General features: G+C 41.3%; 1 protein-coding gene across 1 annotated transcript; it reads right to left on the bottom strand.

Moving 5' to 3' along the window:
* Window positions 1-19,392: 19,392 nt before the first annotated feature.
* Window positions 19,393-67,161, bottom strand: chl1b (cell adhesion molecule L1-like b; the record flags this gene model as incomplete). The annotated part of the gene is made up of 28 exons (XM_080494462.1): window positions 19,393-19,957; window positions 21,381-21,453; window positions 22,528-22,659; window positions 24,111-24,272; window positions 24,855-24,962; window positions 27,800-27,871; window positions 35,204-35,419; window positions 45,596-45,718; window positions 45,840-46,044; window positions 46,233-46,348; window positions 48,396-48,618; window positions 49,401-49,471; window positions 49,677-49,874; window positions 50,194-50,295; window positions 50,819-50,943; window positions 51,072-51,237; window positions 51,348-51,514; window positions 53,402-53,513; window positions 54,447-54,587; window positions 56,716-56,847; window positions 58,982-59,163; window positions 59,333-59,444; window positions 59,758-59,928; window positions 60,927-61,049; window positions 61,676-61,866; window positions 61,969-62,077; window positions 63,796-63,813; window positions 67,068-67,161. 28 exons carry the CDS (start codon window positions 67,159-67,161, stop codon window positions 19,753-19,755), a joined length of 3,849 nt encoding a protein of 1,282 aa, XP_080350588.1. The 3' UTR covers window positions 19,393-19,752.
* Window positions 67,162-72,089: the final 4,928 nt, after the last annotated feature.

Below are 72,089 nucleotides of genomic sequence, written 5' to 3'. Positions count from 1 at the left end.
CATCACAGGCAATATCTTCCCTTGCCAGACATCGAGGGAAGAAGTGCCTTGAGTGCCTTATCCATCCCAGAATCACACCCACATCCATTTCATCACATGCCTCTTCCACAGCCTGCACTAAAGGAATGGGGCTGCCGGTCATATACCGTCCACCGCCATGCCGAAAAGAACTCTTCTATAGGGTTCAGAAATGGTGAGTGTGGTGGGAGGTATTGCACAAACAACGGTGGGTGATCAGCAAAACAATTTTGGACTGGGGCTGCACGATGAAAGCTCATGTTGTTCAATACTACAATGTACCGGTTTCTTTGATGGCAGCACACATTGAGATGTTCCCACCACGTTGGCCAGGAAAATCTAGGATGGCTCTTTGTTCAATGCTGCCTCAAGATATTTCCCCCACAGTACAGTAAATTGTACAGGAAACATGTACAGTTAGTGTATGACATCAGCCATTCATGAAGTATAGTGTCACCTAGCTGACACACTATGACATGAGGTGTACTACATAGTGTGAAAGACATTTTGGTTCCTGTCCTACATTGTAAATGTCCGGATCACAGAGGCGACAGTAAAACAGCTCAAGTTGGGCTGCACTCTGTGTCCAGCTTCCCGCACTGTCAGCCCACAGCTGATGACGTGATCAACTAAGGTTGCTCTGATTTCATTTGACAGTTGTTGTCTTCTATGGCCATGAACTCCTCTCCCAGGTCTACCCCACCTCTCACTCTTCCTCCCCCTCTCATTCTCACCCTCCGTCTTCCTCTTCCTCTCTCTGCAATGTCTTCCATTGTTGTTGAAAAAGAAAGAGATGCTCACCTGTGGTCTTTTTTTATAGTGTTTGTTTCCTGATTGAAATGTTAACAATTGAGCATTCAGGTTTGGTTTTTTTTGCCAGGTGGGACATCTATTGGCCAATTAGCTCGTGTTGTGTCATTTTCAATGGCATGGTTTTGAAATTGCAAACATGTGACTTTATGTCAGACTGTTGTGTCTTATGCAGAGAACCATGTTCAGTTCATTTAAAAAGTGCCATCTTGAATTGCAAAATGTGTGGAAAGCAGAAAATGCGTTTAGACTTTTGGAGACGTGAGAGGAGGTTTTGCACTCCGTGTGTCAGTTAAAATAATTGTGCTCTGGATGTCATTTTGGTGTGTTAGCAATTGGAAAAAACTGTAGTGTTGTGCTTTTCAATTTGTTGTTGTGTTTAGTGATTTGTTGTGTTCAGTGATTTGTTGATGTGTTTTTCAATTTGCAGTTGTGTTTTTCAATTTGGAAATGTGTTTTTTGATTCGCAGTTGTGTTTTAAATTTTTTTGTTGTGGTTTGCACTTCAGAGCCACTGTAAAATGTTAGATTTTTTTTTTTTTCAAAATTTCCGCTTTGGCCAGAGTTTTCAGTTATAATCGTTTTTGGTCACATGTAGCGTTGTTTACTTGTAAGGCTCCTTGTAGATGCAGGAAAGCACAACTTTTTGAAAACTTCATGTAGACTGCGTAGACTAACACTGCTACTGCACATGTGAATTGCAAGTAGTTCTATTGCACATGCACGAATATATGTACATTCATCACACTGGTACCCCAGTGCTATATTCATATGTCACACCTGAGAGGTGGATGGCCTGTCTTGATGCTTGCTAACACAGATTTAGACACATTTGTGAACAATATTTGAGAGAAAATTGGCCTTTTGTGTACACAGAAAAAATCTGAAAAATGGGAGCAAGTGTTGCATTTAGATTTTGGTTCAGTGAATGTGTGAACACTGGTATCGCACCTCACCTGTCAGGCCTCAGTTCTGAATTTACTCCTTCAAGTATGATATTCAGCACATGGAAAAGGACAAGTCTGGGAGTTTTTAAAAAAGAAGTTTTGCTACATTCTCTTCACTCCCTGCTTTTTCTTATTTTGCTGGTCACGGGAGGTGGGGGGGGGGGGGGGGGGGGGGGGGGGTGATGAATGAAGCTCTCATACAAAGTGAGTTGGTGACAGCTTTGGGGACCCTGGGGACCAATTCATTTGCAGCGCAAGTGCGAGCTGTTGAGATCAGTCCCTCAGATGTCCCAAACCCCTGAGCGCTATGAAAGAGTCGCGGGGCCTGTGTATCGGCGCTGGAAATTCAGCTGAGCTCCGACTGAATCGGAGCTTTGGAGAGCTGAGCCCTCGCTGCCACTGTGACAGCAAGAATCCTCATTACCTGACTGTATGAATCCCACATTTGAAGGTTTAAATTGCACATAGAATTTTTGATGGAGTGCGGGGCAAGGAGTGGAGGTCTGATGATGGAATCAGATGGAGGAACCTGGGAAGTCTTTTCAAGACACAGTGGCCTCATTTACATGACAACACTTTCAATTGAACATGGAAAACTTTGGTTGCGTTTTCCATCGCCATGGAAACGGGGAAAAGCAACCTATCTGAACTGCGACTGTGCATGTGTGAGTGTCATGATTCCCACTCCATATTCTCTTGGGACTTCGTTTTAGAACCAGCAAGAAGGAGAAGAAGAAGAAGAAGAAGAAGAAGAAGAAGAAGAAGAAGAAGAAGAAGAAGAAGGAGAAGAAGAAGAAGAGAAACTATTATCAGGGACCAAATAGCTGCTGATAAGAGAGAGAGAGGGAAACAGTCGTCAGGGATGTTGAGAGCGGTGGGGAACAATGTAGATTGATCGAATGAGCAGATGGCGGTAATGCAACTGTATGGATGAAAACTGCTTTTATACCCAAAAGAAGAAGAAGAACTCTCAAACATTACCAGTGAAGTTTTTTTTTTACAGATCCCTAATCAATGAAATATTCATATTTTTTAACTTTTGCGTGTAGTTGTGTATTTTACACACCAATCTATTCATGATGACTATTTCACCATTTTGAAATGGTATGGCAAATTTCCAAATTAACTGTTTACATATCAAATAATAGCAATCATCTAATGCGGGTTACACGGGGCTGAAGTAAATCTGAACTTATTGGGTCACATGGCTCAGTCTTTTAGCACAGAGCCATTCTGTTGAATTACAGAAAGCAGAATGTAGAGTGGCGGCGTCTGACTGAAGAGGTCAAAGGTTATCCCATAAAAGCCGTGCATATTTAGCTCTAAAAGCACTGCGAGGCATTAATTGGTCCATCGCAGATGTGCAAGTCACTCACATCATGCAGACTAATGACTATCACAGATGTTGCTTTTTGTGGGCTGATTACATGAGGTGTGGTCTAAATGTCGGGCGATTCGGGAAAAGTCTTCATGAGATCCAACTATAGAATGGTGGGTGTGAGGGGTCCTCTTCACAGTAGGCATGTGGTAATCCTATGTTACTCCAGCTGTAAATTCTGTTGGGCCATAATGGAGCTTTCACAGATGTTTAGGTCAGCCATGTCAGGTGCACCCAATACCATCACAGATGTTGGCTTTTGAACGGTGTGCTGATAACAAGCCTCATGGTCCCTCTCATCTTTAGTCTCGAGGAACACACCATCCATCAATCTCACCTGCTTTGTCCAGACTGGAGTCGAAATTGGCTGGAAGCCATCCCTGTTGACACCGTGAGATGCACAGGTCGACTCAATCACAGGACGAGCGAACAAGCAACTGACACACACACACACACACACACACACACACACACACACACACACACACACACACACACACACACACACACACACACACACACACACACACGTACGCACACACACGCATGCACACACACACACGTATTCACACCTACAGTCAATTCGAGTCTCCAGTTAACCTATTAAGAACATCTTTGGATACTGGGAAGAAGCCAGAACACCTGGAATATCCAGGAAGACATAAAAAAAACATGTAAAACCCATACATACAGAAAGGCACTTTCCAAGATTTAACCCTGGATTGTCATAATTTGAGAAAACAATTTCAAATACCATGGATGTTTTGGCATGTAGTTGAGTGGGTCAGCTTCCGAATTAAAAATCACCACTTAAATGTCCTTTTTCTGTCTGTTCTAAGCGGCCTCCACAGTCACTGGTGCATGGACAGGTGAACATGACTAATGATGTTCAATACCGTGTGGCAGCTGAAACCTTAAAACTACTTGAAAGGTAATTGTTTACCACTGCATTCATTGTAGTCAAGACCAACGAAAGACCAAGGCCATAGCGTCTCAACACCAAGAGGACACCAAGATTTTAAGGGCCAAGACCCAGTCAAGACCTTGGAAAACCACAATATAACATGCAACAACCATGCACCGGTCAGTTTGCCAACATTTGTTTCGACATGTTCCTCCAGATGTGTTTTGGTGAAACATCTTGAATTTCTAGCAGACAGCTGTTTAACAATCAGTATTTTCCCCTGATTTGTAATTACCATGAATTCTCACAACTGCCCAAAATTGCATCAAGATTCTGCCATGGTTTATGTTTCGTCTTCTCTGTTATCTTGAGATTCTAATTCCAGCCCTTGTTTTAGGCTCTTTGACGTCCTTTACTCGTGTCTGATTTGATTGCTGTTCCCTGCCCTGATGTGTTTCACCTCTGTCTGAGTTTGTGATTCACCTGGTGGCATGTGTGTGTGTGTGTGTGTGTGTGTGTGTGTGTGTGTGTGTGTGTGTGTGTGTGTGTGTGTGTGTGTGTGTGTCATAAGAGAATTTTTGGAACAACATTGGCTCAAAATCTTTTTTTATAGTACCAATCACAATAAAGAGCAGAGAAATATGATTTGCTGAAAACTTTTAGTTTTAAATCTTCTCTTCTCTACTATTTATGAGTCAACTCCACAATCAACAATTATGTTGATTCAAAATGGCGCAAAAGAAAATCAGATCCAATGTTTCGGGTTCAAGTTTCTTTTGTCAGTGTGTAAATATGATATTCTAAGCACACTGCAGAAACCGGGGCTCCTTATAACTATAATAACTCAAGTTCATACATAATTCTGCATTTCTGATGTCATTCTCCCAGTTTTCGTTTTATTTTCTGCCAACGTGAGAGGAAATTCATCCAGCACGAAGTAAAGAGTCTATTTCTCCTCTTTACTTAACGCAGCTATTTTTCCTGCGCTAGACCTTCGAGGCAATTCTGACGTTCATTTGAGTCGTGTATTATTTATAACAGTGATTTAGGTGAAACTCCATTGGAGTGCTTTGTACTACGGAAGGGCAGGGGGGAAAAAAAAGACTCTCTCACGTCACAGCAGCTCTTAAAAGTCCACCTTGCGCTGGAAGTCATTGACCCTCCCTCACTATTCATCGCTCAACAAACGGCGAAGCCAGTAGAGAGGGCTTGCTCCTGTTCCCCGCGGTGAATTCCATTAGAAGCACTGACACACAATGGAGCATTTTTAAAGCCATTGACATTGCCTTTGTAATGGACTGAGGTCATGGTATGATATGTAGGCTGTAATGCATAAAACACTGCTTAAACATACGCTGCTACCCTTTAACAGCTTTGACATGATGGGCGAATTGTTTCACCTTTGTCCTCAGTGCTGCTGTAAGCGTGTCAGACAGGAGTTTACCTGAGTTGTCTGCTAGTTAATTATGTGGCTCTGCAACCGCCACGCTCACAATACCATGCAGCCAATTCAGATTAGTTGTAGCGGTTGATGTTGTTCGATAGTGCAGTCCCAAGAAATCCAATAAAAGTGAGTCTCGGCTCAGGAACCCAAACGCTCAGCAAAGACATCATAGACAACATCTCGCTTAACTCTCGAGCCCAGCTGTGGCAATAAATAGAGTTAATTTATTTCTCGATATTTTCCATTATTATATTCTGGCAACATGTCACAAACACCTTAAATGAATTTCCTCAAGTTCAGTCCACACATCCCCTTTTAACCCAGGGTGAGATTAGTTTTGTGACATCTCAGGATTTTAAACCCAGTTTTGTGGCTGAGTCTTGTAACATGGGCTCAGAACCAGAACATGAGGTGTTAGTGATGCAGGAGAGGGTAAAACAAAGGATTCTTTCTTTTTTTGGAAGTTATTTTAAAAGTGCCTTTGTTTCTAAATCGTATATGTCTGTGAAGAAAAAGTGCAATATGCTACGTTTCAATTCTTCCTCGTTTACATGACAATGTTTTCAAGTGTTTTGGGGGTCCATGGAACACAACAACGATGCTTGGAGCCACTGAAAATGCAACATTTTGAAAACAGCTCCCAAGGTGGAAATTTTTGAAAATGCTTAGAACCCATCTCTGTGGCTCCTAAGGTGGGACTTTTTGAAAACTTTCCAACTCCGTCTTGCTAGAAATTTGGCAAAATTGAGCAACTTTTCTAAACTGCTCCGACTCCTTCTGCATGTTAAGAGGAGAAAAGGCAGCTTTTTGAAAATGCTTTTGCTGCATATGTACATGTAGATCATTGTTAATAATGTTTGCCTCCAGAATGACATGTCTCTCATGTCTCTCAGTCCATATTCTCCTGGGGAGTTTTATCGTTGAGTCACACTTATCCAGCAATGTTAGTGTACTCCCATTGTTAATGTTTATAATGTGTTATTCTCTGTATGCATGTGCATGTGGTTTCATTACAAAAACAAACAGCATCCACTTGAGGCTTAAGTTAAGATAAAAAAAACATATACAACTATAATTAAATATTCTATATATATTTCATATTTAAATATAAATTAAAAAACATATTTTTAATTCTTTTTTTAGATGGATGTGATGGCTTTGGACTGATGTTGTCTGTAGGAACACTCAGGAGGTACGAGCGTTGTTGAAAAACCAAAAAGCTTAGAGCGCTCCTGTTCTTCCCATTTCCAATTTCCTCACTCCACAATACCCCGAGGATGTGTTTGTATGTTTGGACATTTGGAGGAGATAGTTGTGGAGAGTTAAGAGTGACCTGAGTGAGAGGAGCTGTAAATCTGGTCAAGAAAAGGCTTTGATTGAACTTGCAACAGATGAGTAGAAAAAAAACTATAGTGTCTAAGACAGTTTTCCACATTTCACCAGTTCTTCTGAAGGTAACATAACAATAGAGTATCAAAAACGGCGACAGCTTTTTCAAATTTCATTCTTTGACATTATTGAGCCACATATGCTCTTCAGCCCCTTTTCTAATGGCTCCCTGGGGCTTTCGGAAAATGTGATGAACATAAACATTAGAGTTTCATTTATTTAATTTTATTTTGCATACAACACCATTTTCTAAAACGATCTTATCTCCAGGCGTGGTAAGCTCAAACAGCCAGAACGGCCAGGATAGCTGGAGCTACTAAGAACAGGTAAAATATCAAAAACTACAGGATTTGTAAATAATAATACAAACACAGGAAAAATGGTTCAAGTAGAAGTAGTTTTGTAGAGCAAAAGGAAAAAGAGAAGGAAAAAATAAAAAAAAGAGGCAAGGCAAAAAAAGGAAGAAAATAACAAAAAAGGAAAACAGACAAAAAAAAAGGGAAAAAGTGGAAAAATACAGGAAAAAAGCAAATACTACAAGGAAGGAAAGGAAAAACCGAGAAAGGAGAAAAAGTAAAAAAAGGGAATAAAAACAAGAAAAAGAGGTTAAAAAAGAGAAGAAAATAGAGAAAGAAAAAAAATTCCAATATAGAAAACATTGACAAAATTTGAAAAAAAAGAAAAGAAAATTGCTTCTGTATTTAAAACTGCAGCAAAAAACTCTTATGATTGAACATAAATTTGACATCCTTGCATTTGTTTTACACCATTGCACATGTTTTAGTAAATCTTAATTCACACATTTCTCTCATCCTTTATCTAAAAAACTCATGAACTGACCTCTTCGTTATATATGTTTTCGTGATGGTGCTAGTTTTAAAGAATATGTACAGAAATGGAACATTTCCATGTTTAGTTATAAAGACATTTTTTTTTTTTTTTTTTTTTAATACTCCATCTCTGTTTGGTGGGCTGAAGCTGCTTCAGCTTGCAGTTTTCTAAACTTTCATTTATCAGTTTTTTGACTGCCAAAAATGAACTCAGGTCAAGTTTTGTCCATCGCTTCTATGAAGCCATATTCTATTTAACCCTCTTTGTACATCCTTTTTTCTTTTTGACTTATTTCTCTTTCTCTTTAGCCTGCCATTGTTTAGATGCCATTTTTTCTACCCCAGCTTACTTTACAAGCGTCTATATTGCAGACTGAGAATAAATAAAGAAATGAATGAATAAATAAATAAATAAATATGGAAAAAAATTGAATTATGTTCTGTCCTCAGAGAACCGTCCTGTTCCCACCACAGCCCAGCTTTGTTGCTCGACTGCTGGTGGGCACTGCACACTCCTGAAGATACATATTGTCAATCCGAGCAGTTTAAAGGACTTTGAAGAAACATACTGGAACTTCCAGAGAAATCCAGACGAGCTGGAGCTTTTTTTGTCCTTTGGATAAAACACACCCTGACACTGGTGTGTGCACAATGCATGAGCTTCTCCTCTGGGAGGGCGACGGGGGCCGTAAAGTAAATTTGCTTACTGCTCCACTCTCAATGAACTTGTATGCCTCTGACAAAGCAGGAATGTTGACTGGTGGGTTTAAAGCTTAATCCCAATTTCTCACACGACTGGACGCTCCAGTTTTGCTTTGGTCGGAGGGTTACAGTAATTACAAATGCAAAGTAAAAAAAAAAACAGAAAACTCCATAGTGGACTAAAAGTCTTTTGATTTAATAACTGTCGGTATCAGGATTGTATGCCAATTGAAATGACCAGTAAGAACATTAAGATCGCTGACAGGTGAATTGATGAGACTGACTTTCTCTTCATTGTATCACTTGTTTTGGAGTGTAGGAACGTACTGATACCAATACCAGTATTGACCTTATTCTGTTCTGCCCACCTTAAATTCTGTGTTCTTCTGCATTTTGTCTTAAGCATTTTTTTTTTTTTATTTTTTTTTTTTGCATTTCTGGTTACCGACAAATTACATTGTGTTGGACGGCAGCGCAGTGTTTTTATCTTGTCTATAAAACTCACATAAAACATAACAAGCAACGCTGCTACCAGGATATTAAAGTGGGAACACGTGAAAACTGAGCTGGGATAATCGATGGCATCATGTGGACTCACCCTTTCTTCATTTTGACCTGAGAGGACGACACAAGAAGGTTGGAATGTGGTAACTTCCGGTGACATACGTATTTGTCCTGTCATTAGCAGCTCACGAAGGAGCTCTGATGAACAGCTATGATGAACGTTAAGAGTACTGAGGTGTACCAGCATCTACACAGTGGAAAGGTGGCCCATGTGCCGTCATCAAGAGATGGACAATTCATCTTTTGAAGACAGATGTAAGTCCTATAGGTAGCGGTAGTTATAGCCGGTCGCCTAGCGCTAGCCACCATGCTAACTGCTCACAGTGGATGAAACTGAGCAACCAGCTGTTCCTGCAGCTTCAATATTGTGGAAGATTTTAATTTCCTTATATGAAATAAACCACGATGCAATCCTTTCAAACTAGTTATTCTTTATTAAAACCATGAGTTTACACAATGAGACGTGGACAATTCTGCACTCACTCATCTTCTGCATCAGTGATTATGTTGCTTTAAAAGTTACAAATTGTTCAAAAGTCATTGGCTCACAAATCCACAGGTCATATGCTGCTCCACATCATCCTGCTGCTGCTCCACAACACTCCTGTCTCTCCTCTTTATGCTCAAGCCACAGAGCGTCAATCCACATGAGCAACGTTTTTAATTCACCATTCACCGCCCAGAATGAGTTGCTACTACGAGCATAGACACAACACTACAGTCCCACCCACCAGAAGAGGGTTAGGGTTAGACGAAATGTCAGACGAAATGACGCAATGTGGCGGCGCCCCAGATTTGACGTAGAATAAGGTCAATAGGGTATCAGGTTTGATAATGGAAAATAATGAGGAAGTACTTGCAGCATATACATAAAATGCAATTATGACCCTTTTCCTTCCACTCTGTCAAAAATGGAAGTTTCCTTTTTGCCTAAGTGCTCAGATGTCCTCATTTCGAATGACATTAATATCTAAAAGAAATCAGTTTGTCGCGTTGCGTTTATGCGTTTAAGTCAGAAAGCAATATGGGTGCGTCAGATAAAACTGGTTGTTGGCTTTTTTTTTGTGTCTATTCTTAGAAATTGAAATAAAAATAAAGAGAGAAGTTATCCTTGGAAATGGCATTCTCCTGATTCACAGATATGTTTCTGTTGCTAAGCCCCCCTCGAAGCTCTTTGGCACCCCCTCAGGAAACGCCCGTCAAACACTCAAAAGCACTCGCCCAGGAAAGAAAAGGTGCTGAGGGAGTGAACAAAAGAAAAGAAAAAAAAAGCAAGAATAAAAAAAGCAAAAAAGCTGACGGCATGAACAGAGGCAATATGGCTGAACACCCTGTGCTTACAGATGGACAGTCAAAAAGAGCTTTAAAAAACTTTCTGTCCTTGTTTTGCTTCTTTCTCCTCTGTGAAAACTTGTCACTGCTGGAATCTGCCGTGCAAAAGAACTGATGTGAATCCAAAGTAGCCGCAGCCACAGTTTTCTATGTGGCAGTAAGCCACCAAAACATAGCCGCCACCCTTTAACAGCGGGCCTGTGGTGAGGGTGCTGCTGAATGCTGAATACTAAAACAGTTTTGTTGAGTTTATGGGAAACTTGTCACATGTCGACAGACACCTGAGAAATAGGTAGACAATTTATAACGGGAATCATATATGAATATGAAATCTGACATGTGTCTGGTCACCTGTGTTGAATGGCAAAACCCTCTTAATGAAGAGTATTTCCAGCTTCTGTTACACGAGTCAGAGAACAAACAGTTCAAAAGCAGTATTTTGTTTACTTCAACCCCCAAAATTCTATGGAGTCAAAACAACAAAACTATGACAGAAGAGTTAACTTTTGTGAAGATTTACTCAAAGTTTCCAAGTGAAAACGGAAAACTTTGATTGTGTTTCGGGTGACCAATATGTTTAGGAAAAAAAAGTGTTGTTTTAGGGCCTATCCACATGAGAACATCATTTTATGGAACTGTATCATTTTGGTGGATCATCCACACGGTGCAGATGAAGACATTTTCTGAAAAAACCCCCCCCCAAAAAACAACAAACAGATTCCAGAGTGTCGGAATTTTAAAGCACTGCCTCGGCTTTGACGTTTGAATGGGCAACAATGATGTCATTGCCCCACCTCTCACCCTATAACCCTGCAACCATCTCAGCGATTTCACTTAACAACAACAACAACAATGGCGGACTCGATGTAGTATTCTCTGTTTTCCTCTTGTATTCCCTGGGTCTATATGGGGGAAAGAGGATGACTTACAATGTTAGCTAAAAGCCTGGCATATGTACTACCTCGTTTTGAGCCGTGTTCATAGTGATGTGTGGGCAGAATTTTCTTTTTTAAATGATGGGGAGGGGAAAAAAAAGAGTTTTGGCTCATGTGGACTGTCTTTGTTTGATGAATTAGAACTTTGCCACTACTAACATTTAAAATGGTGAGATGCTAAAATGTATTGTTGGTTTGTTTTGCTTGAAATATTATTATTATTATTATTATTATTATTAGTAGTAGTAGTAGTAGTAGTAGTAGTAGTAGTAGCAGTAGTAGTAGTAGTAGTAGTAGTAGTAGTTGTAGTAGTAGTATAGGCTAGGGTGTCGTTTGCATGATGCTTTCAAGTGAAATCAAAAATGTTTTGTTGCATTTTGGGTCTGCATTTACACTACAAGGCTCAGAGCAACTGAAAATGCAAGTCCTCCAAAACTGCATCTAAGGTGGAACTTTTTGAAGAAGCTCTGTCTCCATGGAAATGGGGGAAAATGCGGATTGGTCATCTGTCGATGCAAATACCTGTGTACTCCCATTGTCAATACTTATAGCAGATTGTTCTCTGTGTCATGTTTCTGTGGTTTCATTACAAAAACAAACAACAGCACCCACGAGTGGTCCAGCATGAAAACTACATCTTTTTTCACAATTTATGCCATTTCCGTGTAAACTGATATTGTTTTTGCTGCAAAAACATGAAACTCTTCTGAAACGAAAAAGCGAGAACAATGCAGTTTTATTTGAAACATTATCATATAAATGGGGCTTAAATGAAGAGTTTAAGAGTTTGAAGGAGACAAGTTGTTCACTGATCTCAATTAAAAGTCTTATTAAACTACTGCCTCCTACAGTGGGTCGTATAAATGGCTTGGTCAATCCAACTAATATAAACGAGTGAAAACAAATTGATATTACCCAAAACTAATAGGAAGAAAATGTAACTAAACTTTTACTGACACTGTTAGGAGCAGCTCCCCGATTGACTTTGTAGATCCTGTCATGAGATTGCCTGAAACATTGAACAAGAAGCTCATATGCATTAGTGTATGCTTTGATAATGCTATTGATTTTCAACCCTTGTGAAATTGAGCCTCCGATTGCTTCTAAAGAAGTTGATCTCCATTATTCCAAACATCGCAGTGAAGCCAAACATGAGCGGACATGCCCAGTCTACAAAATCAGGATCCTTCAAAATCAAATGACAGTCACCTCGGTCTCATGTTTTTGAAAAACTTTTGAGCAGTCTACCTACAGCAGCTCCAAGACTCTTAGATAGGGACACTTTACATGTATGATGTCACACCGTTGAGTCTATATATTTATAGTGACTAAATTGTCATAAATAAAGTCATTTATTTCAGTCAAGGAGACTCCGGTGCAGTGCATGAACCCAATGACCTATTTGTGTGCTCATGCTCTTGATGGTCAGCTAGATGTACAGTTAGGGCTGGAGTCAAATTACAGTACCTCAGGATCACATGTCTGTTGAATTGCAGAGATCTTGAAAAGTGGCCAACAGAATAGAGTGGACTGTGGAAATGTGTGACCTGCTTCACTAGGCAGGCTATTCCTCTTTCAAACTCAGCAACTCTCGGAATCCTCCGGGACAGTCCTGTGCAGTATCTTAGCTGTTACAAAGACTTCATTATTTTGGACAGTGATCTTGGATGTTGTTTCCTGAGTGCTCTGATTTCAAAAGAGACCACTCCTGCCTTACCTTTTTCACTTAACAACTTTTCTGCATCTTATTTCAAGACACCATATCAATCTTCTCCAGACCCTTCTGATAGGGAAAGCCTAGTTGGATCTGTGTTTAGATCACGTAATTGGCGGTGGAACTCTTAGTCAATTCTCTCTTTGGGTCAGTTCTAACCATTGGGGCGGCTTATCGCTCTTGCTTGGTTCAGAATGATGCATTTCTTGTTTTGTTGTCCAATGTCAACATTTCTGTGAGTTCTGTTTATGTCACTGTGGTTGAACCATTTCTGATTGAGAGATTAGATCATCCTGTTGACCTGAACACTGAATAACGTGAACAGGTTGTTGGACAGATTCATGTTCATGAAGAATATTTTCCCATTCAGTCAATAGATCAATCCCCCAATGCTTTGCATTGTGACACAACATCATATGGCTTCATTGATGAATAGATTTGTGTATCACTGTGGCAGAGAGGTGATTAAGGCCCTGATGGGAATCAGGTGTGCTGCCTCACCTCTCTGCCCATAAAGGAGGAGCCGCCCAGAGACACGAGTGACAGGCGGGAGACACAGACAGTGCTGTGTTTGTGTGAGTTTTGCGTTTGTCTTCGATTTAGTTTAATAAAAGTACTTTGAACTGCAAGTCTGACGGTGGTCTGCATGACTGCCACAGTCATCTGCATAGCAATGGAAGTTGATGGAGTGTTTCCTGATAATATTCCCGACACACTCTGAACCCGAACAAGCTCACAGAACTCAAAACCTCTTGTGTACCAGATTACACAAGAATATTTAAGCGAATGCAAGCAGCATGTATAATGTGAAAAGTATAGGTGCTAAGACAGAACCCCGTGGAACTCCATGTTGAACATGTTTAGTCTGAGGTGAGGAGTCATCATTAACATGAACGAAGGGGAATCTGTCAGATAAATATGATTGAACATGACATGACAGGATTTAATTCAGATCAGTGTCTTGTCTCTTTTCTAATATTCCATATAATAACTATGAGTGACTCAGTATTTTCTGGACATTCTGTGTCAAATTCTCCGGAGTTGGTGCACAATCTTTGAGTGCAACTCCAAAACGATGATGTGTGTATTTCTGCATGTGGCAGTAACAATTTCAGTAGTCACTCATCACTAACATGACAATGGTATGGGAAAAGAGCAAACAGCATATGATATTGACTGTATTTGGGTTTTTTTTCAGACAGACATATTGACACAGTTTAGCAGCTGTTTGAATCCCGTGCTCCATTTGTCACTTAAATTTGTCAACTGCTTGGCAAGAACCACTATCAAAACAGCAATGCTGTCAAATTCCTACAAGAAATGGATAACAGCCTTTGGATTCAGTTTCTTTGATGTGCCATACAAAACATACCTATGAATAACACAGATGTATCAAATGCACCTTCGGTTGAATTGGACACATTCAGATAGATTTGCTTCACTTTTTGGAATAGTGTTCTCAATGTCATTTTCAAAACAATAAGCAACAATATGATCATTCATTATTTTAGGTAAATGACTGCTCTGACTGTAGAGCTTTGCTGGTGGTTTGCCCTGACAACCAGGATGGCGCGAGCAGGACTGAATAGTTAAAGCATAAAGGGGAAATGGACAAGGTTTCCAGAGGTCAGTGCAACAGAGCATGACAGCGGGTTGTAGATTATTTCATATTAATGAGAATGACAAATGCCAAGCTGACTGTAAACTATATTCTGCCGAAACATCAAGAGGTGGTGAAAGTTAACCACCAAAGACCGGCAGCGTTAGCTGGAAGTCTCTGTTTAGTTTAACTGCTCAGCAAGTAATTCCCAGCAAAGTGACATGGTAAAGAGTTTCAGGGCTCACACACCAGCAATACTACAGGCTAAACATGATTGAAGTATGAATGACGACACTCATTAACAGTGAGCTGGAACGTGTGGTGGCACCTGGCAGTGTGTCAATAGATGCTTCACACTGCCCTGTCTGCAGTGCAGGCTGTAAAGGCTGTTTTATGCTTGGCTCCGCCATTTCAGCCGCCACGCTTCTCCGTGTGGCCTTGTTCACGTGGACGTCACCGCTCCGTGTGCCGTGTGACGAGACGGATGGAGACGCATGGGAAAAAAAGGCAGAGCTGAAGAACAGGAGGACTGAAGACTTGGATTATAAAGACACAAAAAGCATGAAGCTGCACATCCACACTGACAATACATTTGATTCATAGATGACTTCAACAGAGGGAACATTTTATTTGAAACAATATTCCAGGTACTGAGGTTCTGTTGTGAGGTACCCTAGTGACGTTCTGTAGTGAGAAAAATCATATTGTTATATTAATATTTTTACATATTGTATAGTTTACTTTATTTATTTATTTATCCATCCATATATTAGTAATTGAACTGTTTGAATTTGTCAAATGTTGTAGAAAAGAATGCATATTTGTGTCTATAATGTTAAGTCAGTTTATGAGTATGTATTTATTTGTATACATTATCTATCAATTGTATTTATTATTTATATATATTATCTATCAATTGTATTTATTTGTTTCTAACTATCAATAATACTAAACATGGTTTATCAATACCCTGGCAGTTGTTTCATTCTTACCTGCCGAAAAGACAAAGCTACTCAATGATCTTCTCCATGTCATTGAAGGAGAACTTCCTTGCTGCAGAGTGGCGCGGCTCAAAAATGCGCCGGCACCGAGTGCAGTGGCTTTGTAAGTGTGATCATGAACTTTTTCCTCCCAGACGTTGAGTTCTTCTCATTCCTGCCTGTATTTCAGCAGCCTTTTTTTAGAATTGTTTTTTTTTTCCGGAAGAGCACTGCTGGTCAAAGCCGTACTGTCCCAGTCTGTCACCATGCTGCTTTGTATGCTCATCTGTTGTCTTCCGGTATCTGGGTCATGAGCAACTGTACCTCAACCAATGAGATAAGTGGGATTCTGTACTGTCAAACTCGTGTGTGAGTATGCTGTCAGCTCATTGATCACAGAGCAGGAGAGGTGGCGGCATACCTTTACCGTAAGTTTTGACATAAAGCACCCTGTTTGTCATAAATTCCATTGACATTTTACAGATTTTTGATTCTCACTGTAATATGGGACACCGTGCATCCCTTCTCAGCTCAATACGGGATGCGTACTTTGGTTTGTGAATACGGGAGGATTCCATTTTTCAAGGGACGGCTGACAACCCCAGACAGAGCCATGGCAGTCCACTCCTCTTCGCATGTATAGTTGAGGTCTCAGGGGTTTGATAAAGTATGTTAACGTTCCGTCATTGTGTAGTCTTGTATTAACTTCTTCTAAACACAGTTTAATTTTTAAAACAAAGAATTGGCTGCCGCTTTGAACAGAACAAAAGCATAATAAGACCAAGAAAGTGCTCTTTCAATGTCGTTGTATATATGGGTGTTCTATAAGCCAGATATGTATGTTAGTTCTCAGATGTTTGTGTCTGCTGTATGTTTCTTGAGCATTTTGTCTCAGAGGCTTTAACCCTCCCAACTGTTTTTCTCTCTGGCTGTGATCTAATTCAGCTTCTCTCCAGAGAGCAGTAATTGTCATGTTGCACAATTAAGCTCTGTAAGTAGCTTCCCCGGGCCTGATTGCATGTGCTGAGACGCATCCAGCTGTTCACATTGTTGCCAGGAGAGCAGAGGACCTTCAGCGTGGCTATGAGAGGGTCCATTATGGGCACCTGAAGGTCGTACGAGGGGGCGCAAGGGCCTCTCACCACCACCAGCGAAGGCCGAACCTGGCAAGAAGTGATGAGAGCGCAATGGAGGCAGATGTGACCCGCGCAGTGAGAACCCTCACGCTGACACTCACCACTCCCTACTATCAACCATCAGACATGATTACAGCTCTCGCGCCTTGATCCAGCGCCCGCCTGAGCCCACCACTTTGATTTCTCGCTGTTCTCTCCAGCAGCTAAAGTAATCAAACACGGCGCCGAGCTCAGACAGAGCCTGAGACTTGACTCTGCTGCGACATTTCTAAAAGTCATACAGTAAATGGGAACAATTTGTCAAACATCTTTGAGAATGAGGACATTTCACCAGATACTGCTTTCTCCCAGCTTGTTCTCAAGACACTTTCGACACAGTACTGTCGAGCCAGTAGGACCATGACCACAAGGTAGGAAAGTAAAGCAATTTAATGACATCGAGAAAACACCAATTAACATTCGTGACATGCAATGGCTGAAGTCTTACAAAACATTGCAGTGTTTCTGATCGTGACCCTATAAGGTTAACGCTCAATAAGATGACGGCTGTGATTCAAATGGCAACATAGGGCTGGTTAAGACCAATGCAGCGCTTCACTGTAGCATACTGAATGAGCAGGATGGGTGAAGAGTTGACCAGATTGAGCAATGTGTTGACAGAAAGAAAAGATGCGTAATCTATTACAGGTACTCCACTCCAAGATCAAATCTGAGAAAGTAAACTCACTTTGAGGTCATCACAACCTAGAACGAGAGACTACTTTAAGAAAGAAGTAGTTTGTTTTCTTTTGTTTTGCGAGAGAGCTCTCATATTTTTCTGACAGTTGATGTTATCAGGTTGGGTTGGTGTTTAAAGTCTCATAGAAAAGTTGGATAAGTCTTTGAGCATTTTGAAAGTTTGTCTACCAATATAACACAATAAAATGTGTCTTAACCTGAGAGTGAATCCCTTTACTATTGTTTTCATTATATAGTTGTTTTTCTGCTTAGGAAAATCTACTGTAGACCTACTCGATCCAAAGTTCTGAGCATGTTATAAGAGTTTTTAATGAGCTAAAGGGGTCCAAATATGACTTACATGTTTAATAACTAACAGAAGTCTTTGATTTTCTGATTGAAATAGTGGGCAAATTCAAGAAAGATGATGGCACATTATGAAGAGTCTGCTCACCGCTGGCTAACTTATCTTGAAAATGGAGGGAAACATCAGGCCTGACTTTCTGGCACAAGGAAAACCCATAAAGACAATCTCATTTTTCAAAAGTACTTTTGTCTTTTTTCAATTGTGAGTGATCTATCTACAAATTTTCTTTTACCTCATGTTCTTTGTTCATGAAATGCCACGAACTAATTAACGCCACAGATTTCACAGGATTGACTGAAATTTAGATAGCAAAATGCCAAGCTAATATCCAGCTTCATATTTAAGACGCATAGTAATTGTTAAAGGTCGAGCGTTTGAGAAATCACATTTAATGGCGGAATTTTCTATTCCAAACTATTTCGGCCTGTTTTAACTTTTTTCTCCTTAGAATGAATGAGAATCTACAGGTGGCCACAAAACACAGTATCGCACTCTGATGAACAGGGTTCAAAAGCTGATATCTCTAAGTAAATTTACATGAAAAGGGTTGAATTTCCGTTTTGCTGACACATCCCTCTAAATTGGGTGTCAAACACACTCAGGCCAATTTACCGGTAAAATGGAGGAATTATGACCTTTAAATTTAAAGTTATACATAATGAAAATATCTATATTTTCACAAAACCAAACAATTACTACAGAAATGTACTACTATCTCAACATAAAGCCAATTTTAGTGAAACTTTCTGGTGAACAAATACTGTGAAATGTCACAAAAACTTCAAACTCCTATAACTGTTGCATTATGTGTGTTTTTACAAACTCAACCTCACAACATGACTGAGGTTCACAGTAGTTTTCTGGCATTATTGGCAAAATCACTGATATCTTGGCTCGGGTCTCAGTTGTGTTGTGTTTTGTCCACTACTCTAAAGAAATGTATTTCGTTGAAATTTTCATAATTTGCTCTGTGGTTTGGCCAGATTAGGACCTCTTGAGGGGGACTTTGGCCCACGGGCCTTATGTTTGACACTATTGAAATCTTAAACTGGACATTTGAAGACAACTTTAGCTAAACTTCACAGTGTAGGTTATAACCACTGTATGAAATACCAGATATTAGCAACTACTGTGTGTAAAAGCCTGTAATGGAGTATATTTCTGGTCCCATATGTGATGCTGTAAATATTTTTTTTTTTGGGCTGTTACATTAAATACACAATGGTGCTTGGGATTTCAACTCTTCATCAGACCTAAATGCTCATAAAACAAGATGAAAAAATCTAAATAACATTTTCTTCTAAACAATCACAGGGACACTGGCGACTCTGGTGATATGTGACAATCTGTGAATATCCTTGTTACTTTGTCAGGTATAAAACGGCTGCAAAAAGAAAATAAGTTAATAGGCAAAAAAAAACCTTTATACACATCTTACATCATATTTCATGAACTCATCTCAAATATAAAAGGTCAGTAATATTTTTTCCAATTGAAAAATATCAACTCAAACTGCCCCCGACTCATCTGAGGCCTGCTGGACACGAGAGGCGAAGCTGCTTATGGCGGGGGGGCGTTATGGAGGGGGATGGGGGTACAAATAGGACTGCAGCTGAAGTAAAAAAAAAAAAAAAAAAAGAATAAACAAGCCCTCTAAATCTTTATGTAATAATTATTAAAAAAAAAAAAAAAAAGACACTCCGCACGTACAATATACACTATATATACACAGTATTTAGTCATGGTCATTCTGTTGCATGTCAACAGAGCTTTATAAATTGAAGGAATGGCAGTGTGCAGTTGGCAATGACGCATTACATTTCTTTTTTTTGTTTGTTGGTTTTTACATTTGACACAAAACTTGCACTCAAAATGGCGAATGTCTGTTTCTCTTTCATTTCTTCCTCCCAACAGGTTTAATGAAAACGGTGTCCGTTGTGACGGGGGGGGGGATCGGTGAGGTTGTTAGGTGGGTACTGGTAGTCCTCACGCCGGGGTCTGAACGGTGGCTTTGATCTCGGCGGACGCCCTCTTCTCCTTCCGCCCGGCGTACTCGCCGATGAAGGAGCCGTCCTCGTTGAACTGAGCGTCCTCGTCGCCGTAGTCCACCAGGCTGTCCCCGCTGTCCCCCGCTTTGATCTCCCTGCTCAGCGAGCGCTGGCTGCCCTTCAGTGGCTTCTCGTCGTTGTCACTGCGAGAGAGGGACACGGTGGATTTACAATCACCTCATTTCACTCATGGATTCACTCCGTGGCTTACTGGAGAGAAGGAGGAAGAGGAGGACGAAGAGGAGGGTGCTGCTATCACTGCCTCTACAGCCAGCCTCTGTGACTGGCATTAGCTTTTTACCTCTGGCTGACCAATGGAAATATAGAACACGGATCCACACGTGGAGGCTAAATTCGGAGCCGGGGGAATACGTGCATCAATGCATTTGACAAAGTGACAACTAGAAGACAAATGATGTATTAAGCTGGTGCTGGTGCTGATGCTCGGAGTGCACATGCTGTGGTGTTGCAGCTGTGGGACTATTACATAGGATGTACTATGTAATGTCCTGGTGATGGCTGACATGAGGAGCCAGTCATTCAGGAGCCGGCTGCTCAAACTAGCCAGTGGAAACGAGTAATTCGCGCAAGTTTAAAAGCACTGCATGTTTGTTTTTCTGATTAAAAAAACTCAAGTAAAAATGCATCTTGTATTTTCGCTTCAGAGAAATTTTGTGTTTACATGGCATTTTGAAAATGATGTCTGCTTACATGGAAATGGCAGACACACTGAAATCTATGTATTTTTATTGTTGGTTGTTTTTGTAATGAAACCGCACACACACACACACACACGCACAGGCACACACGTGTGTAAATGGACATAATTTTCAAAACGTTGCTGTGTAAATGCTCAATTTGTCTGAAACAAAAATGCAGTGCTGTATAAACGGGGTCAATGGTAATTGGAAATGCCACACACACTCGAATCTCTTGTTTGCTTGCAGTTTCCAGAAAACGAGTGCCGTTGTTGTGGAAAAAGCAGGCGGCTCCTGAATTGAAGGACAACAAGCTGCTTCTGGCTTCACCACATCAGCGTTTGTTGTGCTGTGCCGATCCCACTGATTGGAGGATTACACTGGGACTCCTACTGCGGTGGGCTGTTATGAATAGGACCACTGAAGATTAATGAAACGTGTCCAGATATCACTGCCCTGGAGATGAGCTGCTTTCAATTTACTGTGATTGGAATGAGCTTCCAGTCGTGAGACGTTTGTCTCCCTTTATGAAGCAGCGTCATTCACAGTGCAGCAACATGACAAGAAACCACAGTGTGTGGGGTGGGTGGGGGTGGGGAAGGGTGCTACTACTGCTCCAGGAATTAGGGTGGGAGTGGTGGGATGCCAACGCTGGTTGTCACATACTTCCCAGTTCCCCGCTCCATCACATGTCCTCAGCAGAAGGGGAGCGAGGCTCGGCGTGAACCTCGCGTGTGCTGAGTTGGCTTTTTCAAGTGAGAGAGGAGATGCAAAGACAGTTAAGTTCACAAAAGAGAGGCGGCGGAGTTGGTGGTGGTGGTGGGTTGGTGTGGGGGGTGGTTGGTGGCACCCGGAGGGTGATTGTTACCTGTATTCGCAAAATGTGTCGTCATTCATGCCCTGGGACTCCACGTCTGGGTGAAGGTCTTCTTTTTCTTTCACTGCAAGACAGAGAGAAGATATCAGCGATTTCCTTAAGAGGGGGAGATCAGTGTGTCTCCTGACTGCTAACACTGGGGGGACTATCCTTTATTCCCTGCTCTTACTCAATGTATGAAAAATCAATGCAAGTGTGGGAGGAGATTGCAAAAAAGTGGAAAGAAATGAAACATTTTTTGCACATAAATCTAATTTTAGGTTAGAATATAACAGTTTTTTTGTAGTCTGATACATATAGTATATTCAAACATATGGTCCTATATGTAGTGGAAGGGGGGGGTGTGAAAAAAAAAAAAGAGCAGGGCAAATGAAAGAAAGGCTTGTCAGAAGTGCGGGCGATAATGAGAACTTAATGAGGAAACAAAGGACAGAGCTGCGTGGCGCTCCTTTTTTTTTTTTTTTCTGCTGACGAGCGAAGCGATCACCGCCCAGACGACAACCTGATGGCCATTAGCCGTGAATAATAAAGCCGATAAGGGCTCCCGCGTCCCCGATAGGAGGAATAACATTGAGATACAAGAGAAGCTTGTGTCATCAGTCCCGTGTGCAGCCGCCTCATGTGCAGCATTTGCATTTTGTCGGGCTTTGTTTAGAGAGAGATGGAGAAGAAAAGAAAAGCCACCTCTCACAGTAATGCAACATTCAAATGTACAGTATGAATGCTAATTTGCGTATCAGTGCAGCTGCCCGTCTCATATAGACATTTGCATTAAAGTGGTTTCGAGGCCTCGAGTTAAAAAAAGAAAAAAAAAAAAACATATATCACCTGAGGTAACAGAGTAATGGCTTCTGGGATGATTGATCATTTCTTTCATCTCAACAAACAGCGAAATGGAAACATAATGAAGCTCAGAGCAGCAATTAGCATTCAAGGAAGTGTGAGTGTATGACATTTCGCATGTGTGTGTGCGCGTGTGTGTGTGTGTGTGTGTGTGTGTGTGTGTGTGTGTGTGTGTGTGTGTGTGTGTGTGTGTGTGTGTGTGTGTGTGTGTGTGTGTGTGTGTGTGTGTGTGTGTGTGTGTGTGTGTGTGTGTGTGTGTGTGTGTGTGTGTGTGTGTGTGTGTGTGAGCCCCAACCTGAATACTTTCCGCCCTTGTTCCTGTTGACGAAGCACGCGATGAGCACGATGAGCGTGAGCAGGGCGATGGCACACATCAGGCCGATGAACCAGCCCTGTGTGGAGATTCCTCCATGGACGCTGGGCAGACCTGCACACAACAGAACCCCGATGACTTTCACCCGGTCCGCCCTCTTCCCCCCCGTCAGCACGCCTGACTGAGCGTTCACATTGACGACAGGGGCCGATGGGAGGAGCGGGGTGGCGACAGGGGCGCCACTCGCCGATGGAGACGGTCCGGTATTAATATTAAACAGCTAATCCTCCTTGTCTAATTAATCAAGCAAGCAACGCTGTACAAATGTAATTTTCTCTGAGCGAGCCAAATTAAATCCCGGCGCAGGCGTCGAGGACCACACGCCGTGGCTCCAGTCACCGCTCAAGGACGCGGCAGGTGCACCGGGGCTGATTTTCAACAGGAGGTCAATTAGTTGTACAACCCCAATCCCTGAAAAAGGTGGGACATTGTGCAAAATAACTAATAAAGAGGAATAAAAACCACCGGGTAATGGTGCGTGGATCATTTACATCTGATCTCAGCTGAAAGTAGGACAAAGGCAACAGATCACTGGCTGGAGACTTTTGCTAACTTTTAAAAGCATGAGCGCATTCAGAGTTTTTAGGCCAGCAATACATTTTAAATAGGAGGGCACAGGAGCAAGAAGAATGGTGAAATCTTCATGATGCTCAAAAGAAAAAGAAAAAAAACAACAACACACTACCGGTAATCGACTTAGTCTTGAGACCAGGTTCAAGATCTTTTCAAGGTCTTTTTGATTTGGTCTCGGCCCCTTGAAGTCTCTGACTCTTAGTTTTCGTCTTGTCTTGGGATGTTCTGGTCTTGGTCTTGACCTTCTCTTGGCCCCCTTCAAGTCTTGTTTTTGACTTGGTCTCAGCCTCATAAAGTCTTGATCTTGTCTTGGTTTTGGTCATATTCCTCTTAAATCTTAAATTCTTGTTCTTGTCTTGGTCTCGGCTCCGTTTCAGCCAAATTAAAGTCTTTATGATCTCTGGTGACCTCTCACCTCATTTGATGATTTGATATTGATAATAAATCATCCCCCCTAACAGGAAGTAAGCTGCAAGATTGAAACTGACAGATCGAGCAGTTAAAATCATTGCGTGGGTGAAGGAATGCTTCTGAAAACAATATGATGTTGAGAAACATACAAATATTCTACTATGGTCCTGTAGTAAAAGCTGTTTCAAGTTGTTGGATGAAGTTGCATTTTCTTGCATTGTTATGTTCTCATTTTACCGTTACAACCCCTTTGAGGTCAAATTAGACTGTGTTTTCCAAACCTGTCACTCTGTAGACATCTGCTCATTTGAAACCTAAAAGAATTCCTCAAAAGTGCAAAATCTGCTCCCAAGGTTTGTTATATTAAAAAAAGAGTAGAACCATGAACCGGTGTCCCAAATCTTTAAAAAAATAGCCTGTATTGAATGATTCGCTCACCATTAAATGTCTCTCCCATTTACTTATCACACTATCTTGGCATCTCAGGCTTTTTCTTTGAGTTCTTCTGGTTTCCGCCTCACCTGTGGACTCGGTCTTGATAACGTCTTCGTATATGCTAGAATTATCGAGCCGGCTGTTAGGGATAAGGCGCACAGTGTACTCAGTCTCAGGATCGAGCCCGTCAATGAGGTAGAAAGTCTGAGAGGTGTTTATGGCATGTGATATCTTCCAGTGACCCTCACCTGTGCAGAGGGGCGAATGATCAGGTAATGAGTCAGTACTGATGACAACTGGGGCTGCACAATAGATCATTGTAATCACATTAGCAGAGTTAGAGAAAGAACACTGCCCAAAGACACAAGGAATATCAACAAAGTGTGAACAATAGATTGTTTAAAGTTCCTTAAGCCTTTAGTTTGTTCATAAATACTTTTGCATTCTTCTTTTCAGGCAAGTTGGTTTTTGAAATGTTTGAAAGGTTTTCGACGGTTTTCTTGCGTCTCCATAATGAACGTTGTCAAAGGATAACATTTTTAATAAAGACAGATGAACATCATCGAAACTTGTTAAAGCTATGTTTTACCAACCAACTTGCCTGGATATAAGAACGGAAAATACTTAGTAATTGTATTTTCTGCAAATCAGATTATCGCAAAATTTGATAGGATTACTGCATGTTTGCCTGATATTGTGCAGCCCGAATGAAAACACACTGCTACGTCACGCTAATGTGGGAAACGACTGAGGATTCACGTCACACAGGGTTCCTGATCCTAGGCTAACATACAGCTTTAAAGGGGCAAAGAAAGTTTATTAAAGCTTACGGTTGTTCATATATGCAATATAGAACTCTGCGTGCTCTCCTCCGGACACCCAGCTGATATTTGCAACGCTGTCGCTAACAGACGAGCTAACGGCTAACAGGCCCGGTGCTGAAGACGTGAGAGGGAGGAAGAGAGAGAAAGAGATGGTAAGAATAAGAGTTAGCAAAGGACAAAAGCAGAGTCTTTAGGAGTGTTGTCATGGCGTGATGAAGGATGCCCGCCTCTCAGTCGGCGTCGAGGAGGCGAGGGCACGCTTCTCCAACTCTATTGTGAGGAGGCATCAATTACGTGGGACAGAAGGGGACGCTGGGTCGCACTCGCGACAGCACGAGTGACAAGAGTAATGTGGATATGGAAATGGAACTGCAGGTGGAGTCTGTGAAGCTAAATGAATATCTACTAAGACCTTAAGGGACATTTAACACCAAAGACCTCTACATAATAGACATCTCACACCACAACACTTGGTTAGAAGTTGAAGCACAGCACAGATACAATTTTGGACAAGCCAAAACATCTGAAAAGCTTCATTTTTCATTAATTAATCTTTTCAATATGGAAGTCTCTCAACGTGATGATCTGAATGCCATCGCCACATCAAGTGCCACCATAAAAGTAATATTTTCAGTGAGTAACAGCAGCATTCGTGGCCCCTTGTCAATTTTTCATTTCTTTCCTGCTAAATTTCAAGCTATAAAAAAGCACTAAAAGCAACAAATCTTCACATTTGAGAAGCTGGAGACGAATAATGAGCCTCATGCAGCAACATATTTTCAAGTTTCTGTTATTTTTTCTCTCTCTCTGTTGAACGCAAACATAAGTGAAGTCAACTTTAGATGCACAAAACGTGCTTTTCCCCCGTTGTGTTGAATGATGAATCCCACTTGAGGGAAAATTGGAGCCACGTTAGGTAACACTCTGAAGTTTGATACAAAGTTAAGTGTTGAGAACATGTACAAGCTTAAAAAAGAGAAATGTCACCAAACTGAGTGCAGGTCAATTAAGTTGAGTGGAAATGTGATTTCCAGAGCTTTAGCGATATTAGAGTGAAAATTATGTGTTGCCTGTGAACGTTTGTCCGAAATGCACAGTTCTTAAATGTGGACCAATAATACACACACACACACACACGCACACGCACACGCACACACACACAATATATAGTATATATTGAAAACCATTATTTTTTATTACAATTATGTTTTATATCTACAACTTAGAAAGGTAGACATTTTACTTTTAGCATTTGTAACCATTTGAGCTATTTTGACTTTTTCCGATAGGCTCAGCTGTTTTAGCTATTCAGCCATTTTAGCTATATTAGATAGGGTTGTATCTATTTATTTCTATTTGTTGATGGTCCAATGGTTTAACTTGTTTTAGCTATTTTAGGGAGTTTAGTTATTTTAGTTCTATTATCCACTTTTCTTACATTTTCTTATTTGAACCTTTTTAATGGTTTAAGTTATTTTTGCGATTGTAGCTATACTATACCTATTTTTAAATTTGTTTCTTTTTTGACCTTTTCTAATGGTTTAATTAATTGTTTTGTCTATAATTTCAGCTACTCTTGGTGACTTGACTGTTATAGCTTGTATACAGCAATTCTCGCCACTTAAGCAATTTTAACCATCGTCACGTTCGCTGCTTGAAGCACATGTATTTTATTCCCACTGCAGCTATTTGGATTGTAATTATAACTTCTATAAAGTACTACAGAAATAAAGATACACCAATCAATATATATGCTAAAAAAATATGACTACTTTGATCATTCTAAATTTATGAACGACCTGGACTAAGATTAGCATTAGCAAATAATATATATTTTGTTGTTTCCTCTTTAGAAGAAGATATGCATAATTATCATGTGATGCATCTTTTGAAATTCAAAGCATTGGAGGCGACAGGAGCTCCTCCTGTGGTGACTGATGTGCATCATTAGCATGGGGAACGTGCGACTTTGACGGCAGCTGCCACCGTCGGTCAACAAAGCCAGCAGCCACTTCATCTCGCCGCAGCAAACATGCAAATCTTCTGCTGGTTCTCCAGCTCAGGTGCATTGTTTGCTCAGGTGATGATTTTGGCGCAAGGACACCCTGTGTGCACGCCGTCCATTCCGACCTGCTGCTGGTGACACTCGGCGGCTAATGTTGATGGATTAGTCCACAACTACGGTCATTGTAGTAATGTTGACTTCCACATTACGCAGGCTTATAGAACAACAACAAACTGGCTATTTTCAGTGTGTGTGTGTGTGTGTGTGTGTGTGTGTGTGTGTCTGTGTATTTTGCTTATTATTTTTCTCCCAGCCCCCCCTCGGTTTGCAAGTAAATGCTGCAAGACGATGCTGGAAGACACGCCTTCAAGTCATGAGGCTTTTTTTTTCTTCTCGGTTTTCATAAAGAGAGGCTTGAACATATTCTGATAAAGGAGCTTTCAACAGCTTCCACTTATCCACTTATCTCAATGTTCTGTAAATATCACGCTCCCGACGTGATCCCACACCTCCGAGGCAATGCGAGGACGTTTCTCCTTGCAGATTTTCTCCTGGTTCAGATGCCCGAGGACGAGCTTTCTCAGCCATGCTACTGTTTACCCGGCTGAAGATTACGTGGAAATGTCAGGTGGCTGTTGGGTCGATAATCTGCTGTGTGAACAGGGGAGGGGAGGGGCCCAACAGATCAATCACTCCCAATTAGACACATTTGTCCCGTTCAAGTGACTGCAGTCCACAGCCACACCGTCGGATCGAGGGTATGGATCTGGGTAATCTAGATTTCCCAGCGGTGCGGCAGGGAAATGAAACCCGGCTAACGTTAGCACGCAGCCGCTCCTTCACATTACAAGCCTCTTGGCTTTAATTTGACCCTCCGTGTGTGTGTGTGTGTGTGTGTGTGTGTGTGTGTGTGTGTGTGTGGTGAGAGAATGTGCGGCAGCTCTACCTATTGAGGAATGAGTGGGTTTGGTCACAGGGGACTTTCGAGTGCTTGGAGGTGAGGGGGAAGCTGACTTGCCTGAAAAGAAAAGACAGACCTTGTGGTTATCATCTGAGGGGGAGAGCTTGAAGAGGAGGAGGGGGGGAATGCTACGTGTTACTGTTAGCATACATGCTACAGTCAGCGAAGGTCCCTGTTTACACGACAATGTTTCAAGTAAATAAAATGCATAGTTTTGCGAGTTTGTTTCAGAAAAGTTTCATGTTTACCCGGCAACATTTTATCCATTTACACAGAAAGACTGAAAAACGATGACGTTTGGTTGCTTTTGTATTGAAGATAATGAATAATCAACCAGCAACCAATATTATATTACGACTGTCAACTATCAAACTACCAAGTCCCAGGAGTAGATGGACTGAGAGTTATGACACTCTGGAGGAAACGTAGTCGTTATTGTCCGTCTACTCACGCTTGTGCAGCATTTCTGCTGTCTACGCGGAGCGGTAGCCTTTTCAAAAATGTTTGCATTTTCAGTTGCTCCAAGGAACATTTTCGTGTAAACCGACACCTGAAATGCAACAAAAGTTTTGCGTTTTCACTTGAAGCCAGTGTTGTTCAAATGGGGTCTAAGAGTTAGTGTGTACAGTGATCTACGATTGAAAAACTATTGGACATATCTGTTGAAGACCAAAGCAATGTTTAAACATGTTTTAAAAACCAACTTGCCTGAAAAGAAGAAAGCTAAATTCATATGAAAATCAACCCTTTCAGGTTTGGTTAAAGTCAAGGTCAGATGTGGGTTTGGAATCAAAAAAATAAATCTACGTTCTTTGTGAATCGTCAGTGCGAAAGTAAAAAAAAAAGAAGAAAAAAAAGCTGGTTGCACGGCGTCTGATGCTCTCTCCTCTGTTTGGCTCCTAAAGCATCATTTATCATCTCAGCTTGAGTTCGACACGTCTACTGTTGCTACGATAAAAGTCAATATTCGTTTACGGTCGCTAATGAGCCAAGATTAATATGAATTTATAATTAGGCTACTCATTATTATTGCTATCAGTGAGGAAGCCACAAACTTTATCCAAGCAGAAGTTGACATTTTTCTAATGAGAGTAGGCGTCAGGGAGGGCAAACTGCAACGGGGGTCGATTATCTGCAGAGGAGCTGCAAAATTCACAATATCAGATGACTATTTACTTTTTGAGGCCTCTACACCTGTCCAGGTTTCTAAGCGAAGCTCTAATGCATGCAACCACTAACTACCATGGTGACTCTTCCTTTTACAGTATTTCATATACGCTTGTTCAATAATGTACCAAGCGGGTACCAACTGACCAAACAAGTGTAATATAAAGGTGTGCTGTCATTTTAGGATTTGACCTGATGTCAATGTCAAAATTAGTTTAGATGAGATGAATTGATCGATCCCCTTGGTGAAAACTAATACTTCTAATTATCGAAAAATCCCTAAATTGTACTTCAGCTATATTTACCATTGTTTTTCTGATAAATACCACCTTCAGTGTAAGTCAGGGGTGTCATGCACATTTTGGTTCATACACGGCACAATTTCCCTGAGTGGGACTGACCAGTAAAATGGTGCTATAATAACCTTCAAATCTAAACTTTCAAGGATTATTTTTGTTATATAATTCTAAATCAATTTGACACACCTGGTTAGCGCTTTTACAGAGGAGTTGATGTTGTGAATGTTTTTATGTAATTTCTTGACAATGTTAATGAGAGGTGCACATTACTCGGGTATTTATGGGCATTATACTAATGGAAATGCACAATTGATGCAATTGATGTTTTACTTCTGTAATTTTGCACTTTTTACTGAAAACTAATGCAAAACATTGAAATACATTGTTACTTAATTCATTCATTGATTCATCCCCTCATAGTTCCAAGTATTGTAAGGTTTCCATTGTCGTTTCATGTCCATAATACATGTTTCCCAATTTAATTGTTTGTAGACTATTGATTCACCCAGCATTCATCCACAATTATATGGAATTGGCTTCAAAACAAAGTGGTATCGACTGAGAGATAACACAGTGCTGCTTGACCTAAATGTTAACAATTTATTTTTTAAGTATCAGCATTTCTTAAACTTTAATCATATACTGTATGTTACATTTTTTTTGTATATTTTTCACTCCTTGCAGTAGTCCAAATTACCTACATTTATTTATTTTCCCTATATAAAGCTACTTGTTTTTAGTAGAAACATACAGTGAATTCACTGCGAAAGAAAGTACAACTACTATAATTAGATGTAATTAGTTTAGTTCAATTCTAACACACTTTATCACAAATCTGTTGAAGTTGTGTACAGTTCATGTCTGTACTATCCAATTCCTGCGTGCTTAGAGTTAAATTACACTGAGATTCAAACACCTTCTTCAGGGAACCTTTTTCTTGTATTTAAAAGAGATGAATAAATCCAATCAGTGAGTCAGGTGTGTTTCTATGGCATCGCAAGGGTTTTAATGCCATCTTTTGAAACAAATTCTGTCTTTCCTGTGCATTAAACCCCACGCTGTGTCTCAAATTGAACACTTATACACCTCCACTTGGAACTCGGAGTGTGTAAGTGGCGTCATGCTGTCCAGTGAGCTGATTATCCTCATGAGGTCTCAGAGATGAGCGTGACGTGACGGACAATCCCTGAACTCAACGGTCGCCGTCTCAGCTCTGGAAAATCTGCTGGCGGACATGTGAATGTTAATTAGAAATAATTGTAAGGTAATGCTGGAGTCCAACACTCATGACATTGCCTCTGATGTATCCTAGGTATTGTATTAATATTCTAATTTGAAATTTAAATGTGTACACCTTTGTATTAATGTTGATTTTTTTTAGACATTGCAACCATGAAATATTTGATTCTTTCCTCACGACATACAGTATACGGATTTGTTTATTTAGTTTATTGAGTCTTTCTGGCAATTTTGTGAATCACTAAAATCTACTAGTTTAATTAAAATCATCTGCTTTTGGGCATCTTCTATGCATCAATCCTGAGCAACAGCTGTTTAAAAGTCAAAAGAAAAGACAGCCGCAGGGCCTCAATGCCAATTAGGTTTCAACCTAAAGGAAGTTCATCATATTCACTTTAGAATAAAACATTTTTTTATGTTGTTTTCTGAAGTGTTTAATTACAAATCCATCTGGACTAATCAGTCAATATTTGTTTTAAAAATAAAATCATTTTTTCCCTTCTTTTTCTTTATAGCGTTGATGCATTATACTTGTACAAATAGCCTTTCAAATGACAGCAGAAGTTCTCACTTGCTTGGATCGGCCCAGAGTTGGTGATCTGGTTGATGCTGATCTCCTAAAAGAAGTCAACTGGAAGTTGAAGTGCCGATTTACGGTTTCCCGTCAAATGAATAAATAAATTAAACGTGATCTTCATCTGGTGATAATCTCACGATGAAGTCAAAATATCCTTCACAGAATGAAAGATCAGATATCAGGATACGTAAGATGATGTAAACAACAAAAAATGTAATTGTTTTTTAACAATTTTCTGTCAGTGCTTTCTATCTAATGTGTTTCCTGTTAAATTTTCAAGGTTGTTCTGTCTCTGGTTTCAGGCTCCTTGACTTCCCTTCTTTGTGTCCGGTTGCCTCGACCTGTTTCTCCTGTGTGATTGTCTGCGCTTGGTGGCTGCACTATAAGTTGGGCTTCAGCTCAGTCTCTTTTGCGTTTCCCTCCCATGTCTATGGGACGTTTTTGACCCTGATAGCTGCTTTTCTGTGTTTTCCCTGGGTTCCTCTGTTCCTTGGCTTAGTCAATAAAAGGAGTGCTTGTGTCACCACCGCCTCTGTCCAGCATTCTGAGTCCTCTCATTCGTGACAGTTTCCTATCATGAATTGTGTTGGGGAGAAAAAAAAAGGAAAGAGCAGCACTTGGATCAAGGAGATACTTGGGTTTCCTTTACTTTTTCCCTTTACTTTCCAACATAGTTTTTAATTTGCTGTCGTGTTCTTGTTCTTATCACGTCTTGAGCAACCAGAGGTTCTTGGTAGATTTTTCATTTTTCATAAAAAATGCTCGAATACACCATAGTTTACTTCCCACTTCGGGAAGTGTTTTGATGATTTTGTCAATCTTTCGTACTGTAAACATAATTAACAAGAGAAATAAATGTTAACGAAGTTAAATAGGGTGTATTAATCTTTGTAGACAGTTAGGGAGTAAACTGAAACCTCACCATTAAAGTCATTATAGTTTAGTGACTTCGGAGAAATTTGCTAAATGTAAATATAATTTGGACAACGGTTGAGTTTTCAAAAAAAAAAAAAAATTAAATTGAAAGTTTCTGTTCTATTGACTTAAACAAAGTCATACATTGTGTTTTACCACTAAAAAAAGTGGAGAACACTGCCCCCGAGTGGATGATGCAGGTAACTGTTGTTAGTTTTCTTCTGACGTAGCAAACACATTTGAATTCTGGGGCAGCGTACGGCATAAACCATACATATAAGTAAAATAGTGCCATAACCATATACATTTAAACTTCATAGTTTTTTGTTGTTGCATCACAGAGTGTACATGATGAATACATGTTCAATATTTTTACAAAGCCAAACAATTCCAAGAGAAAATTGCTAGAATACTAACACAAACACAATTCTAACGATAGCTTCTCGTACAAAATACTGTGAAATGTCCCAAAACAATTCTCCTATATAAGCTGCATTATGCATGTTTTTACAAACCCACCCTGACTGCATGGCTGCGACACTAATGCCAGTTTGCTATCCTTCATCAACACTGACAACCCAATGTTGTGCTGTGTTTACTCCTCTTAAGAAATCTGTTGAAAAAACCCCCTATGTTTTCTTTGAAACTTTTCCAATGTGCTTGGTGGTTTGGCCGAATTGGAGCTTCTTGCGTGCCGATTTTGGCCCACGAGCCTTACGTTTGACACCCCTGTTCGAGAAACAGCTGATTTTCTCTGAGTATGTAATAATGCTGTTGGGTGTTTGATTGAGTCTGCGGAATAAAAATAAGACCCACTGTATCTCCCTGCTTACAGCACCGTAATGAATAAAATTGCAACGTTCATAACGTGACATTCATCAGCAGATTCTTCACAGATACCAAAAGAAACACAATTCTGAAGTACACAGAATTTAATTTAGTTGGAAATAGATGGCATTTTTACACACTGCTCTGTATCCATTTATTGAGCACTCAGTAATCAGTGGACTCTAAAAGGAGAGGCTACTTCAAGTAATTCTCATGTATCAGTATGAGTGTGTTGCTGCGACATGCGGACACACACACTCTGCAGAAACAGATATCACATACTGAGGCCAACAGAAGAAAGAAAGAAAGAAAGAAAGAAAGAAAGAAAGAAAGAAAGAAAGAAAGAAAGAAAGAAAGAAAGAAAGAAAGAAAGAAAGAAAGAAAGAAAGAAAGAAAGAAAGAAAGAAAGAAAGAAAGAAAGAAAGAAAGAAAGAAAGAAAGAAAGAAAGAAAGAAAGAAAGAAAGAAAGAACTAGGCAGAGGGGACAAACAATGCATGGCGAAGCAGATGAAAGCAGTTGCACATTTCCAAACATGATCAGAAGTAAGCCTTGAGTGTGAGGACCATTAAGAGTACCAACACCGACATGGTGATAGCGGAGTTACCACAAATAGCTTTCCAGCTCGCATCTCCACTTTCCAATTCAACACATAAGGAATGAGTCATTCTGCCTGTAATAATTTCCTACCACTTCCTCCAGAATGCAAATAAACAACCTCTAAGAGTCAATTAAGTTTCTTTCTGTGGTCGTGAGGCCGCCTGCAGTAAACACTGAGTAATCTCCCACATATTCAGCACCTGCAGTATGTTCCAGCATTAACATTAAAGCGGGGCTGACATTATGCTGTGACATCTTATATATAGGTTATATAGAAGTACATGTGAGTTAAAAAAGTACCTCTCGAGTCAATTATCAGCGACTTATGTCTACAAACACAGGAAAACCATACACATTACCACAGGGCTCAACACTCACACTCAGGGACATTAAACTGCCTATTTCCTGATATTGTGCATCCAGTGTAACAAATGTAATGCTGTAATGTGAAGGCTGGGAAACTTCGGAAAGAATTAAACATGTGGAGGACAAAAAAAGCTGAATTAATGGCATGAAATTCAAACCCAGAATTTGAACTTAAATAAACAAGTGACATTTTTAGTAGATCATTTCTTTTCTTGTGAGGACACTTGTTTTCTTGTTTTTATGATTTTACTTTATGCTTTACCACGCCTGGTACAGGCAAGATGTCAAATGTCATAAATAAAATTGCAATCCACCCATGTAAATAATTTTAGAGCACAAAAGATGAAAAAGTGTTATCGATATGTAAAGAAATAGTTAATTTTGAAAAAAAATTTGCTCCCAAAATTGGTTATTTCTTTGCATAAACTTGGAGAAACCTAATAAAAAACTTAAACCTCAATTTCAAGAAATAGTTTTTTTATATTTTTTGTATAAATAATAATGCTAATTGGATTTACTCATGTTCTGTATTTGGGAAGTATTCTGGTCTCAGCTAATAATGTTGAGCTGTTTTAAACCAAAAGTAAACCGGTCGCCTGCAGCAACATCAATTAGCTTGAAAAAAAACCCCCAACACTTTATCATTCATTGATACCAGAAACTTCTCATTTTCCCAGGTGGATTTCCAAGTTTGACAACCTTTTTGCCACTCCCAAGTTCTCAGGTACTCAAGAAAGCACAATTACTATACGTTAATATCACTACTCATTGAATGCCTCTTCTCAAAATAACTTCTTTTCAACCAAGTTGCTAAATAAAGTGTAACAACTATTTACTGTGATAAGATAAACACATGTTGACCTATAATTACAATAAAAAAAGTATGAACAGCAATCTTATACTGAAATAATGAGCCCAATTGGAAGTATCAATAACTCCGTGTTGACCCAGATGTCAGTCACTTGCACAGCCGGCTCAAATCACGGACACATGACTCAATTTCGAGGCCGTCTGAAGAACGACGCGGCGTGCAGTCCACGGCAAATGATATGTAATCAAAAAGAAGAGATTACACGCTCGGAGCCGGCTCATTATGATGACTTACCCAGCCCGGTCTCTTTCATGATTACACAATGCAGTCTGAAAAGCTTCACTTTCCCCTCCTGCTCAAAGCAATTTTCTTTCTCAGCTGATTGTTTCATAGCCCGCGCTCTCCGTCCAATCAATAACAGCTTGCTCTTTCATGACAGTGACAAATGAAAACCTCCACTGCGGCCGCATGAAATTGTTTATCCACAAAAATTACTTGCATGGAGATATGAAAAACTTGTTCGGGCATACGTTGTGTTTTGCCAGTTTAATGCGGTTCTGAAAGACTTTTTTTTTTTTTTTTTGGTCACCCACTCGACCTCGAATGGGGATGTGCCGGTACTCACTAGTTTCCAGTGTCGTGGTGCATTCCTCGCTGACGACGGGCCCGCAGCCCACGGTGGTGCAGGAGCGCAGGTACAGCTTGTATCTGCTCACAGGCTCCAGCTCTCGCAGGATCCACTTGGTGGTGTCGGGCTTGCTGATGTCCACCGTCTGCAAAGGGCCCACTTCCTCCGTGTCGTTGACTAGATGGTTTTTGAATAGAGAAGGATTAGTTGGAAGGCGGCAACAACCAAGTGAGATTTTCTGTGGGATGTTCTGGTCTCGGCGTAGAAGCTTTATGGATCGCACACCGATCAGAACAACAGGAAGTCCCCACTGCAACACTGCATTAACAATATGGAGATGTTACATTATGGAGCTGGATTTAACAACTGTATTGAAAAATTGTTTGGACTGCACTGTATAATTCTGGAGGGTCGTTTCATAACAAAGCACCTGTGACTTAAACAGAGCTAAGGTTCCCACCTCCAACCCCCAACCAACCCCCTCTGAAAATTGACCTCAGAGCAGTCTGGCTTTATTACCTCAAAGTATCAAAGAAAATGAAAAAAAGTTACCCGTTTAGATGATGTTTCAAATGAAAGCACGTTTGTTTTGTAAAAGTTTCACATTTACACTGCAACATTTTGAAAATGATGAAAATAATGTCGTTAGCATAGAACCACACACGCATGCTCACGTTTATATGCTGTAAACGTTAACAACGGTGAGCACATGGTGAAGGGGTCAAAGTTTGAGAGCTACTGTAGGATATGTTGAGTTATATAGATTGTACCTTGCAACCACAGAGCTTTTATGACACAAACACATAAAAGCAGGGAAAAATACTTATACTTATCTACCATGTGACAACGTCTTTTCAATACCGGCATTACATTGACATGTTATTCTCCCGTGGTTGAACTTGTTCATGATTTTTTTCTGTACAGATAATGCCACGTCATGTCATAGTTTGAGATTGTCTTCCTAAATGACCTGTCCTTACTTTGTAGTGTCCTCACCGGCGAGGAGAGGTGAATGGCGAGGCCGCGACCCCCTCAGATTAAACATCAGTCCCTGAAGTGGAAGAGTACGCACTCTCCAACGGAAGTTGGGAGGGCAAACTAGAGCATGTTCATCGATTTTTCCCCCGTCATTCACGGGGTTGTGCACCCTGAATTTGTCCCCGAAGGCGAGCTGTACGAGAAGGTCCTGAGAGCGTCTTGAGGCAGAATGATTAAACTCTCATGTCGCGGCACGTGGCCACTCCATCAAAACAATACACAACATACAAGGGTTCCCTCCTGGCCAACACTCCTGTGCCTTCCTCCTGTTTCTCAGCTGGAGTTCAGGCTGACGTGTCACTGTCCTACACGAGGGAGAGGAGATCCAGCACACGCTGCAGATGGTGCTCGACTTGATTGAAGATGGGGACTGACAATAGTCACATGGCTGCACAAGGTAATTGCTTTGTGGGAGCCACCCAAATTCAAATCACGTCGTGTCTTTACTTCCAATTGGCACAGTCACGCAAAGTGTAGGCTTTCAAGTCAAAAGCTATAAAAGCTTTCTTACATTTTCTCATTTTCTTTTCCAAATGCTATTGTACCTTCAGCTAAGCACAGCCACTGTGTAATCACAGTCGAGAAGATGTGAACAAGTCATTCACTTAATTTTCAACTCCCATAATTTGTACCTTTACCGTCTCCTTTTGTTCCCCTAAGAACCGATGGGAAAATGTACAGAAAGTACATCTCGTGACTGAATTTGTGTTTCTGATACAATGATTTTAAAGATTAAAAGGAGTGATTGGACTAGATTTTTTTTTTTTAAAGGAAAAGAAAAGAAAATCAACCTAAATAATTAAAGGATGTGTAATAATCAATTGTAGGAATTTACACTTGAAATCTGATCTCAATGTTTGACACAAAAGGCATACTTGTTGAAGTAAATCTCATTTTGGAAGACGACTGAATCAACAAGTAGTCTTACATGTGTTTATCCAGCAAAATGTATAGTTTTTAACATTTACTATATTAGGATTAGGTGATACAAAAGCACACAATGCTTATCAGGACTTCCTATATCGTTCCAACTGTTTTTTTGAAAACTGAAACTGCATTTTTCACAAGTGGGTTTGTATTGGTGTGTCTGGTACATTGGTATTATAGCATCCACCAGCAAAATGTTGCTTTATCTGAATAAACAAACTGTTACGGACAGCTATAACCACGGAGAAACAAAACAAGGCTGCCTAGAGGCTGACTCTCAATGCGTTTGGAGGCTAAAAGGAACTTTACCAGGTGCACTGACAAAAGTTCAATGTTGGACTGTTAAAAACACATATTTTCCTGTAATTAGCTAAACAAAATGAATGCACTAAATTCCCACCTGCAATTACAAGTCATTTCAGGCACACATGTAGCAGTCGTGCTCAACTTTATGCCGACGATTCTCTCATTTATACAAGCAAACACAGTCTTGCTCAAATTCAAATTTCTCTTCAATGTGATCACAATGTTTGTCAAAACTGGCTCTTACAGACTAAACTACTACCTAAAAAAATCTAAATCCTACATAATGATACTTTGTTGCAAAACTCAAATATAATTCAGTCTTTTTCAGAAAAACATGCAAGAACGAGGCTTCAAGGTAAGTTTGGTAATTCTATTGAAACTCAAATACACTATACAAATTCCAATCTTTACCCAACTTTCACCTCAGTAAGCTGGGCACTGAAATGTTACCATCATGTTTTATGTAATTGAAACTTGCCTTGTTTAACTTTACACTGCATGTAGGACTTGCCCATTCAGCCTTTGTCATTCTTTTCTGCACAATGATGAATGAACTTAAACTGACAATCCAGACCTCATCATTAAGTGTTTTGATTTCAATCGTCATGTGGAACTATAAATGTAGTCACTCATATTACATACATTTCCCTTTGTAGTGAAATCAAACATGCTCTGTGCCTATACAGAGAGATTAATCACTCTTGTTACCAACTTGGCTGTCAGTATTAATAGCCATTACTCATTAATCTTGCTATTTAAGTCTTTCTCTCTTCTATTAATTTGTCCTTTTTACTTTAAGACTCAATGAGGTTAGTCCAATAATGCAACTTTAAAAGCACACTGGCTTCTCCAGGTATGGAGGCCTTACCAATAATAGTTATTCCATCCATATTCCCACATTCTCCATCCAACTTTTATTCTCATGTAACCCACACGGTTGCTAAACCCAATATACCTGTGGGTGTAATTCCTTGGTTGACCAGAGGGGGAGAACTCATCCTGTATGGATGAAATGCAGAGTTATTCTATTACTTCCTCTTCTGGGTGAAGATGTTAACACATAGAACGAGCGAGAAACCACCTGGAACTGAATGTTGGGTTTTATACAGTGCCCGAGGAGCTGTTTTTATCTTACAAGCCTCGCATTTGAAACTCTGACATGCGTGGAGAGATTTAAATATGAATGGTAGGTTCAGTGGTGAGTCAGCTGAAGAGACGATGATGACTGAGTCAGATCCAGCCACACCATGGTTCCGAGATGTTTCAAAGGATCAACACTTCAATCCCCTCAACGAATCCCCCAAAAAATCACAAGATTAGCTAAAAAATTTACACCAGTAGTGTTAGATCTCCTTTGAAAGACGCACACCCACTACAGTTCTACTTTCATTAGTGCACTTTGAAGGAACAGGAGCTGGAAGAAAAAAAGAAGAATTTTTTTTTTTTTTATTGAGCATTTTTTGGGCATCCAATAACTGACCTGACCTTGTGCCTATTGACTACCACCATTGAGTTATAGTGCTAAGGCGCTACACGTGCTTTATCCAAACTACGTTTGCAGAGAGCTCGAACTGAAGCGAGGTGGTTTGAAGGGCAGAACACACCACTGACAGGCTGACAATCTCTGACAATGGTTAACAAAGTGCACACGGGTCTTTACACGACATTGTTTCAACTCAAAACGCATCATCTTCAGTGTTTTTGTTTCTGAAAAGTTTTGTGCTTACGTGGCAATGTTTTGAAACATTATGTCCATTTTCACAGGAAGAGCAGAACTGCTGAAAAGGTGCAGTTTTCATGTGAGCCACTTTGTAATGAAACCGCACACACATGCGTGCAGAGAACAATGCGCTATAAACATAGATAATGGATATTCATGTGGACAGACAACAAAGTTGTGTTGCTATTACAGTAACTCTAAACTCTAAAACCAACAAATCCCAGGAGAATCTGGACTGGGAGTCATGACACTGGAGGAAAACATTTGTTATTGTCCATTTTGTCGTATGTGTGCAGAAGAACCTGGTGCACATCTGCTGTAGCAGCGTTTAAGAAAACTTGCGTTTCGCTCCATCTACCGTTCATCTGAGCATTTTTGAAAAGATGTGTTTTTCCCCATTTCCAGGGAGCATTTTCAAGAAGTTGTGGGTTTCTATGTTTCGATGGACATGGAGGCGGAGCACTATCACAAAGTGCCACCTCGGTATCTTTCTATCGCTCTATAATATCTAACATTGTTATTACTGTCCCTCTATTTGCACATGTGCAGAAGAACTATTTAGTATGTGCATGGCGAGCAACGTTTCCACCATCTACACAGAGACAGAGCCCAGCGTCTCCACAAAGTTGTGTTTTCCCGTATATGCACACAACAGGGTTACAGTGTTTTTAAAAAGCTCCACTTTGGGAGCTGTTTTCATAGAGTTGCATTTTCAGCAGCACCGATCCGTGTCGTTGTGTACGCAGACACCCAGAACATATCAAAAGGTTTAGATTTTCACTTAAAAACATTGTGTGGGTCACAATCACCCGAATACACATTCACATCAATGAACCAGATAAACCCTGACAACCCACCACAACAAAAGCAAAACAGCAACTAGCCATTCCAGAAGAACAAATGCTACAGCGATCCTCCTGTGCTGGTATATTTTCAATGGTACACTTTTACTCTCTAAAAAAGTTGTGATTGTTGCCAGTGGCTGGCTGGGCCGACATGCTGGGATCTTTGTCTAATTTTGGAGGAAAACAAACTCTCCAGTCATTGGCCTTTCCAAATATTCCTGGCTGACAATCACAAGACATTTCAACAATGCCAAAGAAAGTAAATGTCACTTGTCAATTTTGCTTCCCTTTTTTGGGCTTTACACAGAAAAAACAAAAAAACAAAAAAACAAAAAAAAAACCAAGAACAACTTGTCACTGATTTTTTCCCCCCCATTTACTGGCTTAATGGGTGCCTGTTTAAAATATTATTTCCATTTAACAAGGGAGCAGATTATGTCCCGCTCATTTACATGTGGAATTTATTTGTGTTCCCGGTGTCTGCAATCTGTCTGCACCGTGACGGGATCTAATTTCTCACAACGTAAAGTAGCGCAGTGGGTAGCGAGGTGGCATTTATGTTGTTTGTAACAAAAACAAACACAGCAGGTGGCGAGGTGACCTTTGCTGTGAAAGAGGTCCTACGTCTCTCTGGTAGGAGGCAGCAGAAACAATGACAAGAAAGTATTGGTCTGCTTCTCTTGTGGCCCGGACACCACCCGCTGATATCACACATCCATTTTTTTTTAAGTTATTTTTTTCCTTGAGTTTTGTTGTGTTCAGTTTGGGATAAGTTTTGTCAGTACAGAGAAGAGGCTTCCGCCCGTAGGAGGTATTACTTTCTCGCTCCTCTGAAAACATCGGAGAGTGACAGCTGGTGTGCATGATCTTATAGGATGAACTGGCTCTGAGGCTGCAGAATTTGGCGCTTCCCCTCACGACTGACAATAATATTTCCAAATGTCCAACAGCCTGGCGGGCCAAATTTAGCTGGCCTCGCGCAGCGTGAGACGGCGCCGAGACACTCCAGAACTGGAGTCTGAGTGTGACCCAACAGGGAAACGGAAGCCAAGGTCATTTTCACCACGTACTCGAGTCGATATTTCAATTCAGGGTGGCACGAACTTCCCTCGAACAGTTTTACAAGTTGAAAAACGTGCCTCATGCGATCTGTTTGTCTTCATTGTTTCTCTTAAAATGTGATTTAGAGTCGCTGCGATTACAAAGGACAACACGTTTGCCCATTTTAACATTCAACAGCAGTTAAAATGTCATAAATAAAGTATTTTTTTTTACCCTAAACTTGGATAACTTTATATAAACAAGCTTTAAAAGATCTACATTGTTTCATAGTTTTGTATAAACGTAAAGCAAATTGGTTAAAATGGATCTGAGGCCCCATTTAAACAATGACCTTTTCAAGTCATTGCGGAAAACCTTTGTTGCATTTTGGTTATCCCGTTACATGATAATGGTGCTTCCAACCACTAAAAAGGAAACCTTTCTAAACTGGCTCCTGAGGTGGAACCTTTTGAAAATAATCCACTGAGACCCAACTCGGATGACATTTCAAGTGAAAATGTATTGTTTTTACATTTTCATTCAAAACATTTTTCATGTTTTACACGGCAAAAGAATACTGAAACACTGAGAAAGATGGTCTTAACATTTTCTTCCATCTACACAGAGACCGGATCAGGGTGTATTCAAAAAGTTCCACCTTGAAAGTCTTTCCGTTTCCAGTGGTTCCAAACAACGTTGCTGTGTAAACAGACACTTGGAACGCAACAGAAGTTTTCCACTTTCCCTTGAAAACATTGTTTTGTAAGCGGGATCTTCGATTCAAGGAAATCTGTTACAACTTATTTAGCAGTGCTCAAATTTAACAATGGACCATCAAGTTTCTCATCTTTCACGCCAGAACATGATATTGTTTATAACAGATGTTTGCATCAAAAATAAGTGCAGTAAAATCATTAAAATAGCTTGAATATACTTTTACATTTCTTGAGGATAAGACACCTCATATTGTGAAGGCATGAAAAATGAACTACATGTCAGGGTTAACTGCAGTCAACAGTAAACTGCTCTGAATACACAAGGAAAGCATATACAGTAGAACCTCTGAGGAACGAGCAGACAACCCGTACTGAGTGGACACATCATGTGCACAGATACATATTTAACTATTAACACATCATAATGAGTCGACAACCTGCCGACGGGACAATGGACAGGTTTTACCTGGCAAATTTCAAGCTGAGTGACACTGAAATGGCCAAGATACTTGAGCTGGACCCGATTATTAGAATGTTCAGGCCGTTGGTGCGACATGATTGCGTCTATACAACACTCCGGGTTCACTTCCATTCTCCTTCCATAACGTAACGTAACGATCCCGAAAATCCCCACCGAGGATCGGAGCCTTACATACTGGGTGGATATCGATTTTGACGTGATGCCTACTCAAGTTTCACTTTCACTTTACAGCAGAGAACATAAGACCCGTGGGCCAAAACCCACCAAGAGTCTCCAATCTGCTCCCACCAAGCAAGGAGGTTATAAAGGATTTATACAAAGTTTTTTTTTTTACATTTCATTGTATTTTGCACCAGAATGCCTCATTAAAACTGACTTAATGTTGAGATTGTTATCATTTTCAGTAACTGTTCGATATTACAAAATATAGACAATTTCATTCCATATACTGTGACCACAACAAAAATAAACTTTGAAGTGTAAATTTAAAGGTTATTACAGCAATATTTTACCAGTCTGGTCCACTCAGGATGAAACTGGACTGTATGTGGTCCCTGAAGTAAATTAAATCTTATTTAATAATTATCTTGTATACATCTTGTATACGTGTGTATATATGTATTTATATTGTATACATCTTGAATTGGTTCAGTTATGTACTTTTAAATAACCAGAACATATTTGGTGTTTGCTTTGTTCAATATCACCTGGTCCTACAATTTGTCCTCATGACCCGTCCATCCAAAGAGAGGACACCTGTCTTCAGCCCTGGGATATAAGTGTGTCCCTACATCAGAGGTTTCACTGCAGTCAAAATGACGGGGATCTCTCATCCTCACTTTTTGTGACGCACTTGTGTTTGACTTGTCGGGCTCCCGGAGAGGCAGCCTGATGAGCTGTTTATTCGGTGCTGGCACACTGCGCCCGGGGCTTTTCAGAGGGTTAACAGCTCTCGGAGGTGGCGTGACTGAGCCACCCACTCCATGTACATAAACTTGTATTGTGCACACTTGACTTAGGTGTCGAGTGAACCATGGTTATTACCACTACAATGTGCAGTGTGGGAGAGAGAGAGAGAGAGAGACGATAACTGTACCTCATGTCGATATGTGACGAGAACACAATTTACTGAAGAAGAAAATGCAGTTGCTACAATTGCCCAAGCTGATAGAATCAGAATCAGAATCAGAATCATATAACATACTACATAGTGAGTACTGTGAACAGCAAGTGTCTTTTCCTGCTGAGATACATTAGTATAAACACAAGCTATTACCTTCGCTGTCGAATAGCAGCTCAACCTCCTTTGTTATTTCAGTTATTTGTCTATGATAGAAAGAATAAGGTGACGTAATATCACACTAACTTCCTTTGAGGTCGTCTTTTTAAGCAAAAACGTGACAACAACTAATCCGTTAAAAGAAAGTGTTACGTTTACACTTCAGCAGTGGACACACTGACAACAATGTCGTTAGTAAGTCGGGCCAGTGGATGGCGCCGTTGCTTGTTTTTGCAATTAAACCGCACGGACATTGTTTGCAGCGAGCAATACACTATAAACGTGAACAAAATCGATAGAACACGACATTCATTTGGACTGATTATGGATTGGACGTGTTTGTCTCAACTATAAAACAGCTGTTATGGACTACAAAACTAGAATACAGACCGCGAAAACTTTCCACTTCTAGGAGCCGTCATAAAAACTTCATGGATGCATTGGATCCGCACAGCAGTGTAGCGTAAACGGTCCCCCAAAAAGTGATGGAAGTTTTGTGGATGCACTCGTTAAGAGGTGTGAAGAGGAAAATGGAGCTTGTGTTGGTCATGTAGCCACACTACCAACTGAGGTTTGATGTCTGATGTCTGCTCAAAAAATTGTCATATCTTACAAGAATTTTGATTTTAAAGTGAGGTATTACAGTAAAGCTATTTTAACAGATCATTACCTTCGTATTTAGCTGTAAGGCACAATAAAAAAAAGCGATTCTCTGCTCGTTCTTCAATAAACAAAATGTGTACTTTTAGCTCCTTAACTGTTTTTACCTCCACAGATGTGATACTATTGTAGGAGCTCAAGAAAGTGAAGAAAATGGTCTGTGATTACTGTAATTTGGGATTGTGTTTCGGCACTAATAAAGTCTTTTATCTCCTCAGAAAGCAAGGCTTTATCCAGAAATTGAGTCATATTAAAGCAGATTACAGGCACGACTTAAATCCAGTAGAAATCCTACATGTTCAGTGTGTTAAACAAAAAAAACAAAAACCCCCCCCAAAAAAACCCTGCAAGACAGGAAGCTATTGAAGGCTGCTGTGAAGATAGGCATAGCCCTCAAACAGCTGCACTGTAGCTTGAGATTCCACTTGTGTCGCTGATGATACGCTGACAGCTGGCTGCATTATCCTCAACACTTCACACATGACTTCCATCAAGGGGATTTCCAAAAAAAAAGTCACACTTCAAAGAATCCATCAGCTTTATTGCCGTGGCACAATGAAAACGTCCTCTGCTGAGATATACCGCGTGACACTCGGTCCTCTCGTGCGACTGCCAAATCAAAGTCAATTACCCGGGAAATGCGGCACTAAGACGCTGTTTGGACTTAGTCATTAGCTCCGTTATGACTTTTAGTTTAAGGACACCGACATATGGGCACGATGTGTTTGGGGACGACGTCCCCGGGAGAAACCGTGACGCTGAGGTCCGTCCCCCTGGAGGACAGGATGGGGTCAGTAGAAACCCAACCTTAATAGGCTGTGACACGGTGCACTTGGTCAGCACTGTCTGGGTCTCGATGCTGACATACGGGCCAAGAGACATCACCCTGACGTCTTTCCTCTACATACACTCTCTGACCCCGGCCTTATTAGAGCGGCACTGATTTTTTTTTCTTTTCTTTGGATCATGGGTTAGACAATCACCAGCAGGGCTAAAGATACATCTCTCTTCTTTTATTTTTTTCTTTCTTTCCCAGGACACTCTTGAAATAGTGCACATCCTTGTCTGCATCAGGGTAGAATAAAGAATAGAGGAGGAGTATTGTGCATTTTCAAACAACCCAGCTATTCGGGGCACTGCTTCCAAAGTGAAATATATCGTCCATGTGTGTTTTTTGTTTTTTTTTATATACACTTGATTTCTTTAGAGGGTGCAAAAGAGAAAAAAGTTGGATGTAAACACTATTAAACATGAGGACAAAAAACCCCCAACATTATCTCCTCCAGGCAATGCAGGGCATCGCTATTAAATGTGACTCGATGAAGTGTAAGGATACGTACTGAGCTGATACTCCAGGAGGAATCCAGTCAGAATCCCATTAGGCTCCAGCGGAGGGGCCCAGGCCAGCGAGACAGTGTGCCTCTGTACATCTGTGACCCTGAAAACAGGATTTTTCTCCGGGACTGTGGGTGCAGTGAAGGTAAAGCACAGGAAAAAAGTTGAGTTCTGCAACCCAGTTTCCTCGGCTATTATTAGATTTTCTCTGAATCGATACACTCCATGCCGCTTCTTCCACAATCCTACCTCCCTCTGGGGTTCTGAAGTGGACAGGATGGCTTCCCGGGCCGCTGCCCCGTCCGTTGAAGGTCATGACGATGAGGCTGTATTCGGAGAAGGGCGTCAGTCCTGGTACCATGGCGTGGCTCCGATTCCCCGGTAAGGTCAGCGTTTGCTTTTCCCCGTGGCTCTTCTTTGAGTCCGCCAGGCTGTGCAAACGCCACCAGTTCACCTGCACCAGGAGAGAGACAACATGACAGCGCGGCCTTCAGAAGCCTTGCACCTCATTCATATGTGTGTGAGAGGACGTCAAGTAGGAGGAGACAAAGTGGGGGTGAGAGAAGCAAATGTTTGGAGCAAGGTCAGGGCCCTTCCATTTAAACTGTGTTTAAAAGCAGAGGTCTGTTTTTGAGGTATTACCCTGTAGCCTCCCAGATGTCCGTGTAACTTGTCCTTGTGTACTCGTGTCCAGCTAACCTTCGCCACGGAGTTGTTCATCACCTCTACTGCTACATCGTCGGGTGCAGCGGAGGGAACTGCAGAGGAAAAAAAAGCACATAAGAATCAACAGTCCACTGCAAAAACTTACAAATTATAGAGGAAAGATATGTAATGTGAAGCTATGTGTAGACTTCTTCGGCTAATAGGTTAGGAAGACAAAACTATTGCACTGACTCGTCGTCACCTATTCACTGGAACAAAATCTTAGAGCCCCGCTTACCCGACAGAGTTTCAAGTAACAACAAATAGTTTTTCTGTTTTGTTTCTGAAACAAAAACAGAAAAACTATTTGTTGTTTCAAGTAACAACAAATAGTTTTTCTGTTTTTGTTTCAGAAAAGTTCTGCATTTACATGGGAAATGGACAGAAAACGAAGTTAAATTGCCATTCCTGGTGAATCTAAACTATAAAACTACCAAATCCCAGGACAATATGGACAGGGAGTCACGTACAATAGCAGCGTTATCTTGAAAGGTTGTTTTCTGTTTTCAGGAAATGGGGTATTCTTGAAAAGTTCCACCTTGGGAGCCACTTCTGAAAAGTTGCATTTATAAGGGCACGTAAACAGGCACCCAAAATGCAATGGAAGTTTGGCATTTTTACTTGAAAGCTTTGTCGCGTCAACGGGGCCTAAAATTCACAAAAACTGTATTTTTCTAAATTCACGTCTGAGGACACAATAATGGAGAAGTGTTATGACCTGATGTGACTTCCTGCGGACAAATCCAGAAGAAAGCTAAACAGAGCAAATACGATCACCTTACAGACATTTGCCACAGTCAAGTGAGAAACCCAATCATGTATAAAACATAACATTTGAATAAATGCCTGCACAGGTCGACTTTAATATGGAGCTGAAAACAACAGAATTGATTTAGAAAACCTTGCAGGTAGAAAGTTTGGGCCTCTAATGTGCAAAGGAAAGTTGCTGTGGGTCCCTGAATGGAATAATAGCCTATATTTCTGTGCTGGGATCTGGATGGATTCATTGCAAGGGCAGAGCCAAAGATTTGTTTTTAGGAGGGGGTACCAAGAGTAAAACTCAAAGAAACTGATGTCTCTCCGAAACCACTTAAATCCTTCAAAGAAATGAACAAAATTCCAAACTTGCGTGATTCTTTTTTGAGGGTTTGCTTTACAAACACATTACACACAATCAAAAATACAGACATATACAATAATTGAAGTTCAAATTAAGGATGCACCAATGCCGATACCATTGAGTCCGATACTGCACATTAGGTACTCATACTCGTAAAAGATCCCCGATACAACCTGGGGAATATTAAATGAAGTCTTGAAAGTAGATCAGGATGAGTGATGTTCAAGGTTTTCATTTTTAATGTTAATGAGAATGACAAACATGAAGCACACTGTTAATTACCATATTTTCTGGCCTATTGAGCGCACTTGAATATAAGACACAGACGTCAATTTTAAGAGAGAAAAGAAAAGAAAGTTCTGAGTTACGTGATGCACCTGAACACATCACCTATGTATCAGTAGCATGAAGCTCGTTAACCCGTAAAAATCCATATATCAGTTGCGTCATTGTTTAAGCTACAGCATCCAAAGCATATGAAAAAGGGAGCAGCTTATAGTCCATAAATTATGATATGTTCTGCCAAAATATCAAGAGGGGGCGAAAAATACATTGCAATGACATCAGCAACTTAACGACCAGAGATATTTAGACCAGCAGCATTAGCCTGATGTCGCTCATTAGTTTAATTGCTCAGTGGATCCTGGAGGACTTTACTCCAAGCCGTGCTAAAATGCTACATGCTACAAAGTTTCAAGGCTCACACACCAGCAATGCTACATGCTACACATGACTGATTAACAGTAGCAAGCTGGATCATTCAAGGCAGTTGGATTTTGATGTAGCATCGATGCAGAGGCTGTGCGGAGGTGGTTTGTGGCAAAGCATAGCCTTTGCATTTTGTTTGTGAATGAATTAGACTTCGACTTAATAAGTACTCAAATCATTACTGGGTATCGGGCAAGTGGCCAAAATATCCGTGCTTACAAAAAGTGGTATTGGTGCATCCCTAGTTAAAATGAAGAGAAGTCATGACTCACAGTCCTCTCCTGAGTATCCGGTTACTATCTTGGGCTCGGGGCCCCAGCCCTGATGGTTCCTGGCTTGAATCTTGATCTCATAGGGCACAAAGGTGGGCGTGTTCCTCACCACGAAGGAGTGTCTCTTCACCGTGTGCTCCGTCCAGTTCTCCTCCAAGTCCTGCCGCCGGAGACTCACCTTGTACTCCAGACCGGGGCCATTGTGCTCGATGGGCAACAGCGGCTGAATGATAAGGGGTAAAGAAAGCCAACAATGATGTGACGGTTTTCATAGAGACTTCCACAGTTGCATAAGGCGCTTCTTGTGTTCCACCGCTCAATGTCACTGTCTCTGTGGGATTAAAATGACGAGCTCATCCAGTGAACTGTGCCTGGAACAATGTCAGTATTTTGACCCACTATCTAATAAAACAATTGAACATAACGGGGCTAGCAACGGGGCTTTTCTTTTGATATGAGGCTTGTTAAGACATCGGAGATGAAAAGATTCGTGTCCTCAAAAGAAGTCAGCCTGTGAGAAATGGAAGGAGATACCATTATCCACAAAAGCAAATCATTAACAGTGGGAAAGCTCATGAATCTGGGACTCAGGAGCTACGTTACCATGACAGGGCGACCAGATAATAAGTGAAGGAGAGATTCATCTTCTTACAATAAAAGGCGAATATATTACTACGAGTGTTCAAAGAAAATTTCCCCTTTCATAGGCCTCTTTTCTCTTTCTAATCAAAAGAAAAAGAAGCAGCTTTTAGTAGAAACTCATTCACAGTGATGCCAGAAAATGGCTTTTCTGAAGATTTGTCCTGCAGACCGACATATGAGAAGTGGGCCATTCTTGTTTCTTAAATTCCTATTAGTAATTGTCTATGAAACATTGATAAAACTTTTCTCGGAGAGAAATTCTTTGACTGACAAAAAAAAAAAAAAAAACATAGTTGAAGTGAATTATTCACTCTGTGAAGGTGCTGAAAGAGGATAATAAAAGACCAAACTGCTATTTCTTACCTCCCAGTTGATATCCATTTCATGTGGCAAATGACCTTCGATTTTGATATTTTCAGGGTTCCTGTCAGGGGCTGTGGAGAAGAGGGAATATAGATTTTGTCGGCATTGTTAGTGGTAGAAATAGCGAAAAAAGGCAGAAGCACAAGAAAGCAGATTTTCAACCAGAGAGGAATCAATTATGTAGCAGATGTGAGTGTTTTAAAGTTCACAGAGCAGCCTTGTTGGGAGCTTAAGTGGCCTGAAGCCAACAATGAGAGTGCAGAGGAAGCCTCCAACCTCGGGCTACGATCTTGTATCTCTCCGTGGGCTCGCTGGGCGGGCCCGTCCCGATGCCGTTCACGCCGGAAACTCGAAATCTGTAGTCGACGTTTCCGTGGAGTTTGAGCGTGGCCGAGTTGTGGTTCCCGGGAACCCGGAGCAGCTCCTTCCAGTTGCCCGGCTCCCACTGACTCTCCTCGAACTCGATGATGAACTCTGTCGACAAGCACGGAGACGATCACTGCTGAGCGGCTCCTGCATGTGGCTTGCTTATCTAACCACCGAGTGCGTAAGGAAAAAGAAAACTCCTGCACCGGGGGCTTGCACGTTCCTCGGGGAGAGTAATCATAATTCGTGCTCAGATAAATCAATAATGGATTCACGGCGTGTTAGATGGTATCAAACAAATCTATTTACATGCAGGGCGAGGCCGCCAAGAATGCGGATGTCATATTAATGGGATTCGCTGCACAACATGACCCATTCACGGTGTAGCATCTGCGCTGACACCTGCACACATGGATGCTTCTCTTACCTGTGGTTGAGCTGTTGTGCTCGTCCCCGGGGAGCCATTTCAGCTTCACACTTTTGCTCTTGTGTTCAGACAGAAGCAAGTTCTCCGGTGCGTCGGGGACGTCTGAAAATCATCAAAACAGCAAGGTTGTGAACAGAAAAATAAAAACAAAACTCACAGACACATCAATCTCCACAGCGACACAAACACAGACACACACACACACACACACACACACACACACACACACACACACACACACACACACACACACACACACACACACACACACACACACACACACACACACACACACACACACACACACACACACACACACACACACACACACACACACACACACACACAGAGGGAAGAAAATGTTCAATCGAGCCATCCGGAGAGCCAGGGGATGTGGAACCAGCCGCGATGTTATGTATTGTTTCTTCACCACTTGGACGTCAACACTGTCCGGAAAATGAACAATTGACGGAACGGCTGCAGCGCTAATAAAGCCACGGTCTGCGTTTTCATGCTTTGCTTTCCCTGACATTTTGAATCCCTTTGGAAACATCAGTGACACACTGGGGGTGGGCAGTGCGAGTGTGTGTGTGTATGTGAGCAGGAATGGTGTGTTTCCCCTCACCTAATACCATGAGGAGAGCCGACGCCGTGTCTCGGTCCACCGGCGTTCTCGCCACACACGTGTACACGCCCTGGTCCCCGTGACTCACGTTGATGATGTGAAGAATACCCTCCTCCACCAAGTATCTGTTGACAGAACCATCGAGGCGCAGTATTGATTGACAAAAAAAAAAAAAAAAAAGTGAAAACGTTTCTTTAGCTGGGATTAGTCCGGCGCTACTCGGACAGAAAATAGCAAGAAATCGGTTCCCTACCTTGAATCTTCGGTGTAGTTGAGGCCTATCTCCATATCATCTTTTTCCCACAGGAGCTCAAAGTCATTGCTGAAGGACTTGTCGTACTCTGCCAGGCATGAGAGTTGGGCCGTGGTACCTATTAGGATCTGCTGGTCCTCTGGGGGGGCGCTTATTCTAGTGGGATCTTCCGCAGGGAGGAGCGCAGTAGTTACATTTCAAGGACTGTGAGCCACTACAAACAAACTTTTTCATTTTAAAAGGAAAAAAAACAAAAAACTGAGTCAAGCTGTTTACCTTTCACATACAGAAAGGCGTTGATGGCGGACGATCCCTCCGTGTTTTTAGCCACGCATGTGTACTGGCCACTGTCGCCTTTCTCGACTCGGTCGATCTCCAGGGACCCGTTATCGTGAGTGGTAAATCTGGGTCCCACCACCGATTCAGAGGAGTCTTCTCTGCTCCTGGAAAATATTTTGAATTTCAAGCAGCCATTAAGTTTTGAGTAACCTTTCTTTAATGCATTGAATGGTGAAGCAAAGGCTTTTACGCTTGAATTTAGAAGTTTAGAGTTTTAGCTTCTGTTACTATTTTCTCATTTTGTTGAGCAAGAATGGAACCCGTTTTTTTTTCTGCATCTGTAAATTCATGCAATTTCATGTTGTTTTCATACAACACAAGCACGAATCAGTACAGAGGACAAAGGAACCTGTTATTGCATTAGGTATGTGGTTTCTTTTTTTTTCATCATCAAGTTCAAGCTTGGTTGCCATATGGTTGAGATCACAAGTTAAAATTCAGGAAAGATCTGATCAAGTCTGGAGATACCTTACGGCAATGATCGATGTTATTACATGACAGCTCAATGCAACCAAGCAAACTATTGTGACACTACCTATTGTAATGTATATTGGGTTAACTGATGATTGTCTGAAGGGGTCTTCAGCCTTTCTTCCATCTCTCAGTATGTTTAAGAGTGTCCATTACCAAACACTGACTGACTGTAGAAGAGGGGGTGACCTTCAACTCTGATTAGTGGCCATCAAAATGTAATTAACACACGTTAATTCTGGAGAAATTCCACTCAGACACTGTGGATTTATGGCGCGAGAAGACCATAAGAATGAATTAGTGTGGGACATAATGCTTCATCAGTGTTGGCATAAATAGCCAATATGTGACCACTTTGATACAACCGTTACTCAGGTTAAGAGCCACTACGATGCGTTATGTGTGTCATTGTCTTGCATTGTGTGTCCTCAAGCAATTGTGTTAACAAAAGGTTAGCCAAACTGCATGTATAAGCACAATCCCTATGATGTGGAAAACAAAACTTTTTGAAAATGCTTTGTCTCCATCTCCATGGAAATGGTAAAAGAAAATGCATCTAGTAAATAGAAAGAACAAGTAGAAAACAGTTGTAGTAAATAGTTCTTTTGCACATGCTGAACATGGACAGTAACAACAATAGCGACCTGCAGGGTGGCAGGTATGTTTCATTACAAAAACACCCACAAGCACTAGTCACCCTACATGAAAGCAACATTGTTTTCCAGCATTTCTGCCAATTTTCCTGTAAACAGCAAGACCCTCGGCCCCGCAGCTCCCCCCGACCACTGCCCTGTGTGGCTGCTACCAATGGGTTAATTCAAAAATGTTTTTACTTGGTGTACACGGGGCGTAATTGCAAGTGTGAGCATGTGCGATTGTATGTTTCTACGTTTGCCGTGTGATGGACTGGTGGCGTGTCCACGATGTATCCTGCCTTCACTCATAGTGATCAGCTACAGCTCTTCAGACCCAAAGCTCAATAAAAGCTAGATTAGAAGATGATGGATGGCTGTGTCCAGCAATGTGTCTCCACCCTGATGTGAAGGCTATTATGGAGTGTGACACGAAAAAGCAGTACAAAAAAAAAAAAAAAGAGGCAACAATTGACATTCATCCTCTGGCCAACAAAGTGTAATCAATCAATCTAAGAGACAGTGGAGTTTTTGAGACGAAATTTAAGAAAGAGCTTCTTGGTGTAATGCGATGTTTAGAATCGGGTGAAGGGAAAAACATCAGGAGTCATAATGTTTTACAGGTTTACAGCATTAAAGCTTAATACTTCAAATGCGATATTAGTAATAGTCTTACTGGATAATGTGGGAGCTGAGAAGAAATAGGTACACACTTGTATACAGAATCAGATTTGACTGACACTATGACTTCTTTGAAGCAGCAGCAGGTCAGGGATAAAAGAACACGGCTGCAGTGAGAGAAAAAAAAAAGGGACTGTACACATCCACCAGCTGAGATCTACTGCTCTCTGCTGGTGCGTCGGAGCCAGGAGGACGACGCTCGCTCACCAAGTGATTGTGGAAGGAGGAGAGCTGAAGACCTCGCAGTGCATCGTTACTGCCTTCCCCTCCACGGCAGAGTAATTCTCCTCACCCCGGGTCAAAATCATGGGGCGCAGATCTGTGAAGACAAGCGGAAGAATCTAATCATCAATCAGAGGTCGGCAGAAGAGCACAGGAGCTGGAGGAGAGTGGGAGTGCACTTGTGGCAGCCAGTCAAAAACAACAGAGAGAGAGAGAGAGAGAGAGAGAGAGAGAGAGAGAGAGATTAAGTCTGCAGTTTTCGGGATGGGAGGAAGCAGATAGCTGTGAGTTAATCGAGGTGACAGCGCTGTTGCCTTACCTGTACATTAATTGTCGGCTCCTTTCTGTACAGAAAACAATTCAGCTGTCGGCTTGTCAGAAAAAGTTGCGAACAAGTAAATGGAATCAAAGGGGAAAACAATGGAATAATGAGTGAGCCGAGCACGTGCACGTTATCGGTTGTAGCCAAAGCCTCCCATTAAAATGGTCTGTCTCCTCTAATTGTTTACAAAGGCAACCGCTGGGACTCTGCATGCACAGACTGTCCTGCTTTATTAACTCCTGTGTCACCCAGAACAAACTCGGTTTTTCGCCGACTGATGGAAAGCAGCATTCTGTCTTCTGCTTCTATTTTTTTTTCTTTTTTTATCTACACTTGTAAAGCAGCACATGTTTGTCTTATGGCACTGGAATTGAGGGAGGGGAGGAAACTTGTTAGCATATAAATGGCAGGGAACTGGGCTTGTTGCTCCACAGGGAGAAACCGCTAGCCTGAATGAAGGAGTACAGCTTGTAGACAGCACTCCTTCCCTGGGTTCCTCGCTGCTTTATGGGCATATGACGGCGTCAGCGCCAGGCTCGCCGGCTCCACGCATCAGTCAGCCGCCTCCCGGTGACTCACCGCAGAAGTCTGACACTTCCAGTCTCAAGCACTGCCAGACAAATGCTTTGCAGAGATTGTATTTTCATGTACATGATGGCGAGGGTGATGAGAGCCGCGGCTCGGGGTAATGAAAGCTGTCGCACTCACTCATGATCATGATGTTGGCGTTTGATAGGAGCGTTCCGTGTCTGTTGGACGCTTCGCACTGGTACACGGCGCTGTCAGAGGCCTTGGCGTTATGGAGAACCACGGTGTCGTCGAATGCCCTCCTGTTAGGTGCTGGGGACTCTGCACCAGACCAAAACACGAAACATGAAACACATCACAATCATTAAAAAAGAAAAGGCTTAAATCTTCAGTAGTGTCATCGTGACACGTACAGGATAGAAACATCTAGATCTTTGCTGTTAAGCAGATTTTAGTTCAGGGGCCACATTCAGCCCAGTGTCATCTTGAGTGGGCCAGACCGGTAAAAATAGTACTTTAGTAGCCTTTAAATTTTAACTTTAATGTTTTTTTCTTTGTTGTAGTGCAGCGTATACATGATGATGTTTATTTTTCACAAAACCAAATGATTACTACAATCTCAACATAAAGCCATTTTTAATTAACCTCTGTGGTGCAAAATATGGTCAAATGTCCCAAAAACGTCTCCTGTTACTGTTGCATTATGCATGTTTTTATAAATTTGCCCTGACAGCATGGTTTTGAGGCTCATGCTGATTTGCTATCTTGCATAGCAGCATCACTTATATCTCAGCTCAAGTATCAGTGTTGTGCTGTGTCCACTACTCTTAGGAATTAAAACATTCTTGGATTCACATGAATGAGGTTGGGTAACACTGAATGACGTAGAACTATTTAATACTGCTGTTGTGCACATGTGTTGGAGCAGTGTTTCAGAAAAGTTGTGTTTTCCTTTTTCCATGAAGACTGAGTCAAAGCATTTTGAAAACATTGTCAGAGTATCAAACAAGTAGTTCTAACTTCTGTCCTTTTAGGAAACCCTCACAGCTAAAGATACACCTTTTTTGATTAAGCAGGAAACTTCAATACTGCTGTTCCTGCAGATAAGCAGGAATGTTGGCTTGCTATTTTACAACAGATTCCTTGTTTTGCCAATTTCTGACTGTCCAAAAGTAAATCTGTGTGAAGATGATATCAGCTCATAGAAATCAAAGATTCACTTCAGGTTGCTGTCATATTCTACAATAAATAAGGACACTCAAAATTGCAACCCACTAGTATTTGACAAGCATATGTGACAACAAGAAAAATAATATCGCCCCTTTAAGAAAGAAAACTCCAATTTTTCTCATTTCTGAATCACGTGTCTGCTAAGCATCTGAAGCTAACAGAAGACTGTCAGACTGGTGACGGACAGCTTACAATAAAACCATCAAAATCGCCAAAACTCGACAGCGACATCACTGACAGCGCAATTTCAGCGCCGATAGTTCAACTGGAGGATCGAGCGGAACACTTGACACGGCTGTGACAACCTCTCGCCGCCAGCTCTTCCTGATTCTCTTCATTCATCAAACTCTTCATCCTCAGCCGACACCCGTTCAGGTGACGCTGCTTCATCCGCCACTCTCGGCTCCCTTCAGAGCCACCAAAGGCTTCACACGGTTTTATTTCCTCCATATGCGGAGAGGTAGTCCCAGCACACGCGGGACAAAGTGGTGCTAAAAATAAAGTTTTTCTTCTTAATTTTACATGAAGGAAACACTGTGAGGAGATTTAATTGGTCACCAGGGGGGAAGGATTCCCTACAGGACCTCTGCTAGAATAACCTGGATTCAACAAGCAGAGACTGTCTGCTGGCCTTTTCAAAACCATTTAAAGAGCACCTCACACCCTTTTTTAAAAAATTATCTGTTACCGATAAAACAAACCAGTCTTGATTTCCCGTTGAGGAGATAAGTTCAAGCTGTTGGTCCGACTTGACCAAAGTCGTTGCTTTTTTCTTGAAATGGTAATCTGCTGCATGCAGAACAGCTGATAAAACGACTGCAGAGGTTTGTTAGTTTGTTTGAAAGAGTCAAAAGCTTAAAAAAAAAAGAAGCTACAAATGCACATGCAGTAAGTGTAAGTTCTACAATACAAAAGCGCACATGAGATTTAGTCGTTTACACGACAACGTTTTAAAAACGACGTCCATTTGTGTCATAAACGTTACCAGATGGATTGCCGTATAAAGCTGCCTTTAGTGGCTTTACCCGTGTCTAAATAGATGAGAAATAGTTTGAGGAGTCAATGTTCATTGGCCATTAATTAGCTTCTACCAATTTATTTGGAGGCATTTTAAAGAACATCAACACACACAGTGTGCTTTTATTTTCCTGCTCCAATCAGTGCGGTCGTCCCCGGTCGCTGTCAGCGGAGTGGAACGTGAGCGTGTTGAGCGACTGACCCTGCAGAGGCACGCCGTTCACCCTCCACGTGGTAATCGGCTGAGGGATCCCGCCAGCGGAGCACTTGATGAGCACGTCTGAGCCGATCATGCTGAGCTGACTCTCCGGTTCGAACTCCCACTCCGGAGGCTCTGGGAACACACAGTCAGCACGATGTTATCACACTTGACGAGTGTCAGCACCGGGAAGGGGCTCGGCACTGACGGGGGTGGGTGGACGGTGGGATCTCTGGAACGGTTACGTAACACACACAATGGTGCGCTGATACGAGCCACGCGGGTGACCCAGGACTTGCAGACATGGATTCCCGGCCGTCAGCACTCTCATCACAATCGCTGCATGTACAAAACAGCCATTATTTGTAATTTTCGTTCATGCACTACCTGGAAATGATTCTCTCCGACTCCTCCACAGCCGACATAATGCTGAGCACAGTGTGATGCTGAGACATGAAACAATCCAAAGCTGGGGAGGCTAGTGTTATTTAAACAATGTTTGATGGAAGAATAACACCTACACATGACGGTACATGAGGAGGATTTACAAAAGCTCTGCAACTGTACTGATGCATAATTATGCCCTCTTCTTCCAACGTGCACAATAAACCTCGCACGCAGCGAAAGTGTATAACACTCAGCGAGCAGTGCGGGTAAAGTGGCGCTCTTTACTCAAGAACCGCACTGGAGAACCAGGGCTTTATTTGAATGTTCCCATTTGTATGCCACATTATACGTCTGCTCCCCTACAAACCGCATTTATCTCCACCTGACAGCTATGATTACAGTGATTCTCTATACGGAACTTAGGAAGTTTATAAACTGTTTAAGTGAGCTGCGTCATTCTGCTAACACGTTTGCTCAGGACAAAGAAGGTGATTCCTTGAAGAGGAGACTGGAAGGGGATGGGATGCACTTTACTGCACCTGCAAGCTTCAGGCTGATGGTTGCATTCACCTCACAGCCAGAATAACCCCGGTTCAAGTCCAGTGTAACTGACAGAAGGTCTATTTCAAAAATACTCCAAATGCAGATCACATATAATGCTCAGGCTGGATGGTGGCATTGTGTTTAGCACTGTCACCTCCCAAGAAGAAGACCGCTGGTTTGCATCTCCGTTCAAAGTTCTAACTATGCATGCATGCCTTCCCTCTACGTACACCAGTTTCCTCCCACAGTCCACAAATATTTGTTATTTAATATGTTATAATTGTTGACTCAAACCTACCAGAGTGAATGTGTGTGTGTGTGTGTGTGTCGTGATGGACAGGTGACCACCTGGACAGTGCTCTTGCCTCATGGTCGGTCAGGAGGTCTAGTGTAGTCCAGGTATTATGTTTTTTGCTCCCATAGATCAGAAACACAAGTTTTTGTGAGGATACCTGATGATTTTCTGTCGAAAATGCCCCCTTGCATTTGCACCGTGATTGACTGGTAACCTGTCCTGTCCTTTATCGCACCTCAATTGAGATGAGCTCAGTACCTGCCATCCAATGGACGGATAGATAGATTGTCATGGAACACGTGTCTTTGTTGGCACATGAGTGCTTTGTTGTGTTCAGGGGAAAGGTAAACATTCCTCTCAGCATCATATCAATTTTGATATTTGAGGTTTCCAAGTCTGTTTCATTGTATATTTAAAAACTATTTTTTAGGATAAGTGGGGATATTTAAGGATAAACGGGCAATGAGAAACTGTTCACGGCAATTTTCTTTTGTCCTTGTAGAAGCTGTGAGAAGAGGCCAGTTGTCGATTTGTAACCTTTGTGCTGCTTTTGAGGGGAATAAACCTATATTTTTTGTCACTATGACTGAAGAATCCAGGATCTGGTCATTTTGCTCTTATTCACTTACATTCCACACTATCAGAAGTGTAACATGGCTGGACAGGTTGACCCCTGGACCGTACGAAAGGCAGCTTTAAACCTTCTCAAGTCACTGCGATCAGAGATGAAAAACAATATAACAGTTCATCCTTGAGCTAATATGACCACCATTTCCTAATTTCAACAAACTGCCCTCAAACATCCAGGTGATCACAACTGAAGTAAAGACAGGTCATTTGAAAACTTGATGACTTCCATCATATGTCAATGAAATGCCCCAACAAATCCTTGTTTAAAAGTCTCTCTGCTATGATGCATTGACGGTTTACATCAAGGATTTTAATGAATCCTCCCCATTTAAACAGACCAACACACATTATGAGGACCTTATAGGTGGACGTGAGTCAGTGACATGTCATACAGCGTGCTTCCCTCTTTCTTACCCTCCACTGTCACTGTGAAGTAATGGATGGCTTCTCCCAGCCTGTTCTTCGCCTTGCACATGTACTTCCCACTGTCCTCCTGCTCCACTCTCGGCACAATCAGCAGCTTCCCGTGATTCTCCAGCTTGGCTTTAGTGGGAAGCTGATGGCCTATCTTCATCCACTCCACCTGTGGAGTTGGACTGAGAGAGCAGATCAACACTGAACACTCAGATGCAGCTTGTTTGCAACTTAGAAAGGATCTGTTGCTGTTATTTTTGAAATAATACAGTCAGATTATGAAAAAAAAGATGATTAAAATACTGTTCTGAAATCACTTTTTAGAGGTTTTAATCAGTTTGTGTAACTCACAGTCCCTCAGCGATACACTCCAGCTTCAAGTCTTCTTCTTTAACCAGCAGTACCGCCGATCGTACACCAGAGGGCGTCAGAAGAGAGGGTCTTCTCTGTGGTATAGCGTTCGCTGTGAAAGCGTGTCAGAAAATCAATGGCCTTCATCTCGATTCACAATGCCAGGCTCTGTGCACACCGAAAACTAGAAACTTACCACTTCCAAGACTGTCACTTGATTCTGAAATGCAGGTGGAAGACACCAACGGGGAGGAAAACCAAAACATCAAAGAAAAAAGTGAAAATGAGGACAAAGGGCATGCATAATGGGAGTCATCACAAAAATGCAACAAAAAAGCAAATAAGATGCACATGAACAAAGGGAACGTGACACTGGGATGGCTTTTGATCAACGTGATGGCATCAGGAAGACGAAGGGGACCTACTTGTCTTGACGACGACAGACATGGCCGTCTTCTGAACGATGGTTCTTATTCTGGGGAAGGCAGCGAAGCAGCAGTAGTCTCTTCTGCTGTCCTTGTCCACGGCGTGGGAGAAGTAGAGGTCTCCGTTCAGACCCGTGGAAACTCTCTCGTCCTGCTCGATGTGCTGCAGACCTGAAGACAGCGAGGCCACATGAGTACAAACACAATCTGTTGATTTCTTCTCAAGCAATGCTAAAAAGCAAATCTTTTTCATGTTGAGCAGTGGTGAAACACAACATTTATTCAACCTATAATAAGAAGAAATTAAAGTCTTTTTTTTCTGGACTTACTGAAGAATTATACAATGTGATGACTCAAAAAGGCAAAAAATAGACAAAAGTTTGGACAAATATGCATATTTGTGTGAATCATTTTCAAAAAATCTTCTTTCACACATCAAATAAGAACTGACCTTAACCTTTCAACGTAATACAAAGTAAAGAACAATCATTTCTCTTAGAGCCCCACCAGATACACAGCTAAAGTTCTGGTAATTATGTTTTTTCACTATTGCTACATGACGAATATTCAACAATAAAACACTACCAGTTGATCGGATTTTGCCTTTTATGCTTACTGGAGGTGGAGGTCTTTAAACTTTAAAAGTGAGAGTAAAACAAACATTTTAATCATCTAACTTTTAGATTAGTAATTGATGAGGCAGGATAAACATCCACCTTTGAGAAGTAAATAATGTACCATTAAGCATAATGAAATATACTCTAATTACATTTTTTGGTCCTGCGCCATCAAAAAGGTGCCCACCTGGAAATTGAAGACCACTATTATATACTTATGTATGAAGCATTTGTATACAGCTTTTAATTGTTAACAGACTGCAGAAACCTCTTGATAATCATCACTGATCTGCGAAGAAACAATTAACTGCCGAAACACTGAAACTGAGGACAGAATGGACACTACAGCGACTGAGTGTCACCAACTAACACTTAAAAGTGAAAATGCTTAAATCTTGTGAAGGAGCAGATATTCAGTGAAATATCTCACATGACTCCATGACCACATTTACTGTGCAAATATTTCAAGTTGCAAGTAGCGTAACACACATGTAAATAAAAACTTTCACAGACCAACACTGAGTTTCTCATATTCACTGTGTTAATGCTTACTGATAGTCATCCAGTAGATCTGCAGAGGTGGAATTCCTTGAGGTGGATCACATTTTAAGACAAAGGGCTGGCCTTCCTCCACCACAACAGGGTCAAGAGTCTCTTTTGGGAATTTTGGGACGTCTTAGGAGACAAAAGAAGAAAGGAAAAATGAGTGAGTAAATGAAGGGAAAATAATTGAATTACAAACAAGGTGTTGTAGTTCCTCTTACTACCAAAAGATGGTAGTAACATCCTGCTATGTTGCAGTATGAGTTTTCTGAGCTGTACAATTTAGCAGGTTGAATTCTGTGGGGTTTTTTTTCCCTCCCCAACTTGACCTGCAGGAAGAAAAGCAGACATCACAACTGAGAGCCGAATGCACACCTTTTTTTTTTGGGGGGGGGGGGGGGGGGGGGGAGAGAATATATCAGCTGGACTTGAAGGGGAAAAATTATTTTAAAAAAGTAAAAAAGAAAATGATGGAGAGGCCCGATCACATTCAATGCACCTTCCAGTGCCGAGCAATGGCTCAATGACTTTCTGCCACATCCAATGCAATGAAAGGCTCACAATAGAGAAGTGCAGTCATTACAGAGGGGCTGCCGGCTCTGACTCACTCTGAAAGCACTGTAACAGAGCACCTTGCACACGCACGCGCACACACACACACACACACACACACACACACACACACATGCACGCACGCACACGCGCACACGCACACGCACACGCACACGCATACACACGCACAAATGTAAGTTACTCACTGGGAACAATGAACTCAATCTCCTTCGATATGGCCGTCCCCACTCTGTTTGAGGCGTAACAGCGATAGGTTCCCTGGTACTCGGTAAGGTTCCCATTATTGGGTATCACAAAGGTCCCAGAATCCTCTTCTTTCATCAAGCGGGGGTCGAGGAAGGGGTCGAATTCCTGACCATTCTTCGTCCATCTGAATCTGCACAAAGAAAGTCAGTATGGAAATGTGGTTAAGACCGCCGCATTGCTCATTTTCCAAGACCTCCAGACTGGAGTGTGGAAATCTGTGGATGGTACTCACTCTGGCTCAGGATTCCCCTTGGCTTCACACGTCAGGGGGTAGCTCTCATCAAACGGGAAGGCGATGAGTGAACTGGGCGACTGAGCTGTGATGGTGGGCAGCTGCTCGACTGCGAGATGGACAAACAAGTAACAGTGAACATGACGGGCACGGCAATCGACGTCACGATGTGGTTCCCAACCCTTCTGGACTTTGATCGACCTTCGTCACAGGTTTCGAAACTTCAGGGTGGATACTTTGGATTATGGAAGGAAGGAACTACATAGAAAACTATGCAATTCTGATGAATTTGGTGGTTATTTAGAGCTTTAAGAAGTTTCAGACTGAGGTGCAAGTACGAGTACTAACCTTGAGCTGATTGCTGATGAAGAGTTCCCATACATGTACTTCTATCTATCGGTCGACCACAGTACTTGTCACAAGTACTTGTTAAATGTTATAAAGCCAAATTTATACTCAAAGTATATGTAAAGGCTATGCATTGCTGCAACCCACCTCGGGACAGCCTCTGCATTGACGCTACAAACACGTACAACAGCTTTGAAGGCTCCAGTACACGGCTGCATCTGCTAAAAGTTCAAGGTCATTAAACCCTTCATTCAGTCTCCTAAGACTTCATGAAGAGAAAGTCTTTCAAAGGTTTCTCATACACCTTTAGACTGGAATAACATGTACCCCACTGTCTCTTTAGCTCTGCTCTTCAATAGTGTTGTAACAAAAGTTAGCCTTGAAAACTCTATTGTAATCTGTCAATGAACGCAGATTACAACTCTTCAAGCTAACTGTCTCTACTCTGCTGGTTTAGAATCAGGTAATAACCCACAACCTGCAGCTCCAACACTCTCAATGGCAATTAAGAGGTTTAAACCCACCAGATGAGCCGTTTGCCGATAAAACTCTCTTTCATTTGACAGAAAACTAAATGCTTTTATGCTCCTACCAAAGAGGCAAGTTTGACTTTATAGAAACTCATTAGGACAAGTGAGAACATTTGTTTCTTATGAAATATACAGGTTGCTCTTTACAACTGAATTAGATGTGATTTCACCATTTACTTTTGTCTTTGCAGGTTTCAATGTATTTGATTACACTTAAAAAAATAGTAGTAGTCACATCTCATGATGAAGGTGGAGTTTATTACTGGAACTGATGGAAATGTACTGCAGTTCACAGAAGTTAGTGGAGGCATACAAACCCAACATGTCATCAGGAAAAACAAATACTCAAGTACGACCATCTAGGTTGGGAACCGTTGAATGAATATTGTAAAGTATTAATGTATGTGGCTCTGTCAGGAAGTCCTGGAGATCCACAGCCACACGTGTTTTCAATGTCTCTCTTCTCCAACACATAGAATCTCTTCAGAAAACTTTACGGTTAAACCACTACTGAGGCATTACAATCCAGTTGGAGAGAGTTGGGACATGTATTGAACATGTAGGACTGGGGACCACCAAGACCAGGAAGAGACACCACTAATCTAGATCCAAAGCTCTCTCAAACAGTGGGACATACTCCAGATATCAACAACAGAATGAAAGGTGATCATTTGAAAATGAATGAGTCATTCTGTTAAGTTGGTGTGTTTCAAGCATATCTTGCTTCAGATGGCGTTAATGATTTGGGGCGTATTGTGAGGATGGAAAGCACGCTGCAGACAAATGAAAAGCTGAACCACGAGTGACATGGAGTCATGACTGATGATACAGGCGATCGCTATCCAACACATATGGCTACCGCTGAGCTCAACAGCCGTGTCGGGAAATGAGGAAAGAAAAAAAAAAGGCCGTCACTAATAGGAGCTACAGGATGGCAGAGCGAACTTACTGTTTATGTGACCTAAAACTATTTAATCCAAGGCAGCAGGGGGGAAACAAACAACACAAAAAAACAGCAGTCAGCAGTTTGGGGAAAAATCCCTTCTTGTCTCTATTCTCTATACAGCAACCCTTTCCAATGCACATGTGTAATGCAAAACACATGAAAAAGAATTCTGACAGGGAGCTAAAATATGTGTTTGGCTTTTTAGTGAAAACCTGTTTGAACAGTTCTTTATCAAGCCCTTAAGAGATGATTCTGAATAATTTAGGAGGAGAGGTTTGATATGCGTTTCCAAGGAAACTGGGATACGCGCAGATCTGATACACACACAAAATAAGCGATTCAAACAAGATAATGGCTGTAAATATATTCAAAAGCACAAAATGCTTGACGATTGTAACACTTCTCGATGGTGTGCTTTATTTCCCTCTAAATTATTCAGCACCTTAGATAAAAGCGCTTCAAGGACAAACTCTCTGAGACAATAAACAAGCCATTTACACTTTTAACCTTTCAAGAATGATTCTGCAGGAGTATTTTTTTTTTGGTGTTTATTAAGTGTTAAGCCAGTATGCTTGTGATTTGTGCTGAACTGTGATTCAACATGCAATGCACTATGTAGACGAATTGCTTTTTATAGCCTGAACAGACACATATAATGGGAGGAATTGCTTAAAAGAGCTCTTTTACTATTATCCCGTAGCAAAAATGATTATCCTGCTGCATTGAAGTAGGATAGCAGGACCAGATGCTGACTCCAACAATAGCATTTTATTACTGTTTAAAGGTGGCGAACTATGTATTAGTACCCATTTACAAGACATTTTCAAGTGAAAACGCAAAACTTGTGATGCATTTTGGGTGTCCGTTTAAATGACAATGATGCACGGAGCTGCTGAAAACACAACTTTTCGAAAACCCTCAGACTTTGTCTCTGTGTAAATGGGGAAAACACAACTTTGATGAAGCCCTGCTGCTGCGCATGTGCACCATGGCCCTAGTAAACAGTTCTTCTGCACATGCTCAGTAGATGGACAATAACAACAATGGCGGCCTCCAGAGTGGCATGACTCCCAGTCTATATTCTCATGGGACTTGGTAGTTTTGGTAGTATTGAGGTTTTTCATGTGATGTCAGAGGTCTAGTGGTAAAACTGGGCCGGCAATTTGAGATGTACACGCACTTTAGGCATAATTTGATTCGATATCAGAGGTGATGGATATGTTCATAACAGGCATGAATCCTGTCCAGACCCCGAGAGAAGAATGGATTAAAGCTGTGAGGAGGAAAGACTCTAAGACAACTAAGTACTTCAGACGATGCAGTGGCCATTTTATATCAGGTTGGTAGTTTGTTTCTGTGGACCGTTTGTAATGGTTCAATTACAGCTAGACTCTCCTGTTCCAGCCTCTAGACTGTGGTCGGGAAACACAGAGGAGATGAACTTGTGCTCTGGGACTAACTTCTGTCATAACATCAGTAAACAGACCAGGAGGAACAGATGTGGCTCATCTATCTCCAACTGTGCTTCTTTTCTCCGTCCAGGCGACTCACAGCTGTGGGCAACATCACTGTCTGGCTTGCTGACATATTCAACACAGTTAAAAATACATTTGTCACTCCTGCTAACTGCTGTTGTATGATAGTGTTTTTAGCACTACCGCAGACATCCAAAATGGCGGCACAACGATTAATGACATCACTTAGTCACGTGAGTGAAAAACCTCAATAGTTGAGAGTCACCTGGAATTGCTATCCAACTTTGCCCTCTGTCCATATGAATGCCCAAGTACTCACCATTGTTAATGTTTATAGCGTTTTCTACATGCATGTGTGTGGGGTTCCATTACTACAACAGCACTAACTTGTGGCCCGGAGTGCTTGCTACATCATTTTCAGCATTTCTTCCATTACCATGAAAAACCTATTTTGTTTTCGAAATGTAGCCGTGTAAACGTGAAACTATTCCAAATGGAAAATGCAACAACAATGCGTTTTCATTTGAAACATTGTGTAAACGGGGCCTAATACTCAGTTTAACCTGAGGATGAACTGCCTTTGTGTTATAAGGCCCATTTATTCTATGTCCAGATGTACCAACATTGATAATCCTGGTCCAGAAGCTGCTGTTCAGAAACCTTCTATGGATTGATTCCTCAGCTCTGGCTGTCATGTTTTTAGCCAACAATTAGCCTTCTTTGTTTTGTTTGCTTCATCACAATAACAGTTTCTCTTGTTTAATGAGCTTTAGTTTAAATCATGCTGTGTAGTATTTATTTGTGGAGACATTTGATTTGCTCTATGTTAAATACAGCAGTGATGGAGGTCTTTCAGTGGTACTGTGGCAGCATGCTGTTGTCGCATCGTGCTCACATATGTTATGTACATATTTTGACATATAAGTCAATTATTAATATAAGCCAAGTCACAAAAAAATGGTGTGGCCTATTTTCTGGAAAATACAGTTATTATGTAAATTGATTTTTCCTCTCCTGCTGCCATTACAGGTATTTTAACCCTCATTTATAACAAAAGAAACATAATAAACAGCATTTAGTTGTAATTATATATAGTTATTACTATATATATATATATATCTTGAGACAGAGTATATGTTATTACTCTGTCTCAAGAGATCTCCAACAAATTAACCAGAGTCCCTTGCTGTATTTTTTACCTCATAAGTGCTTCATTATTGAACTGATACTAAACCTGTCATGAGGGATCTAAGAATTCTCTAATAGATTACAACAAATTGAATTTTAACGAGACATCTGAAACTTAAGTGTGAATAGTGAAAGTTGTAAATCAAGTCATCATTCCGGTAGGTTATCCGCCAAAAAAGTTAATATCAGACTTACAAAGTAAGACACAATACATATTTAGACTAGCTGTTAGAGTCTCCCCCCCCCCCCGCAAATTGTAGTCCATACATTACGGTACATTTCCTCAGATGACTCTGGACAAATTATTCAAGTTGTACTTAAACCCACTGTGCAAGACTTTAATGATTTCTACACCGATAGCCGACTTCAAACATTAGCGATTAAACCCTCGGGGAGATCTCACTGTGAGCAGACTTTTTAAAGCCGGTGTCTGATATAATATCCCTGTGATGGTGGGATCAAAGCGCAGAGATTCAAACATAATGGAGGTGAATAGAGTGGAGTTGTTTATCGAGATGATACAGGAACCACCGTTTTAAAGGGAATGAATCATTCCAACGACAGGCAGTGTCTTTAATTCTTTGAGGAGATGTGCAAAGTGTCGATGCTCACCTTCCAGCGGGATGTCGACGGCTGCAGTCGCATGGAAGGCGCAAATGCAGCAGACCAGCACGGCAGCCGGTCCCGGGCTCCTCTGCGACCTCATGGTTTCTCTGTACGATCTCGTATGTTGGCGGGGAAAAACGAAGTCTCTCCTGCGTGTCCTCAGTTCATCTCTCGGCTGCTCCGAAGGTGCCAGTACCTGTGGAGGCGGCGCAGACGGAGAAGGCCCCATGAATCCACCCACGCGCTGGCAGACAGACAGGCGAACCCCAAACACAACCGAAACCACCCCCCCCCCCCTTGACCGGGAAGTCTCCAGTCAGCCAGGCGTAACCAGGCACATTTCTATCTGTTCTCTGGAGTTTTCAACTCTGAAGTGATATTCACAATAAAGTCTGCTATCATCCTCCTCCTCTGCTGCACACTTCCACAGAGGGAAAAGTCCCAGAGTCCTTCTCTTCCGTGCCACAGTGGATATAGATAAATAAATAAACTAATGCCTGTAGATTTATTAATGCATGGCAGATGTTCAACATTATCCAAGGAAAAGAGGCACTTATTGCAGCCAAGACTGAAATCAACATCAGAAATTACCATCAAAGTGAGGCCGATTTAATCGCCGTGCCTGTTTTGATCTGCGCCTGCATGTTTCTGATAACAATGACTCAAAGAGATTACCAATGCAGCTCCAAAATAAAGAAATACTGCAGCCCGTGGGGTGTGAGACATAAGAAAAAGAAGAAAAAAAAAGTAGTTAACAGTCAGACAGAGTAAGCTGTCTGCACTCACACACTGACAGGCTGCAGAGTTCAGAGCGCGGCATCATTTTCCAGCTAACAGACCGGAGTCTGGACCTGTAATGAGCGCATGATGGGTCCGGAGTGCAGAACCACAGGAGGAGGAAGAGGAGGGATGGAGGGAGGGAGGAAGGAGGAGAGCGATGTATGGGAATTGTAATGTGTGGCAGCCTCTGGAGTGCCAGTTCATTAGTCTTCCTCGTGTTGGCCGTGGCCCAGCTTAGAGGGTCACGCAGGAGTAATTAGCTCAACGTAGATCGTAATAACAAAATAAAGTAATAAGAGCAAAACACTGGAGCTTTAGGGGATCGTTGAGTCAGTTTTGTTGGTCTACTGGGAGTCTTGATGGTGTTCATGTAGAGTAGAGATGATTTAATATGCGAGGGGGCACCACGAGCACGGGTCCAGTGATTATGAGCTCTGAGTCACAACCGATTCAAGGAACGAGACGATGAGCTTTACACTCAACAACTTTTCATAGGATTTTACTGTTGCACATGAAATTTCAATAATGCATTCAATAATTAATGGGCGGCACTTTTCATTCTTCATTTATTTAACAGGCACAGTGCTCATCAATCAAGAGGAGGAAGCTATAAAAGAAGAAGGGTTTGTCAAAAGCGGTAAGCTTTCTCCAAAACAGACATGCTGTCTCTATCAATACATACCAAAGAGACAAGCACAAGTAAAAAAAAAAAAAAAAACATGGACAAATATCTACCTATATCTATATCTATGACACTCAAAAAAAACGCAACGTCTGAAAATTCCAACAAGGCAAATTCAACAGAATTATTTAACAAAGTTGAAAATGACATATTCCCAGTTCAGTTTTTTTTTTTTTGCAGCTCCATCAGTTTGACGGTTTGATGTGAATTGGTCGCATTAAGTTAATTCAAAGTTTAATACTAACTTTTTTGGGGGTCATTTGGAACCTATAACAAAGTGTCATAATCTCATGGTTTGTTGGTTTTATCAGGTTCAGCCTCTCTGTAGCGGCTCCACGAAGCTTAGAAATGTATTTGCAAGTCATTTTATTGTGAAAATCAAAGACATTTTCAAAAATAGTCTAATTTTTAGGATTAAAACAGTTTATGAATGTAAAACAGCAAAAACTGCCAGGATAGACTGAATTGCTAAAAATTGACAAATGAACTTGAAAATATTACAGAAGAAATGGTCTCGCAAAAACAATTAAAATTGCTAGTACAGCCTTTTTTTCCAGAAAAAAAGGAAAGGAAGGTAAAGGAGAAAAGAAAAAAATAGAAACGTCCTTGGAAAAATGGGAAAAATTGGAAGAAAGGTAAAAAATACAAAAGAAAAATGTAAAGAAATAGGAGAAAAATAGAAAAAATGAAAACATTTACAAAAAGAAAAGAATGCTAGTCTAAAACTGCTCTATAATCATGAGGAAACTCAGAGTGACTCTAAACAGATAATTAACTTAAGCGGCTAAAATAGCCAAGATGCAAAAAGAGGCTAAAGCAGGAAAATCCATGAAAAATCTCTGAAAATGGCAACAAAAGTTAAAATGTAATAAATTTTTTTTAAATTGTAGCAGACCCCTGGGCTATAGCAGGTAAAGATGAGGTTGATGTGGTGGTAATGGATCTTTACCATGCATTCAATTTGACTTGTGGCTGGTGTGTGTTCACATTTCTGTGAATGGAGGCCGCCACCATGTTGTTATTGTCCATCTACTTGTTCATATTTAAAACAATTTACCATGGCGAAAAAGTTAGCAGTAAAAAGTTTTCCCCCGTTTACACAGAGACGGAGTTGGAGTGTTTTCAAAAAGTGGCATTTTTACTATGACTCCAGCAAACAGACACACAAAACACAACAGTTTTGCATTTTAACTTGAAAACACGTGAACGGGGACTCAGATTATGACCAAAAACAAGAACATACTAGTTCAATCTTTTTACAGTATTTGTAGATTGGAGTCTTCTCATGAATTTAAGAAGGAGACATTGGCTTTAAATCAAAATATTGTAAGGTGGCTTAGATAAGAACAGATCTAATGGTGGGAAAATCCAGGCTATAAAACACTTTAGATGGACCACAAGACTGGGTATTTTGGTCAAATGAGAATAATTCAAAGATTATGGTCAATAAGTTCTGTCTGTGGTTATTTTTCTCCATAGTTAAAATGACAGTAAACCCACAAGATGGAGATCTGAGCTATACAGTAACTTGTTCACTCTTAACCACCGGTGAGACATCTTTAGTAGAGCTTGCTCTCCAGTGTATATCGGATCGGACTCCTGCTCCCTTCGTTCCATTCTCCTGCTGCCTTCCACCTATTCAATAGGCAACACCGGGGTCAAACTCCTGTTCAAGAGATCTAATTGAATAATTGACCACAGAACAAAGGAGTCGATTTCATTCACTCGACGCGAGCCTGTTTTCAGATGAGGGTGCACTCTGAACCTTCCGACCGTGCCACACAGTAATGTCATTAACTCCGTCTGCGACTCAATACGGGCCTCACTCCGCCAGCTCCTGACCTCTGCCCCGCCCGGCTGCAGCCTCACCGGCGTGGCTCTGGAAAGGCAAACGCCCAGTATGAAACATACACGTACACGCCGCTCAATCACAATTCACGCCTATTGACTTTATCTCGGATGGACGTCAAAGTTATAACTCATCTGGAGAAGTGCCTCGGGCTTCTCTTTTGTTTCGCTCGTTCCCAGACAAGAGAGATTTATGTTGCTAAACACAGATTAAATTCAAAAGGTACGGGCTTTGCCTTAATTGGCTTGTGCTTTGTCGGGGAGATTGGCCCGGTTAAGAGGAGAGGGTGGGAGGGTTCCAATCCCCACAAGGGAATGTGTTCTCATTGTCTTTTTTGTGCTTGCTGAAATCCTTTACAAACCCAACACAACCTTAGATGGATTACACTTTGCTCAAACTGTGCTTGATCACTTGGCTTCTGATTTAATTTGTTTCCCCCATCGTGAAACATTTATTGAGAAGCCATGCAGCCATCTGGCCGAGGGGAGGTCCGCCGGAGCTTAACTGCGGCGAGTGGTGATGTCTACATTGAACTCTCAGGATGAGGTGCCTATTGGGTCTATACGACGCACAGGAGAGTGAGAAAGGGGGGGGCCCCCCCTCCTTAAGCTCGCCTGATTTACAGACCACAGGGCTGTACTTAATCCCCGCCCCTTTCAGGAACCATCACAGCAGCTTGAGATTGATGAAACTCGCAGGAGGTTGAAATGTTCTCGCTGTGGGAAGGTTAGTGTGAAACCAAAGAGCTGCAGTGAAGTGGCGGCCATGGAGGAGGCGGTGGTGGTGGTGGAGGAAGAGGCACGGCGAGGGAAATCAAGCAATAAGAGCAGAGTGAAATCTGCCTCAGTGCCTTCAAGCTCTCTAGAAAGTGACAGATGTGGAGCACTTTTTGACAAACGTCCCTCTTGTCAACAACACTAAATCCACTAAACACTAAAAAGTGGACCGATTTCACGCAGAGACATTCCAACCTAATTTCTTTCATCATTAATGCTGTCGGCGCAATAAAGAAGTCCCCAGTTGGCTTTTGAATTAACAAAAGTTTCCCGGCATTGTCGCAAAATGCATGTGATAGTTTCTATTATGATGATTTTCTGTTATTCATTGGAGGGCCGACCCCACAAGAATTGATGGGAAATATCTTTAAATAAGCGAGTTTACGTTTTTTTTGGAACCTCAGTAACAGATCCATAAATATCTTTTTCTAGGACATAGCTGCAGACACGGCTAACTTACTTTTTTTTTTAAACTACTAATAAAGAAATTCAATAACTTTTCACTTTGTTCGTAACTGGCCTTTTTGGCATTTTTTTATTACGTTGCTGAAAGTCACATTTGTTTGCATTGAGTTTCCTCACATGCTTTATTGCCATTTCGTTTCTTTTCCAGTGGTTGATCAATGTAACTTTCTGCTAACATTTGGATGATGGAGCATTTTCCTCAAACTATCTAATGTAATATCAGCTAAACAAGCATTAGTGTCCCTTCATCACGGTCTGCAACTCACTTCATGTTTAGAATTCATCATCATTACTTGATGTTTCTTTCTTTCTAAGATAATGCAGGACACAGAGACAGCAGCTTCACAGGTCTTTACCTATTTCACTTTCATGTAGTCCACAAAATAAAATGCATGAGTAGGTGGACAATAACAAATGTGTTTTCCTCCAGAGTGTCACGACTTCCAGTCCATATTCTCCTGGGATTTGGTAGTTTT

This window comes from Blennius ocellaris (assembly GCF_963422515.1).
Source record: "Blennius ocellaris genome assembly, chromosome: 4".
Lineage (NCBI taxonomy): Eukaryota > Metazoa > Chordata > Actinopteri > Blenniiformes > Blenniidae > Blennius > Blennius ocellaris.
This window is presented reverse-complemented; position numbering and strand designations above follow the sequence as displayed.